Genomic DNA, 72,089 nt, shown 5'->3' on the forward strand with positions numbered 1-72,089 from the left:
AGGGGACAAGTGGGGTGAGGGGGATGATAGAAGGGAGGGCAAATAGGAGAAGGGAGTAACTAGAAGTAAACACTTTAGGGAAGGGACAAGGTCAAATGAGTGAATGAAAAAACAAGGCGGGATAAAGTAGGAGAGAGGACAATATAGTTAGTCTTACACAACATGACTATTATGGAAGTCTTTTGCAAAACAACACATATGTAGCCTGTATTGAATTGCTTGCCTTCTCAGTGGGGATAAGTAGGGACGAAGGGAGGGAGAGAAGTTGGAACTCAAAGAATTAGAAAGAATGTTGAAAATTATTATTGCATGTAACTGGAAAATAAGAAACACAGGTAATGTGGTATAGAAATATATCTTGCCCTATAAGAAAAAGAAAGAAGATTGGGATAAGGGAAGAGTAGGGTGTGATAGAAGAGAGGGTACATTGAAGGAAGGGGTAATCAGAATGCAAGGTATTATGGGGTGAGGAGAGGGGAGAGATGGGGAGAAAAATTGGAACTCAAAAATTTTGTGGAAATGAATGTGGAAATCTAAAAATAAATAAATAAATAAAATAAAAATCTGAACAAAAGGAAAAAAGGACATGAGTCATTTTGTTTCTTCTCTGTCACTTACAGCATACAGCAAAATGAATGTTGTGCAAAATATAATCACAGACTTGATGAGTTAGCAGTATTTTGAATTCTGATATCTTCTTTGCAGATATGCAGTTGACTGGGAGTTATGGGACCTAGAGTATGTCAGACTGGAGGCATGCAAAACTTCCAATTGAAGTACATTAACATGCAATTGGGAAATGCTTAACAAGGTAACTAAAAATATAATACAATATAGATATGTTAATTTGTCATTTTCTTAGTCAATATGTAGCCAGTAGGGATCCATTTCTATTTGACACTACTGGATTATAGCACTGGACTTGGAATGAAGAAGGAAGACATGAGTTGGAATCTGACCTGAGAAAAATTAATTACTAATTGTGTGACCTTGGGCCAGTCACTTTACCTCTCAGCCTCATTTTTCTCATCTAGAAAATGGGTATAATAAAAGAACCTACTTATCTAAAGTGCCTCGCAAAACTTATAGTGTCATATAAACACTTGGTATTATTATTATCATTTCATATCCATTGTTTAGATGTCCATTTTGAAATTTGTCATCTGTCTGCGAAGGTCTGCTTGAATCATTGGGTCTATACTTTTTTAACTCCTAAAGGATGCTTTTATTTGTTTGCTTATCCTCCTCACGTAGTTTTAGTCTCATGGTGAACCTAATCCAGCCCATAGGCAAGAAGGATATAAGAAACACTATTTTCTTTGTTTCTTGATTCAACATTAAGGCAATTTTGAACTGTTCTTGTTCTGACCTTGTAACCTGATCTCCTGTAGGTAGACCTACCCCTTATGTTAAAGTGCCCTACTGTGCAATTGTCTTGGGTTCCAGGTACCTGATACTGGAGCATCTTAGCACTGATGCACCCAGTCTTTTGGACTTTAATATATTCACTCATATATTTGTCTATGACCTCAACTGACATTTTGGAAATTTCCTGATTGCCTGGTAGGTAGATGTAGTAGTAGCTAGAATACATGTCATGGAATTAGGAGAACCCAAGATCAAATATGGGCTCAGGCACCTAGAAGCTTAGAAACCCTGGGCAAATAATTTAACCACTTTCTACCTCAGTTTCCTCACTTGTAAAATGGGAATAATAATAGCACTTACCTTGCAGGGTTCTTTGTGAAAATTAAATGAGATAACATGTCTAAAGTACTTTCCAAATCTTAAAGTATTGTATAAATGCTAGCTATTGTGACCAAGATTTATATCGCATCGGGCTGTCTACCTTGGCTGTCTTACCATGCACTCTGATTCTGCCTCTCTCCCCACTTCTAAAACAACACTTCTAGAATGGACTTTCAGAAAATATGACCTGACTCATTAGGGGAATTAATACAGTTAGTTTTGGGACTCCCACCTTGGGTCAAGTTGTCTTTATTGGTCAGACTAAACTCTCAAGACCACCATATATAGCCAACCCCAAACCAACAGAGCAGGCTATCCTCCTTATCTTATCCAGTTTTCTGTCTTGGCCATTTTGTTAGCTGTCTTGCCACAGGTGTTTAGTTCTTTATACTTATTCCAGGTTTAACAATCAAAGGAAAACTATCATTTTACCATTTTTTTTTTCTGGAAGGCAAAAATTAGTTGACTACTCATTTGATAAACTCATCATCCCTGTGACTCCTCAAATGCTCTCTTCCCAGACCCCAATTTCTATATTTGTTATTTCTTGTTATTCAAATGAAAGTGGGGAATTTCTCACTTTTGGATTTGTATCTCTAGTTAATAACACAATGACTGGCTTTCTTATTGATGCATCAGTTCACTTACTATTTCATACGCTGCCATCCCCTTGTTTTCTTATTTTAACTCTTTGGTTGAACATTCACTGATTTAAATCTTTTCTATCTTCTGGTCTTGTGCTATGTGCACTGAGTTTTCAGCTCTGCATATAGCATACAGATAGTCTTTCATTTCTGACATGCACCATTAACAATGAAATTAATGCCTCAAGCCCTAAACTGTGCCTTACTTATCCCTTCATCTCATACTTATCTTCAAGTCTTCATCCTGATTTCCAAACTCTTGTCTCCATCTTCTACATAATAATACTCCTTCAACTAAACAGCAATAGACTACTGGAGATGCCCTTGAATTCTCAGTCCTAGTTTATCATGGCCACTACTACTTCTGGCAAAGTCTTGACTTGGATTCTCTCCTGTTTGCAAGACTAGTTATTGATGGTGAATTGGTAACTATTAAATAGTTTTGAAATTTGGATCTTCCAAATTTGGGAATGGTCTGAGAGAGAAGTATAAGAAATTGGAAGAAAATGAATGAAAGAATGGATCTTACTAAGTTCTTATTGCATTTGAAACCAACTCTCTTACTTGATTTTCAAGATCCTTTTTGAGCTCTCCACTGTCCTGAGACCAATTCATATTTTTCTTGGAGGTTTTGGATGCAGTAACTTTAACTTTGTTGTCTTCTTTTTAATGTGTGTTTTGATCTTCCTTGTCACCATAGTAATTTTATTTGGCCAGAATTTTTTCTGTTTCTTTTTTCATTTTCCCTGACTATTTCTTGATTTTTAACTGTTAAAGTAGGACTCTGCTTCCAGGGGGAGGGCACACTGTCCCAAGCTTGAACAGTTTTGAGCAGTTATTTTTAGAAATGCTTCTAGGGACCTGTAAGTTTTCACTTTTTCCAAGTTGGTATGATCTAAGGAGAGGTGTGTTTACTACTCTCCTGGCCTGTGCTCTGGTCTGTAAGAGACCACAAGCTCTCTTTTCTGTCCTGAAACTGTGAGGAGGGTGCCCATTCCACTAGAGCTCATAAGCTCTGGTGTGCTAGTACTCCTCCTTGCCCTGGGACTACCACCCAGCACTGTGACCCAGGTGCTAGTATAGGCAAAGCAATGGAGTCCTACCTCAACACTAGCAAAGATACCTCTGTAATCTCCTTCTGACCAGATTTTCAACCCTCTTACCATCTGTGGGTTGAAAGCTCTGGAAGCTGCTACTGCCACTGCTGATTCAGTGTGTCCCAAGATCTGTTCCTGGTTTGCTAGGACTGGGTCTGTGCTGGTGTGGCCTGCACTGGACTGTGCTCCATTCTCACCCAGACAGACCTTTCCTGTCAACCTTCCAAGTTGTCTTTGGCTGGAAAATTATTTCACCCCATCTTTTTGTGAATTCTGCTACTCCAGGAATTGTTTCATGACATTATTTAAAGGTATTTCCATGGGTGTTGGAGAGAACTCAGGTGAGTTGCTGCCTTTTCTCTACCATCTTGACACTGCTACCTCAATTTAAATTTTGTAGGAATTATTTTCTTTAGTGAACTTTTGCACTTCCTTTTCCATTTGGCCAATTCTGTGTTATAGCAAGTTATTTTTCTTGATACATTTTTGTGTATCTTTTCCCATGTTATTGACTCTTTTTTCATAATTCTCTCACATTACTCTAATTTCTTTTCCCAATTTCTCCTCTACTCTAATGTGATTTTTAAAATTCTTTTCAAGTTCTTCCAGGACTTATTTCTGGACGTGTGTCCAAATTACATTTTTCTTTGATGTTTCACAGGTAGCAATTTTGACAATATTTTCCTCTTCTAAGTTTATACCTTGATCCTCCCTGTCACCATAGTAATTATAATCAAGTTCTTTTGGTTTGTCTGGGTTTTTTGCTGATTTGGCCATTTTTTGTGACTTGGTGTTTTTATGCAAGAGTTGGGCTCTGGTTTGTCACTATTTCAAGCATTTTGTGCTAGGGTTCTGGGTCTTACTGCTGGCTTTCACTGATCTTGAGGTCTAAGCTGCTTGTTAGCCTTAGAGGGTAGGCTTCCTTTCTGGCTTGAACTGGTGGTTTGGAGTCTTCCTCTTGACCTCACCTGGGTGTGGAACTTAGTTGCTGGCCTGCCCCAGGGCCTTGCTACTGCTAGCTATATTTCAGGCTCCTATTTATTATTACATATAGTTTCCACACAAAACATTAGTCCCTAAAGGGATCTTAGCGATCATCTCATTCAAACCCCTTCATTTCACAGTTAAAGAAATGGAGATCCTAGTAATTGGGTCACAGAGCTAATTGGTTACAAAGTTAGTTCTTAAACCCAGGATTTCTGATTCCAAATTGAGGTTTCTTTAACAAGTAGATATCAAATTAATAATTTTTTTCAATAACAAATATGTAGAATCCATGTCTGCATTAAAACTGTGTAGTTTTTATGGGTAAGTTGTTTTTTTAAACTCTACAGATTTATAAATAATTATATCTCTAAAGTTATATAAATCAAATATAACTCAGTTATAATCATTTGTATTTTGCACAATTATTTTTATTACATTTTTAAATGTATTTCAGAAGGAGTTTTGCATGATCTTCAAATCCAGTTTAACAGGAGTATATCTCAGACAAGCTTTGAGATTATGACTACAACACAGAAAACATATTCTAGGGATGGATGAGTGTATGAGAATACACTGGGAGCATCGTAAATAGAGAAACTTACCCCATGACCACTCAGAGCAAATCAGTGTTATATAAAAATCATTATAAACTTAAAAAACTAATTGTTCATTGCAGTTAAAAAAATAATTAGATTAATAATCTCACTAGGCAGTATTGTGATCTAAATTCAAGCATGCCAGTCAGTAGCCCTGGACCCCCAAATGATAATGGGTTTGTAGGAGGGTGGTTGTTTTGCTTCAAGTGAGGTGGAAACGTGATCTAGGAAAGATGTAGCAGTTGAGAACTAGTAAAGTCTAGGGGAAAAAAAAGCCTTTTCATTACTACTTCAGAAAGAAATTGATAGAAAGCATCTGACTATAAATTGCCAAAGCATCCTGCACATACTACCCTGTTCATCATTTCACTCCCTAGCTCAAGAATCTTCAATGGTTCTTTCTTACCTAGGGGATAAACATCTGATTCCCTTAGTTTATCATTTAAGACCCTCCACAACCTGGCACTAATCTATTTCTTCATCTTTATCCTTCACAACCCACCCCTGATTCTACTACCATCACCACACTAAAAAACTGAATTAGAGTAGATAAAGGACAAACCTTAGAGTAAGAGAAGCCTGGATTTGGCTCATGTCTTTTAGACATACTAGATATGGGACCACAGGCAAGTCATTTAACCATTAGACTGTGGGATTGTTAAAACAATTTTTTCACCTTTCTTTGCATCTTAGCACAGCACTTAGCATACTGCTGGCATAGTTGGCTCTTAAAAATGGACTTGACTTAACTTTTCAGTGACCTTAGTCAACTCTCTAAGACTAAATTAAGACTAAATTGAGTTCCTGGTCTACATAAATAACGGGGAGTTTCCATATGGATAGTTCTCTATCTCATCAAAACCATCTGTACATTCCAAAAGGAAAAAAAGGGAACAACTCCCCCATACTAATCTTTTCTTTCAAAAGACCAGATACCTCCTTGAATGCCTTTGCTGGTTCATTTAAGTTTGACTATTAATTATTTTTCATTTGTGCTCACATAAGTAGCTGTTAGGATATAAATTCCTTGAAGGCAAGATTAGTTTAGCTTTTGTCTTAGTATGGTTGGCATATACTAGTTTGATTGAATGTTTGATTATAAGCACAAAATGCTTCTTTGTATTCACCTAAACATTTAGTATAGGGCCTTGAATATAGCAACAAATACCGATTCATTGATGGAAAGGTAGGATTTACACCTAAATGTTTCAAGAATCATTTTCAGAGAAGGAGAGTATTTGGATATTTTATAATATGAATGTTATTCATAATGTTAGTCCTCTATTGCTGCAAAATTATTCTGGGCAAACTTTATTCTAAATTCACCATAGCACAAACTCATGAACTAAAAAATATGAAAACATTAAGAGTAATACAAAAGGAATGAAAGTACTAACATTGTACCCTGATACAAAAAAAAATTCTACTCCCTGCCTCAGTTAACATAATGTTTTATCTATTAAAGGGATATTCTTTTGTAAGAATCTGTATGCCATTCCACCCCATACACATACAACAATAGAATGCAAATTACTTCAAGAAAAGAGAATTTCACTTTTGTCTTTGCAACCTCAAAGTCTAGAATAGGCTAGAATAACTGGCTTACCCAAAGAAAGTTTGTTGTATTGAATTGAATTCCTATATTATGCCCATGGGTATGGTTCTATTTGGTACTACAGAAAATAAAGCTAAAAATACCAATGTTATCAGATGCTTCCAATGATTCTGCTGACTAGAGATTGGAAAACTGATTGGAAGGGGGAAGAGACTTGAAGCAGGCAGACTCACTAGGAGGCTATAGTCATAGTTCAGATATGAGATGATGAGGGCCTTCACCAGAGTGGTGGCAGTGTCAGAAGAGAGAAGGAGACATATAGATGAGATGTTGCAATGGTAAAATCAACAGACCTTGGTAACAGATTGGATATGGGGGGTGAAAAATGGTGAGGAATCCAGGATGAGTCCTAGGTTGTAAGCCTGAGGGACACTCAGGATGGTGTTGATCTTTACAATAATTGGGAAGGTAGGAGGCAGGAAGGGTTTAGGGGGGAAATAATAGCTTTAGTTTTGGTTGTATTTTATTTAAGATCTCTACTGAACATCTAGCTTGAGATATCTAAAAGGCAGTGGAAGATGTAATATTGGAGGTTACCAGAGATATTGGGGCAGGACAGACAGATGTGAAAATTGTTATCAGAGAATTGGTAATGAAATCCATGGGAATTTATGAGATCACCAAGTAAAGTACTATAGAGGAAGAATAGAATAGAAGAAGGCTCAGGATAAAACCTTGAAGGATATCTGCTGTTACAGGGCATGATGTGGATAAAGATTTAGCAAAGGAGACTTAAGGAGTGACCAGATAGCTAGGAAGATAACTAGGAAAGAGAAAAATGTCCTGAAAACCTAGAGAGAAGAGAGTATCAAGGAGAAGGGTGATCAATGGTGTCAATAACTTCAGAGAGGTCAAAGGGAATGAAGATTGAGAAAAGGCCATTGGATTTGGCAAGTAAGAAATCATTGGTCACTTTGGAGAGAAAAGTTTTGGTCAAATGATATGGACAGAAACTGGATTGTAAGGCAATCCTGCTATGGGAACAGAGAAAGAGAATGCAAAGAGAAAAAAGTAGAGGTACCCATTGTAGATGGATTTCTCATGCTAAGCTACAAAGGGCAGAAGAGATATTGGATGATAGTGGAAATGGGCAGATCAAGTGAGACTTATTTTTGAGGCTGCGGTTGACCTTGGCATGTTTGTAGGCAGCAGGGAATGAACTAGCAGGGAGTGAACTAGTAGGGAATGAACTATTAAAATAAGTGAAAGGGAAGGGATGACAAAGTAAGAAATCTGTTGGAGGAGATGGGACGGAATTGAATCACTTGAACAAATGTAAGAGTTAGCCTTGGCAAGAAGTAATGCTTTTTTATCTGTGGTGAAGACAGTGGCAGAAGGTATCTGAGTGATAGGAACTAAAGAAAATGGAAACAGAGAAAGCTCTTGATGAGTGGCTTCAATTTGTTTTTGTAAATTGTGAGGCAAGGATCTCAGTTGAAAGGGGAAGGTAACTGTGGGAAGTTTGAGAAAAGATGAACAGACTTGAAAGAGCTGCTGTTGAGAGTACAATAATGAGGTGAAAGAGAGTTATAGTAGGATTGCCTAACAGCAGTGAGGCCCCAGTTGAGGTGGTGTAATGACACCAGTCAAAGCAGTTGAACAATTTTCTCCACTTTCATTCAGTACTGCTTGTGTAGGAATGAAGGGAGCAAGTGGTAGGCATGACACAAGGCTGAGGTTTGACAGGGTATAATCAGAGATATGATAAAGGGGTTAGGAACTTAAGAGAGAAGAACAGTGAAAGGCTAAATTGGCTCACCAAAAGCTCAGAATGGGAAAAGAAGAAAGAGTAGCAAGTCTAAGTGTCAATGGATTAGAGGTCACAGTATGGATGAAATACAGAGTTTTGTTAGGGAAAGCAGAGGGAGATGTGAAAAGTAAAAAAAAAAAAGAAAGTTATGGTTGGGTAAGGGGATGTAGGAATTCTTTAACATGTAAGTGGTGTATTTGATTATGACTCCCCTTGTGTGTGACTTAGGTGAGGTAGAGGAATAGCTCATGGGAAGTGAGTAGGTTGATAAAGTGAGAGGTTAAGGAGTTTGAAGGAGATACAATATATATTGAAGTCTTCTAGTATGAAGATAGGGGTTGGAAAGGAGAGAAAAATTGTGAACTAGGAAAGGGAATGACATGGTAGTCTGAAGACAAAACCTACCGGAATCTTTATTGTATTGTACATATGAATAGCATGAAACTCAAAGGAAGAGAGGGTTACTAACTGATGGAGGTAGGGAGAGAACCTGGAAGTGGCAATGGGAAGCAAGGAGTATTCTCACTTTCCTGTCTTAATCAGGGAGGTGAGGAGAATGAATGGATGAGTATCTAGTATTAGAAAGGATAGTCAAGTAATCTGGGGGGAGCCAAGTTTCAGTAACAGCTAGTAGATGAAAAGCATAGGAAAAGGAAAAGATTAAAGATGAAGGGAAGTTTGTTGCCTATGGAAAAGGCATTCCAGAAAGCACCATGAAAAGCGTTGGGTTCTATTAGGTTAAAATTTTGGAGCAGGAGAGTAGAAGTGGATGGGAATAGGGAATCAATTGATGGGGTTTAAAAGATGGTCCACAGGGGTGTAGAATCACTGGGATGTGAAGAACATGACCTGATGTGAGAATATTAATCACTGGAAGGAGGGAGACACTTTTCCCAGCAGAGGGAGAAGATTAGGCTGGAGCTAAGAACAGCATGAGATGAAAGGGACATGGGCAGATAGGCAAATATGAGATGAGGCGCTTGCTTCACTGCTCCTATTCCCCTCCAAGGGCAGCGATTATGTAGAAAAAGAGCACAGCAGGATATAGAAATCAAACCTTCCCAATGGAAGGAAATTTCCTTCCCCAAACTTTTCTATTGCTTTTCCATCAAAGGACAGATACAAAAGGCAAGGGAAGATCTATAGTCAAAAGTTAGGTTGCTCCTCTTTGCTCTGGAGATTCTCCACATGGTAGTTAAGATACTGAATGGGCAGCAGGGTTGGAATTTTCTCAGTGCTGGCACAGGTGAAAGTAGTTCATTAGGGCAGGAGGAAGTCTGAAAGACACCCAACCTTTCCCCTTGCTGCCTTTCCTCAAGATACACACTGCCAATATTGTCTTCTCTCAGAGGACATGCTGTGCCTAGCACAAGATGGATGGCATAAAACTTGCCCATGGTCATAAGAACTCAGCACTTTTTATTCATTTATCCATCAGATATGTCTAAATATAGTCATAAAACAGTCAAAAAAATTATTAAGTACCTACTTTGTGCTAGGTCCTGTGCTAAGCACTGAAAATACAAGTATGAAAAAGAACAATAGTCCCTGCTGTCAAAAGAGCTTACAGTCCAATGAAGGAACTGAACATACAAAAGAAAGCTAAATAGTGACAGGGGAAGGGAAGAAGGCATCCTGTACAGGGGAATGGTGGAAAAGTCGAAATCATCTCAAATGAGTGCTGCTGGAGAAGTCAAAGAGGTTCAAAAGGAATGCTGCTGGGTGAGGTAAGATAATGTATAATGAAGCTAGAACAATAGATAAGAACCAAGTTTTAAAGGGGTAAGAGAATAAAATAAGCATTTATTAAGCACCTACTATGTACCAAGCAGTTGTTAAGTGTGTTACAAACATTACCTTATTTAAATATTACAACTCTGCAAGTTGGGTGCTATTATTGTCCCCATATTACAGGTGAAGAAAATTAATGCAAATAGAGGTGAAATGACTTGCCCAATGTCATATAGCCAGTAAGAGTCTAAGACCAAAGTTGAGTTGAAGTCTTCCTGCTTCTAGGCCCCAAGCTCTATCCACTGCTCACATCTAGCTGCCTCATGACGATGATGCCAAAGTTAAGGACCTGGAAATCTGGAAAGGCAGTGATACCTTCCACAAAAAATAGGAAAGTTTGGAATAGGAATAGATTTTGGGGTAAAGATAATGAGTTTAGTTTGGGGCACATTCGATTTGAGATATCTCTGAAACATCCAATTTGAAATGTCCAATACGTAGTTAGTAATGTACAACTGAAACTCAAGAGAATCTAGGCTAGATATAAAGAATCATGCATAGAGATGATTGATAAACTCATGGGAGCTGAGTATAATATAAAAGTCCCTGAAGATTTTGGAATTCATCTTCCCGATCCACATGAACAGAATATCATCCAACTATGCCACTGCTTGAAGAAATATGGTGATAAGATTCCATATAGGCTAAAGTTATCCATTCAATATGCACAGCACTGGGCCACAGGCTAGGAGAGAGGCAGACACAGAGGAATATGGAGATAGATACAGACAGAGAAATGGAGAGACAGAGATAAAGGAGAGGGAGAGAGAGAGGTGGTAATATTAGCACCAAAGGTGTTACCAGTTTGTCAAGTATGTCAAGTAAGTTTCTAAACACTGATTCAAAACTGGTGAAGAGTAATCTTATAATGATCCCTTAACTTCATCTTAATCTACCACATATAGGCTCTCATATTAGGCACCAAAGTTGAAGAAAACATAAATGGGGCTTCCCAGAGTCATACTCTTTTTGTTACAACAGAAAGCAGGCAGAACTACAATCAATTCTTCCCCAGAGTGGAGCATAGCAGCTGCAATCACTTTCGTTCACTGTTTTATCCCAATTACTAGCTAGTATATAAAAGGTAACAAAAGAGGTCATATGACCTTAAATATGGAAGAATTGAAAGTTGGATTCAGAGGACTTGGGGTCAATACCACCTCTGATGACTTTTGGCGAATCACTTAAATTCCCTGGGTTTCAGTTTCTTCATCTGTAAAATTAGATCTTTCCAGCTCTAAATCTATGAGTTTACTGTTTACATGGTCAAGAAGTTCCCTCTACTGATTGTCCTTTTATAAGAATTGTGTATGTCTCCTTTTTGGTATAGGCTTGGCCCTAGGACATATTTCCTATGGTCAAATATCAGTTTTTCTGTGATCTGTAGACAAGGAAGATAAAAAAAAAACAGGCTAGATCTGGTCCTGATGGATTCATAGGAGAAATCTATCACACTTTGGAAGAACAGTTAACACATACTTCATAAATTATTTTCAAAAATTGAAAAAGTATTCTATAAGAATCCTTTTACGAGCTACAATTCTAATATCTAAACCAGAAAAAATAAAGCAAAAAAATGAAAACTGTAAGCCAATATTATTATTAGGAAAAGGATCAATGTAATTAACCATGTTAAAAACCAAAACATCCAAAACCACATGTTCATCTCAATAAATTTTGAAAAAAAAAACCTTTGACAAAGTATAATAGTGTTTTATGCTAAAATCTTTACAAAGTATAAGTGCAGAGGGACTTTGTAATATCATTAAAAAGCATTTATCTGAAACCAAAAGCAAACCTCCTATGCAATGGGGATACCCCAGAACCTTTTCCAATAAATACCAGAGTTAAACAAGGATGCCCACTCTACCCACTAATATTTGATACAGTTCTGGAAATGCTAGTAACAGTAATGGCAACAGAAAGAAATTAAAGGAATAGAGAGGTAAAAAGGAAATAAATTATCCATGTTTGCTGATGAAATGATGGATTAATTCAAAACTCCAGGTTTCAGCAATGATATTAATTAAAACAAAATTAAAGCAGCTTCTACAAAGTTTCAGGCTACAAAGAAAATATGCAAAAATCAATAGCTTTTCTATATAATAATAACAAAACACAAGAAGCAGTAAGATAAAGGAAAACCCACTGCAAGTAACTACAAAATGTATAAAATATCTGTGTATTGAGCACTGAAGCACAGAAGGATTTGTGTAGCTTCAAGTACAAAATATCCCTTAAATAAAAAAAAAAAGAATTTAAATAACTGGAAGATTATTCACTGCTCATGACTAGGCTATGCCAATATAATAAAAATGGCACCCTACCAAAATTAGTTTATACTTTTAATGTTGTATCAATCAAATTACAAAGAAGAATATTTACAAAACTTCATAAAATAATAATATTTGGAAAAATAAAAACTCTACAATATGAAAGGAAATGATGAAAAGAAGTAAGGATGAAATTGCTATTTTGTTAATGAGTTGTTTTCTGTTGTGTCCAACTCTTTATAACCCCATTTGGGGTTTTCTTGGCAGAGATACTGGAAGGGCTTGTCATTTCCTTCTCCAGCTCATTTTACAGATGAGGAAATTGAGGCAGAGTTAAGTGACTTGTCCAGGGTCATAGAAATAGTGTCTGAGGCCAGATATAAGCTCAAGTAGATGAGTCTTCCTGAATGCACTGCACCATGTCAAACTATATTATAAAGCAGTAATCATCAGTAACATCTTGTATTAGTTAAATGAGAGAGAAATCAGTGGGACAGACTAGATAAGGGAGAGTGTGAAAGGAAGGAATTCACTAACCCGGTGTTTGATAAAGTGTAAAACAAATTTCCAGGGAAGGGGGACTTGTTATTTGATTAAAAAAAAAGCTATTTGGAAAACTGGAAGATAGTCTGGTAGAAATTAGGCTTAGACCAACACTTTACTACAATATGCTCTAAATGGATACATGACTCTAATATTAAAGATAGTACTGCTAAAAAATTAGAGAAGAAACAGATCATAAACTGCTCACAGATAGGGGTGGGTAAAGCTATCCTTCCTTCCTTCCTTCTTTCCTTCCTTCCTTCTTTCCTTTCTTCCTTCCTTCCTTCCTTCCTTCCTTCCTTCCTTCCTTCCTTCCTTCCTTCCTTCTTTTCTTCCTTCCTTCTTTCCTTCCTTCTTTTCCTATCTGGGAATTTATTCCATTAGTGAATGTCTGAGTTAATACTATGTCAGGGTGAGGACTTATTTACCCTTTCTGGTCTTGATCTTTCTTGGATAAAACTTGAGCTCTTTGCCTTCCAGCACATGGCTGCCTTCTCGGCTATAGTGGCCTGACATAGAGGTGATACAGATGAGGAGCTTGCCCAGCTGGAACTATTCCTTCAGAAGCAAGCTGATTTTGACATTCCTCTTCCACTCTCCGTATTTCCTATGAATCTTCTTTGACCATTTTTTATTTAGAATTTCTTCTTCCTCAGGAGTCATTTTGGCTCCCTTCTTCTTCTCAATGGCAATAATCCTTGTTTTGTGGGTACATCACTCAGAGCCCCAGAAAAAAAGTCACATATGACCAGCCTCTGTGATGCATACTTTTGCTGTCTCTTTGGACAAAGTGTGAATGCAACAGGGATTAATCTTGGTGTTGGTGGGTGAGCAGCTCAGCTAATACTTATGTTTTTGGTTTGTTTGTTTTTGGTAGGGCTTGTATTTCTCCCGTCTTGCAACACTCATGCCAGTTGTCCCACAAGATGCTCATGTTGACCATGGTTTCAAGTAATCAATTCATTTTGCTTTCAAGTAATCAAAAATCTCTACACAAACAAAATTAATGTACCAAGAATAAGAAGGGAAGTGACTAAATGGGGGTAAAAATACTTTGTTTCAAATTTCTCTGACAAGGTTATGGTATCCAAGACAGACAGATAGACAGACCAACAGACAGACAGACAGATAGATAGATAGATAGATAGATAGATAGATAGATAGATAGATAGATGATAGATAGATGATAAACAGATAGAGGTAGTAGATAGATAGATGATAGATAGGTAGATAGATAGATAGATAGATAGATAGATAGATAGATAGATAGATAGATAGATATCGGTAGAAGATAGACAGAGACAGACAGACAGACAGATAGATAGATATATAGACAGACAGATAGATAGAGATGGATAGACGTGGATATAGCTAGTAACCATTTCCCAATAGATAAATTTTCAGAGAATATGAACAAAGAGTTCTCCAAAGGACTGCATTCACAATCACATAAAAATTGTTCCAAATCACTAATAAGAGAAATGCAAATCAAAACAACTCTGAGGTTTCATATCATACCTGAAAATTTGCAAAAAAGACTGAAGAGCAGTAATATTAAACATTAGAAAGGTTGTGAAAGGCTAGGCATAATAACGTATTTTTGGTGGAGATGTGAAATGGTGAAACCATTTTGAAAAGTAATTTGGAATTGTGCAAATTAAGTGAATGAAGTGTCCATGCCCTTTGGACTAGAGACTTCATTATTGGGTATATACCACAAAGAAGCCACCCATAAGAAGAAAATCCCCATATTCTCCAAAATATTTATAATACCATTTTTGGTACAGGAATAGCTAAACAAATTGTGGTATACATACGTGATGGACTATTACTATGCTGTAAGAAATTTTGTGTGTAGTGAACACAGAGAAATGTGAATGGACCTTTATGAACTAATACAAAGTTAAGTAAGCAGATAAGAAAATAATATATGCAGTAAAAACAACAAAGTAAATGGAAAGAACACCTACATACCAAAAAATCAGAAGCGAATTTTGCCACTTCCTTATGCAGCTCATTTTACAGGTGAGAAACTGAGGCAAACAGGGTCAAGTGACTTGCCCAGGATCACACAGATAGTAAGTGCCTGAGACCAGAAATAAACTGACTTTAGGTTTAGCACTCTGTCGACTATACCATCTGGCTGCCCCCTATAGTGATGTTATTAAGAGAAAATATCATTAAAAATGTGTTTTTAAAAAAGCAGTTTCAGAGGGATTGTCAATGACATGTAAAACTGGAAAAGAAGATGGTCTGGTCATCGAGCAAGAACAAGAGGTCAGTTGGAGCATTGAGTTGGTGTACTTGAGCCAGTAACATGCACTTGGATAATGGCAAAACAATATGTGTTTTAAAAAAATCTAAAAGAATGCTAGAACAAGCAATTAATTGTTTGGGGTAGACACATTAAATGTGTCCAATGAATTTCCAAACAATTATGAACTAGAGAAAAAGGTAAAGCATTTTGACTTAAATGATGTTTTGTGAATACAAAACAAGTATGTTATCATTCCACAGACCATCTTGTACCATTTAGAAACAACACTTTCCAAGAGAAATCAAGATTTTGGACATAAATACACAACACAATTTGTTTTCCCAGTTCTCAGTTGTCAAATGAGTCTAGAGCGCTGTGAGTTTTCATCCAAAGTTCTTTGGTTTGGCGATCAGAAAATGAGTTTTTGAGTTCTAATTCTGACACTTATTGGTTGTATGACCCTGAAAATGTTGCTTAACCTCTTTGAGCCTGTGTCTTCATTTGTCAAATGAGGATAATAAGGTTGTTATGAGGAAAGTACTTTCTAAGGTTTGGGCAGCTAGGTGGTGCAGTGGATAGAGCACCAGTACAGGAGTCAGGAGGGCCTGAGTTCAAATCTCACCTCAAACACTTGACACTCACTAGTTGTGTGACCTTGGGCAAGTCACAACCCCAATTGCCTCATCCTGGGTCATCTCCAGTCATTCTGATGAATATCTGGTCACTGAATTCAGATGACTCTAGAGGAGAAGTGAGGCTGGTGACCTGCACAGCCCTCCCTCACTCACAACAAAGTCAAGTGCAAGTCATATCATTATTTCTCTGATGGCATGGTCTTCTTCGGCAACAAAGGACAAACACTCTTTATGAGGTTTAAAGTTGTATGTAACAAGACATCTCTTCTCTCCAGTGCTTCTACAGTCTCTCCTTCTCTATCAGCTCTGACTCATACAAACCTGCAAAATGACACATCTACAATGATATTCTTGCAATAAATTAAACCAGAATAATCAAGGAAGTTGTAAATAAATGAAATGGCTCATGAGTTCTCCTCAGTGAAGCAAGTAAAGTAATTGGACAACACAAAACATCATTTCATAGGACATTCGTCATCTTATATTTTAGTACTCATAAGACTAAGCAAATAGACCACCTTGGAGACAGCTACAGCTTTTACAACCAAAGCTTGCTATAGAAGATGAAGAAATAGAGAAATTCTGTGAAGTAAAAAGATCTTCAAAACCAAATACCTGGATACTTGTTGACATAAAAGTGAAATTGAACATGGGGAAAGATAGTGGAAAATATGAAAATGAAGTTTGAAATTAAGGAATGAAGTGGGTCAAAGGCAATTTTGCTTTCCTTTAAGCCCAAATTTGTACATGGCAAGACAAAAATGTGCAACTTTTACCAAATCAGGCAGAGCCAACATGGCAGAGTAGACAGATGCACATACTCTAGCTCCAATCCCACAGCCCATAAAATATCTGTAAAAAAGATTCTGGAGTAACAAATTCTGGAGCAGCAGAAGCCACAGAACAATGGAGCAGATGAGATTTCTGTTCCAGAGAGCCTGAAAACCTCTCGCAAAAGGTCCTTCCCGCTGCAGACCAGGAGCCAAGGATAGCCCTGCCTTGGCCACGCGGTGCCGAGAGGAGCAGATGCGAGTGGGCTTCAGGGACAGAATCTCCAGCAGCTGTGTAGGTCCCTCCACCCACAGATGACAAGGGTTGGTGAGAGGGTCTCTTTGGCGAGTCTAGGGGGGAGTGGGGTGCCCCTGTGGCTCGGGGCCCCTCGGGAGGCAGCAGCGGAGGCGGGGGCAGACCAGGCCTCCCCAAGCAGGCAGGAGCCCAGATCCATTGTTGAAGGTCTCTGCATAAACCCCCTGAGGGAACTGAGTCCTGTGTGGCGGCCCTGCCCCTACCTGAGCACTTGAACTTAATCTCACACTGAATAGCAGCCCTGCCCCCACCAAAGCCCTGAGGCTAGGAAGCAGCATTTGAATCTCAGACCCCAAGTGCTGCCTGGGAGGATCTGGAGGCCAAGTGGGTGTGAAGTGAATATTCAGAAGGCAAGTCACTGGCTGGGAAAATGCCCAGAAAAGGGAAAAGAAATAAGACTATAGAAGGTTACTTTCTTGGTGAACAGGCATTTCCTCCCTTCCTTTCTGATGAGGAAGAACAATGCTTACCATCAGGGAAAGACACAGAAGTCAAGGCTTCTGTGTCCCAGCCCACTCAATGGGCTCAGGCCATGGAAGAGCTCAAAAAGGATTTTGAAAATCAAGTTAGAGAGGTGGAGGAAAAACTGGGAAGAGAAATGAGAGACATGCAAGCGAAGCATAAAAAACAAGTAAACACCCAGCTAAAGGAGACCCAAAAAAATGCTGAAGGAAATAACACCCTGAAAAATAGGATAACTCAATTGGCAAAAGAGGTTCAACAAGCCAATGAGGAGAAGAATGCTTTCAAAAGCAGAATGAGCCAAATGGAAAAGGAGATTCAAAAACTCACTGAAGAAAAGAGTCCTTTCAAAATTAGAATGGAACAGATGGAGGCTAATGACTTTATGAGAAACCAAGAAATCACAAAACAAAACCAAAAGAATGACAAAATGGAAGATAATGTGAAATATCTCATTGGAAAAACAACTGACCTGGAGAATAGATCCAGGAGAGACAATTTAAAAATTATGGGCTTACCTGAAAGCCAGGATCAAAAAAAGAGCCTAGACATCATCTTTCATGAAATTATCAAGGAAAACTGCCCTGAGATTCTAGAACCAGAGGGCAAAATAAGTATTCAAGGAATCCACAGAACACCGCCTGAAAGAGATCCAAAAAGAGAAACTCCTAGGAACATTGTGGCCAAATTCCAGAGTTCCCAGGTCAAGGAGAAAATATTGCAAGCAGCTAGAAATAAACAATTCAAATATTGTGGAAATACAATCAGGATAACACAAGATCTAGCAGCTTCTATGTTAAGGGATCACAGGGTATGGAATAGGATATTCCAGAAGTCAAAGGAACTAGGACTAAAACCAAGAATCACCTACCCAGCAAAACTGAATATAATACTTCAGGGGAAAAAAATGGTCTTTCAATAAAATAGAGGACTTTCAAGCACTCTTGATGAAAAGACCAGAGCTGAAAAGAAAATTTGACTTTCAAACACAAGAATGAAGAGAAGCATGAAAAGGTAAACAGCAAAGAGAAGTCATAAGGGACTTATAAAAGTTGAACTGTTTACATTCCTACATGGAAAGACAATATTTGTAAGTCTTGAAACTTTTCAGTATCTGGGTACTGGGTGGGATTACACACACACACACACACGCACACACGCACACATGCACACACGCACACGTGCACACACACATAGAGACAGAGTGCACAGAGTGAATTGAAGAGGATGGGATCATATCTTAAAAAAGAAATCAAGCAGTAAGAGAGAAATATATGGGAGGAGAAAGGGAGAAATGGAATGGGGAAAATTATCTCTCATAAAAGAGGCAAGCAAAAGACTTGTTAGTGGAGGGATAAAGAGGGGAGGTGAGAGAAAAACATGAAGCTTACTCTCATCACATTCCACTAAAGGAAGGAATAAAATGCACACTCATTTTGGTATGAAAACCTATCTTACAATACAGGAAAGGGGGGGATAAGGGGATAAGCAGGGTGGGGGGGATGATGGATGGGGCACATGGGGAGGAGGGAGCAATTTGAGGTCGACACTCATGGGGAGGGACAGGATCAAAAGACAGAGTAGAAGTAATGGGGGACAGGATAGGATGGAGGGACATGTAGTTAGTCTTATACAACATGACTATTATGGAAATCATTTGCAAAACTACACAGATTTGGCCTATATTGAATTGCTTGCCTTCCAAAGGGAAGGGGTGGGGAGGGAGGGAGGAAAAGAAGTTGGAACTCAAAGTTTTTGGAACAACTGTCGAGTACTGCTCTTGCCACTAGGAAATAAGAAATATAGGTAAAGGGGTATAGAAAGTTATTTGGCCCTACAGGACAGAGGAGAGGATGGAGACAAGAGCAGAGAGGGATGATAGAGGAGAGAGCAGATTGGTGACGGGGGCAATTGGAATGCTTGGTGTTTTGGGGTGGGGGGAGGGGACAAGGGGGGAGAAAATTTGAAACCCAAAATTTTGTGTAAATGAATGTTAAAAGTTAAATAAATAAATTAAATTAAAAAAAAAAACTTTTACCAAATCATTCCATTTCTTTACTTCTGTGACCAAGAAATCCAACCCTGTTCCTTCTTCCACATGTTGTTGTTGTAAAGTCATTTTTCAGTCATGTCCAATTCTTCATGACCTCCTTTGGAGTTTTCTTGGCAAACATACAGGAGTGTTTTGCCATTTCCTGCTCCAGCTCATTGTAGATGAGGAAAGTGAGAAAAACAGGGCAAAGTGACTTGCCCAGGGTCACACAGCTAGTAAGTGCCTGGGGCCAGATTTGAACTCAGGAAAAGAAGTCTTCTTGACTTGAGTCCCAGCACTCTATCCACTTCCTCACCTAGCTGGTCACATGACAGAACTTCAAATAGTTAAAACACACATAAAAAGTGATATTAATTCAATCTTAACAGTTAAAAAATATCTGGTGATTGACAAGGCAATTATTTCAGAATCAGCTGGCTATATGTAGGCAGCTCACTGACTGACTAGAGCAAAAGTCAAAATCAGTAATAAATTAGAAGAATGAATATGAGAAGATACCACATCCAGTTACAACCTGATTAAACAAGCTATTGATTCTAAAAAATGAAAAATAAATACATTAACTATGATCATAACCCTTTTAAAAAGAAGTTTAATCAATGTCAAAGCCATCATGATATGAGGGTCCAAAGAACCTAGAAAAAAGCTTCAGCTAGCAATATTCAATCTTCTTGCCAAATGGAGAACTATAGTAGCCATGAATAACATTTGTTTAAAATACAAGCTCATTTACAAAATATTACAAAGGATTAGGATGAAACGTTATATGCATTGTTATCTCATGGAATGGCAAAAAGCATTGGAGTGAAAAAAAGACCAGTACTCGATGTGAAGCACAACTAAGACAGATCACCTCAAGAATATTTATAAATGACCTTTCAAGGCAAATAGCAAATAGATATGAAACATATCTGCTATTATTTCTATAGTGAATAATTCTTATAAATGATGATAATGGACCTATGAGCATTGGACTCCAGTGCCTTAGTTCCTGGTATGAAAAAGTGAAAATGACATTTAATAAGATGGAGTTGAAAAAAGCAGCCATGCATGACCAAATAAGGATAACTATAAGAACAGGACCTGGGATTTCATAGGTATGGAGAAGAAACATCTTCTACCAATACAGGTTGTTAACTTCTCTGCAATTTGTAGTTCTGCAGAGTTACCTAGAAAATTGAGAAGTTGCATGACTTGTGAGGGTAACAGTCACTATTTGTTAAAGGTGGGACTTGAACCCAGATCTTCCCAGTTTTAAGGTCAGTTGGGAGGGACCTAGTTTCACTGTTCAGATTTGCTTTTATTTTTTCTTAGTTTTGCCTTTTATTGGTGTCAATAATGAAAATGACACCTGTTCCCCTAAGTGAGTCAGTTTTTCTCCCAAGCCTTTGTAATATTTAACAGTGTTTTCTAGATTCCTTCCAGGAGTGTTTTTTTCTGCCCACATCAGCCCCCAGAAGGGGTAATAGTTATCAAGTATGAGAAGTAACATCCCTTGGGATTTGTTCTAGTTACTTCCCTCAGGAAAGATAACTGACTGGACTCCTGTTTAAGGTGACTAAATAAGTGCCACAATATCCCCTCAGAATGGGGTCACTTCCAAAAAACAAAAACAAAAAAAAATAAAACAGAACAAAGAGGTCACTTCCCATTCTGACAAAAAGCCAGAACTTGTCCCTTCTTCCCTTGACTTTTAATGAGAATCTCTCACCTAATATCACCAAGGATCCACATCATGATTCGCTAAAAGACCAGTAGCTTCTCCCTCCACAAAGGTTCCTTCCTCTCCTTACTTTTTGGAAAGTTCCTTAGCTTTAGTCTTCAATGATTTTTCTCCTCCTTATCTTCCAGGTGACATTTTTCCAAATTCAGGACCGAGGTCAGTGTTCCTCTCCCTTCAGCCTCTTTTAGTTTTCTCACTCAAGTCTTTCTATTCATTTGCTTGTTTCTTGTGTGTTTGTTTGTTTTTAAGGAGTATTGTATTCTATCTAATTATCTGATTAATGGAGGATTCTTTCAAGCCCCTCTACTTTTTCTTCTACATGAGAAATCACCCTACCCTGTGAGCAGATTTAACACCCAGAAAGTTTTCCCTTGTGCCAAATATTAACTTAGAAAAAAATTTAACAAAAGTAACCAGAGTATTTCTTTTTGCAAAGCCACTAAGAAAGGACATATTAATTTAATCAGTGAACTAACGATTATTCAGTGCCTACTTCTCTATTAACTGCCTACACTGTGACTGATTTGGGGAGGGAGCTACAAAGTCAAAGAATGAAACAATCCTTACCTTCAAAGATATGTTGTATTGGGGGTGATAAGTACATAAATACATATGTACAAAACGCACACAAATAAATACAGTGCTAGAGGAGGCATCAAGTAGAAGGAAGAACAGGAAAATATATAGAAGATGGAGCTTGAGATAAATTTTGAAAGAAACTAGGGTCTCAGAGGTCAAGGTGAGGACAAAGAACATTTCAAGCATGGGGTGGGAGGCAGCTGGTGCCAAAGCATGGAAGCAGCAGAGGAATATCATGTGTGAGAATCAGTTTGACTAGTTTGGCCAGATCACAGAATGTGGGAGGGAGAATCACATGTAATAAAATTGGAATTGCAGGTTTGGGCTAAACTGTTAAAAAAAAGGAAAAAACATATTTACATAATAATTTCATATTTGAAAGGAATACCAAGTTGTGCACAGTAGATTTGACGTTTCATGTGCAATCATTTTCTTATTATACTATTTTATGGAAATCTTTGTTTTATTCCACAAATGAAAAATAAAATTCAAAAAGTCAAATGGAAGAGCTTATATTTGATCCTATATAAAATTGGGAACCCTTGGAGTTGGCGGAGTAGGAGAATAACGTGATCAAACCATGTTTAACAAGCAGAAGACATTTAATTAAACAGCCAAGTAAGACAAGTGACAAAGCAAATTTTCTCCCATCCACTCCTGGGGAACACTTGTGGGAGGGGGACCGTATGCAAATAAAATGGATAAATGAGGAACATGCATGGAAGACAATTTAGACAATGCATGTGATCAAGGGAATGGAAAACTCATTTTAAAAACACATGTGACCAAGGAATATGAATGTAGGGCACCCACTTAGGTGATACATGTGGCCAGGGGACATGTGCAAATTGGGTTTCTATTCCAGATCCATGTGAGACCTGGACCCTCAAACAGAGAACCCAAATGTAGAGGTGTATTAATCAAGAAACAATTGTGTTTGAGGCAACTTGCATTTCTGAATGATATAAATCGACGGATGACATCAGCACTTTCCTCTCTGCTTTACCTCACGTCATCTCTATTTGGCATCTTGCCTCCACTCTCCATCACCTCATCTCAACTGCATTTAGTCTCTTTCTTTTCTGGTTTTCTTCACTTGCCTGATGGTTGCTGAGTTGTTCTGTGTTAGAATCTGCACCTCTTCGACACCATCTGCTTCCTGGTATAATCTTCAGGGTTGTAGCAGCTAGTAAACCTAGCCCTAGTAAAGGATAGTTAACACTTTTGAGCGACATAGGTAAGAGTTATAAGCCAATCACACTATACTTGTGACAATTTTTTTTGCAGATGCCTTAAAATTCTATTACCTCAGTCAATTATCTGAGTTGGGATTAACAATTACATTAACTTTTTAACTCTACGACTTTCAGTCTATATCCCAAGAGATTATTTTGGGAACTCTAAACACACACACACACACACACACACACACACACACACACATACACACACACATACACACATAATGTCAAAGGAGCTACGTGGGACCTGAGAGAAAAAAAAACAAAACCTCTCTTTGACTCCCATAAATCTCCTTGCTTGGCATGAAAAACAAACAAACAACTTAGCATTAAGAACAAAAGAGCTAGATAAAGCAGATGGTCAAGGCCTTAGTCATTATTGTACATTTTGGCCTTTATTGTGCATTCTTGTCAGCAACTTAAATGTTGCTTGTTTAGCATTCTGGCCAACACAAATATGCAGGTCTCTCCTATACCAAGATAGTGATTCCTTGGTGTGGCAGAAGACAAACATCTCATACTCTGTGCACGATACTTCCACATTTTGCCTTTTCTTGTTGCCATGGTCCTTGAAACTGTTAAATGACTCAACACCAGAAACTGATATGATTCTATCAGTGGAAATGACATTAAAAAAGAGACATCACCATCTGCTTTGCTGCTGCACCCTAAGGACCACGGGAGTTTTCCACCTGATTTACAGCTGAAATTTTCCATATGTGTTATCTCTCCCATTAGAAAATGAAGCCCCTGACAGCAGGGATTGTCTTATTTTTCTGTTTGTATCTTCAGCATTTGGCACAGTGCTTTTTACATGGTAAGCACTTAATGCAGACTTCATTCATTCATTCATTCATTCATTCATTCATTCTCTATGCTTTCTGAAAGCAAGCTTCATCATTCTGTCATGGTTGTCAGGCTCTTGTGACCAGCTCCTCCTGCGACTTTTTTTCCCCTTGTGAGCATCTTCCCAACTGAATTATGGGAGAGTGCCCCACCCGTGGCTCTCAATTTATTCTAAGGTGGTGTCAATTTGTATTGTACTCAAAACCTAGAACAGGACAATGCTCATTCTACTGTGCTTTACCAGGGTTTGAATATGAGAAAGTTTTGCAGCCCTGTTCAGTGTCTCACTATTCTATTGTCTGAAAGCCATCCTAAATTCAGAAAGGATGAAAAGTAATTAGTTAGTCATCATATAATGCCTTGTTGTTTTGTCACAGCAACTCCATGGTGTAGAGGAGCTGTGATCAGGCAGTGAAGAAAGTATCAATATTCAAGAGATCACAGATAATAATTATAATAGCTAGCATTTTTATAACACTTTAAGTTTTTCAGTGTGCTTATCATAGGTTAGCTCATTTGACCCTTCCAGGAACTGCAAATTAGGTGCTATTATTATCCTCATTTTACAGAGTTAGAAATTGAATCTCACAGAGATGAAGGGACTTTCTCAGACTCATAGTTGGAAAGTGTCTGAGGAAGGATTTGAATTCAATACTTGCTAATTCCCTATCTGGCACTCAGTCCACCAACAATGTTACCTTAGTGTAGATCTTTTGAAGTACCAGAAGAATTAACTATGTATTTAAATAAGAGCTGAAATGTCAGAATGTGTCAGAAGACTGAGCTGAATGTAGTGCATTTTTTTTAATCTGATAAGGCAAAAAAAATAGAGATAGGATGAAATTTTTTGTTTCAAAGTGAAATTATAATATTTTTGTGTCAACTGATACTCCTGATCCTTCCAGTGTTACAGATAACTAAGATGATTATCTTCGATATTTCAGCTTCTTTTAGGATGATTACATGAATATAACTGGACATACTGAAACCTCCTAAAATGTGATTCTCAGGGAGAGCTGTTCCTTGGTGGTTCTTCATCTGAAAGGATAATTCTAGGTCAAGCTCTATTCTAAGTCTGCATCAGACTGACCAAAACTAGATTATTCTGATTCACCAGCACAAATGTACATGGTTTGTAAGCAGCAGACATTTAAAAACATTAATTTTTTGCTCCTTTCATAACCTTTTAGCACACTTTCTCAGTCAATCAACGTGCATTTGCTACATAGCAAAGGCTGATTATAGTGATCGAACTAGGAAACAAAGAAATAATTGATGAAAAAAAAGTTACTATCCTTAAAGAACTCACACTATAGCCAGTGAGGGAAAACACGAAAAAGGGGGTAGCAAGGCAATATAAGATTGCAAAGGACTAAATGAGTGCTATATCCAGTGAGTGTAAAGTGAATTTAAGAGGGAAAGAAGGGCTCAGAGAAGGTATAATAAGGGAGTGGAATTGGCATTGGTTGGGCCATAAAGTCTCAACCCTCCTTCCCTCTTGAGTTGCCTTCTCTCAGTTCTGAGTCTTTGTTCCTGCCTATTGAAACAATTCCTTTCCATTAGGATTCAGCTGAAGTATTGTCCCCTCCAGTAAGCTTTTCCTGGTTCCCTCCCCCAATTCCTCCTACCACAACAGAAATAGAACTCTGCCTTCTCAAATTATCTCAGAGGACTTTACCTAAACTTCTCATTGGTATCTGCCATATTTTGCGTTTTTCATCATTTTTATACAAGATTCATCACAAACACATTCAAATACAGCTACAAACTCCTTAAAGACAGGATGCTTTTTGTAATTTCAAGGTTGTTTGTTCAGTGTCCAGCAAAGTATGATGCAACTGATAGGCAAGTGCTAAATGTATGTTCATCAAGTTGAAGAATGAAATCAATGGGTGAGGAGATTTAGAACAAGTGAGTAGAGCCTCTTCCTGACAGGGGGATATTGGCAAGGGGCACGTACAAGAAGAGGCAGCCATGTTTATGCTCCAGGGACAGGTAAAGCTGCGTAGACAGAGCAAAGAATGTAAAGAGTGGAAAAGTGGAAGATGAGTAGGAGGACAGAGACTGTGACTAAATTGTGACTAAAATGCCAGGATAAGGAGATTCAACTTTATTCCTTGTGTAAAGGGGAGTCAATTCACTTATTAGAGTAGGTGAATAGTATGTAATGTTACATAAGGAATATTCATTAGAACCGCTGTGCATTTTGAATTACCCTGACTGGAGTTTCCAGTTAGATTTACCTGACACATATTCACATATTCTACAACCTGTAGATATTTGTTATAGTTTTCAAGGGTCATGTTCTTTTCTCATTGCAAAAGAACATAATCAAAGAAAATGAAAGCAAAGGGAAGAAAGAAAAGTTCTTTTAGATCTGTCTACTCCCCCCTCAACTGTTTAGCTTACAACTTACCAACATGGGTTGGTAAGAAGTACAAAGAAATAGCAGAGATAAAAATTATGAATATAATAAAAGTTAAATTCAATATAAACATCTGACAGCATCTAAATAACCCTATGCAAAATACATACTAAACTATGTAGAAATATCTTAACCTTTATAAAGACAGGTGTAATAGGATGTGTGTGAGTCCTATTGGAGACCACTGAAATATACGAATGACCCATGTGTGTTTAAAAAAAAAATCATTCTCAAACTTGGAACATCTGCCCTTGGAACATCTGCCCTTGGACCTCTTCTGATCCTGAAGGACTAATTGACTAAATGTTTACTCTTGAACTTCTTTGAACAAGAACTTCTGCTTTTCAGTTTGTCATGTCGATTTGTCTGAGCACTGAACTGGGAAACGAAGTAGTTATTTCAAAAGTACAGATGGAGCCCCTTGTTTATATTCTAATTCTTTACACCAAATGGAACTGCAGGAGGTTCAAAATTTGTAAAGGTCTTCCAAAAAACCAAACACATTATTCATTTCAAGAAATCTGACAATTTTCTTTGAACTGCAGGGAAAAAAACACCTCTTTTTAGCCCATTTGAGTTAACTGAGGTTAATTTGAAGATACTAATATTCTTCAAGAAAAACAGTGAAAAGAGACCCAGTATTTGAATTCCAGAAGAAGGTTTATTTGCCAATATGTATTTCAATTGGCCTGGAATGAACCAAGAAATTACTGCTGCATTTCCCACAGGAGAACGAAAGCTTGAAGATGGGGTTATGTACTGGTTTGTCTTTGTATTCTCACCATCTAGTAGAGTACCTTGCACATAGTAGGTGCTTAATGAGTATTTGTTGGAATGGATTTGGACTAGATTGTTTGGACTGGATTGAATTCAGGAGCTGAAAGGAAATCCAGGTCAAGTTCATTTTCCTTTCACTGGGTACCAGATAAATACGTTTTACAAAATAGCTGTGTTATAATTCCCTTCTATGGAAAACAAAATACAGACATTCGTTTTTCTCATCTCTCATTAGTTCTCATGCTCTTGTAATTACTTTAGTAACAAACCCTTAGCTTTGTGCTTTAGAAACAGATTTTTGGAAGGGTGGGAAGAGGCAAATTTAATGGGGAGAAATAGACTTATTTTAATTTATTTCAGTAAATTGTGCTGGCTCGAGGGATTATGTCCTAAATGAGCTAGTATGTTGACAATCCTCTGTTGACAGGGTGTTCCCATTATAGGTGATTTTCAAAGCATGTTTGCTGGGAGGGCACTGTGAATGTGTGTTCTTCCAGCTTATTTTTAAATTTTGAATGCTAAAATTGCTACCTATAAAGGGAGATGAACAGAGAACACTGAAAGCTGAAAGTCTGGCCAATTGCAGGCCTTTCAGACTTTTTTCAGCAGAGAAATACAAATTGCTGCTTGAAATAAAATTAGTTTCTATCTTTGGACTCCCTTGTTGCAATGTTAGTATTCAATCTGATTTGGGGGGGGGGGCGATGTTCGAGGGGGTGCGAGGAGACTAAAAACCTGAGCTTCCTAAATCACCTTTACATTGAACACAGATCAACACAATAAAAGAGGAGTGCTATGCTCCAGGGAGCAGGTTCATAAAGAAAAAAAGAAATGATTTGCAAAGTGGCTTGTATAATTAGGCTGCACTGGCCACCTAAAGTGCATTTCTGATGTTATCAGACATATTGTGGAGTATACAGAATCTGACCCATTGGATTTTTTAAAATGTATCCACTTTAACAAAAAAAAAATTCAAAAAAAATTTGGAATTTCATGAGGATTACCCAGAACCCTCCAAAATAGTCAAATCTGGATTTAAATGTCAGTAATTTAAGGTTAGCTTTATGAATACAATGTCTATCTTCTGCAGCTGGGCCATATTATTTCAGTGACTTTTTTTATGCTGAAGTTAGCTATAAGTTCTATGCTTGATTTATGAACCAAAACACTCTATTTACTGTACAATGCTATAGTGCTGACATACGGGGTCACTCAGTAATGCATTTGGAGTGTGGAGTGGGGTGAGGGTTAAATGAGCAACCTGCAATAATTTTTTAATGTAAAATGTTGCTTTTAAAAAAGAAAGTCAGATACTAAGTGACTGAATGAAAATGGTGACAAACAGTAACGCACTCATAAAATTTATTTGTGAATGTGGAGATTATGCCTGACTAGGCAATCTGAGGTTGACCTGTACAAAGTGTACCAGTTTTAAATTATAGGACAGTGATTCAAAGCAATGCTCAAAGTAGGGCACTGTCTTTCTGTTTAAGGCTTTCTTGGGGTCAGCTTGGTTCTTCAACATAAGGGTTATATCTTTTCCAGAAAATTTTGGGACAAGAATCTTCTGTCCAGTATCTACTGTATGTAGTTATTAAAGATAAGTTTGATTTTTTTCATAGATGTCAGTTTTCTTAGGTAAAATTGGGCAGACTAGGACTGGACAATTATGCTAGTGACAAGTTAAACTTAATTTCAACAGTATGTTTATTTAAGGACAAAAGTGAATCCAAATTATCTTGTAGGTCCTTGGGGAAGAGAAGGAAAGACAGACAGAGAGAGACAGAGACAGAAAGACAGAGATAGAGAGAGAAACAGAGAGACAAAGAGACAGAGGCACAGACACAGAGATAGAGGGAGACAGACAAAAAAACAGAGAGAGAGTAAAAATGAAAAAGAATAAGAAATGAGGGAGAGAAAGTGAGACTGAGGGACAGAGACTAAGATAAAGGGAGAGACAAAGACAGACAAATTGAGTTTATCTTCTAGCTATCCACAGGGGCATAAAGGAACAAAGCTCATTTTCTCTTTAAAGGACTGGGAATTTTCAAAAGTTAGACCATATAGGCTTGCAAAGGAGATAGACAAAAGATCTCTAGTGCTGTCGTTAATCTGCAATTTCTGTTCCATCGCTCTTATAAATTGGTAATTATAGGCAGCAAAGATTAGTATTACCATACCAGGAAGCATATCTAGATATTACGAAGAAGCGATTCTTCAACTTTTGCTTTTTAAATATAGGGGACCTGAGTTATAAGGCCAAAAACAAAATTTAGCAAACAAGTTTCTAACAGGTGTGGAGTGTGCCAAAGAAAGGTGCTGACTTGTAGAAACTACTGCAGAAGAAGAGAAAGGGAAATTGTCCGCAGACTTTGGTGACAATTGGAAAGTTATTGGTTAGAGGAAGGAGAAAGTGAATGAGAAAAACATGTCTGTGGAGAGAAATTGTTCTTAGGGGTTGAATAGACCTGTCAGGTCCACTTAAGATTAGGCTACTGCTGCTACTTGCAGCTGTCAAAGCTGGATACAACTTTATGGCTAAAACAATGCCAGCTTAAAAAATAAAATTGATTACTTTGGAGAAAACACTCATACGATTTCTTCCAGGCTCTTTCTCCTCTGACATTTCAGGAGACTTTTCGAGGCTTGCCACATGACTCACAATTATGCTGATTGGAAACCTGGAACAGCTGTGTAAAATAGTAAAGCTACCTTAAACATGTGCAGTCTATGAAAAAAAAAGCAATCATAAGGTAATGCCCCAAAGCCACTGAATACTGGCAACTTATCTTACAAGGAGATTGTTCCTTGATACCATGGGTGTGATTCAAATGCTTCAGTGAAACTTAATTTCCTGCTAGCCACAGAAAGAATGGCAGAGGCCTTCTAATTTGATTAGCTCAAGGTGATAGCTAATACTTCTCCTGCCAAGCTGCTGACTGATAAGACTTTGGCTCTTAATAGCAGCAGTCAAGGGATGACTCTTGATTTTCCTTAGTACAGGAGTTTCCCTATCAAATGGATGGTATATGTTGAGTGAGAGAGAGGAGGAAAGGAGAGAGAAAGGAAAAAAGAGAAATAAAATCTCTTGAAACTTCCCTTGAAAAAAATGAGAAGTTTGGACATTTTTACCTAAGCTAGATGGCATGGCCTTGGCAAGATCCCTGCTGAATATATTTCAAGTGGATGAGACCACTTTTAGGAAGGCAAAGTCTCTCCTGTCTCAAGTACCATTCTCTAATAGAACTTAGTTTGAAGAAGTAGAGGGAGCATGATGATATGTTGATAGCTTTAGAAATTTTTACCAGTGGCCACCTAAGTATTGGCTTGATGTGTGAAGGAGTTGATTGGTATTATGGACTTAATTCGTACCACACCATACACTAGGATGATTTAAAGGTGAAGAGTTAGAATTAATCAAGGAAGTGGTGATAAATGTTTAACAACAGGCTCGCAAGAATGTCCACAGACATTTTCTTTTAAGTTTAATCTGCATTATTAACATTTTTGTCATTTCCTTAAGTCTAGGCAATTAACAAAACAATAAATTAGACTCTGATTTGCAGTGTTTCCCAATTTCTGAGGTATAAATTCTCACCCAAAGTGGCTTCAGTGCACTGCTGGTCAGGTAAGTATTACTGAATGCAGGATAATGTCCAAAGGACTGTGGGAAAGGCAAGAAATAAGATATTCTTGCTCTCAAAGAGTTAACAATCTAATAAGGAAATGGGATAGAGGGAGAAGACTTGGGAGGAAAGCATTGGGGAAACAAACAAACAGTAACTCATATGAAACAGTGAAAACAAGTAGGAAATATATTACTGAGAGGAGGATAATGGTGCTTTAATGGACAGACTGCTAGACATGGATTCAGGAAGTTGTTGTTCAGTCATTTCAATCATGTCGGACTCTTCATGACCCCATTTAGGGTTTTCTTGGCAAAAATACTAGAGTTCTTTGTCATTTCCTTCAGCAATATTTTACAGATTAGGAACCGATGAGAACAAGGTTAAATGATTTGCCTAGTCACACAGCTAGGAAGTGTCTGAGACCAGATTTGTTCTCAGGAAGAGGAATCTTCCTTACTTCAGGTCCAGAACTCTACCTCCTGGGCTACCTAGCTGCCCCTGGATTCAGGAAACACTAGGTTCAAATGTGACCATTAATTGAAGACGCATGACCCTGAACAAATGATAACCTGTCTGAGCCTGCAACAACACTTAAAACTTATCTAGAAAGTTATAGATAGATTTTGATTCATGGATCCAAAGCAATAATAATAATTTATTTCTATAGAACTTTAAGGCTGACCATGCTGTCTATGTAGAGAATTTCATTTGATTCTTTAGTGTCTGTGAGATAAGTGCATTATTATTTCTATTTTACAGATGAGGAAACTGAGTCCATGAATATTTAGTGACATACCTAGGGTTCCATAGGTGGTGACCAAGCTCAGATTTGAAATCAAATCATCCTGACTTAAAAAGTTCAGCTTTCTATCTACTACAGTAGTACTAATTAGGAAGATTTCCCACAGAAGGCATATTTTGGCATGGGTTACATTTCCCCTCTGGCTTTGGTTTACCCACTTCAAAAACAGGGTTTGGGTGAGCTCACTTTTCTTAAGAAATCTAATCAACATAATGTATTCAAATTCTTAAATGCAGAGTTCACTGTTCCAAAGAGGAAAGAATGACTCATAGCTATTAACCTTTGTTGACGCATAGTTTTTCTGTGTCTCCAATCACAGCTAGAGAAATCAAAAGGGGAAAAAAAATCGAATAGGTCATCTTCCCCCCGCCCCTTCTTTTTTTCAACACAGAATTCTTTACTCAAACCTATTTTCCAACAGTTGGTCAAGCTAGTCTTCCATGACTCAAATGATTTTCCTTGGATGCTATTTTCAACAAAGAGTAACAATTGACTCTAGTTGTATATAAGAAAGGCTGTTTTCATACCTGGAGAGAGTTTGAGTTGCTTGGTGTAGGCTGGCTATTGTTTGATTTTTCAATTTTAGCTTTTCATTGTACTAGTTGATCCCTTTTCATTTCCTGTCCTTCTAAAAACCAAGAAAGAGGAATGGTCCAGAGCTTACCAACCATCTACTTTGCTAAAGTTTTATACATTCCATGATGTCCTCTCTAATTTATATTCCAAAATGTTTTCCTTGCACTCTTCAAAATGCCCTCCCCTTTATTTGCCCTTTTCCATTTGGAGTTGTTTCTGAACTCATTAGCAATAGTGATGATTAGTCTTAGAATCATAACACCTTTTGATGGGACCTGTGAGATTATATAAAAATTTTCCATTTTACCCCATTCCCACCTCATGTTAGAGCTGGAGATGAAACTCAGAGAAGAGATGAAGTTCACTGAGTTAGTTATTGACTCAGCAACCTCAGGTCAGCTAACTCCCAACTCAGGATTCTTCTCTTTGGATCCTACCACACAAAAAAAGGACAACTAAGATGGCCCCTTTTAAGACTTATAAAATGATGTATTTCTGTTGGGAGGACTTCTTTGATTAAAGACTGTGCAGCAATCTGATTTCTGGATAAGCCTAATTACTTAGATCAAGAGTTGCAAGATTCTATTCTGTGACCAGCCTGTGAAAATCACATGTATGCTCTACCAGAGGCTTAGTTCCAAAGTAGCCCATGGCAGCTTTTATTTGTCTCCTTTTACATGGTTTATCTAGGACATCCCCTTTGCTTAAGGTGATATAGAAATATACAGGGAGACAGTATAGTTGGCAGCAAGGTGATACAGTGGACAGAGCACTGGACCTTGAGTGAGGAAGACCTGAGTCTAAATATGACCCAAGAGAGTAGCTGTGCGACCCAGTGTAAAGGTAATTCAAATGGGAAAATCTTTATTCATTAATAGGCCCATGTGTCCTGCTTGGATCGCATGGAAGCCTAAATCACTTGTGCTGGGAGGAGCTTGCTGAACAGGTGCATCAGGAAGGGTAGAAGAGAGCTGGGAGGAAGTTGGTCAGGCTAGTCAGAGCTGGGAAGAATACAGGCAGGCAGGCACAGTTTAGGCTCATAAGTATGTGTTTGGGGAGGGGGAATTAGGAGGGGCGAATGCTTGGAAATGCCTTTGTCCCTTGTAGTGTTAATGTGTATCGACTTTGTGGCTCCTATGATGGATTTGGCTTTCTAGTGTTTGAATAAATGTTTTGGTTTTGCCTTCCTTGTGGAGAGTCTTGTATGTCATGATTCAGAATTGCTCCAGGATATTCATGGATGCTGTAGGCACTGTGAATTTCGAATAGTCCATTGGCACTATACCCAGACAGGTTACTTAATCCCTACCTGCCTCAGTTCCCTCATCTGTAAAATGAGGATAATGGTACCTACCTTCCACTGTTATTGTGCAAATAAAATGAGATGATGATTTTAAAATGCTTTGCAAACCTCAAAGCACTGTTAAATGGTAGCTACCTTCTTTTCATTATATTCTGTAGTGTTCACTTGGATAGGGCAGCTATGGCAAGGTGTGCTACATTGCCAACCCAGTCATTTTACTCAGTGGAAATGGTCTTTCTAAGTAATTGTTGTTCTTTTGAGGTTTTTCTTTTTTTTCTCTCTCTCTTTTTAAATTTTGTTTTCAATTTGTGGAACAAAAAGCAAGTATTTCCATACTACAATACAATAATAAAAAGATGATTGCACATGAAACTACAAATCTATCATGTACAACTTGCTATTTCTTCCAAATATACAACAAAGGAGTCACATAAATTTATTTTTTCTTCCCCTCAACCTAGAAATGGCTACCATTTGACACAAATTGTTGTGTATATATGGATACGTATATATATGTATATACATATACATATATGTGTGTGTACAGACACACATGTATATATATATATATGAAATTATTCTATACATACTTCTATTTATCAGTTCTTTCTCAGATAGCATCTCTCTTCATATGTCTTTTATTTTTTCATTTAAGTATTTGTGAATCAAAATGATTCAATTACTCAGAGCCATTCTTAAAACAGTATTGCTGTTACTCTATACAGTAGTGTTCTCTTGAGTCTTCATCATTTCATGCAAGTCTTTCTATGCATTTCTAAGATCATTGTGCTCATAATTTCTTATAGCACAGTAGTATCCCATCAAAATCATAACCACAACTCATCCAGCCATTTCCCAATGGATGTCCAATTCTTCGCTACCACAAAGAGGGCTGCTATAAACATCCTGTTCACATTAAAAGTTATAATTACTCATTGTGAATTTTCTTCCATCTCATTTTTACTTCACTATTTTCTTTCTCAGTCTCTATTTTTACTCTACCCCTGTTACTTTATCTCCTCCCTTTATCTTCCCACTCCCCACTTCATCTATCCCTCAGAGAGTCCCCCATTACCTCCTACCCCCATCTCAATCCACACAACCCTCTGAGTCTCCCCAACGTCTCCCCTACCCCTCCACGTCCTAATCCACATACTTCTCTAAAAGTCTCCCAGTTTTCTCACTTTTCTACATGTTCAGAAGACTTCTACACCCTTCTAAACATACGTATCGCTTCCTCTGTATTAGTTCTTCCTTTCATGCCCCACTTATATGATATAACTGCTTTTTAGTCCAAAAGATGGAGTGAAATCTTTGAAAATAAGAACAAACTATGGAGAGAAAATCTCTTCCCAAAGAGGATTCTTCACGAATACTCCCAAAGGTATGTAGCCCAAAGTAGTTGTTGTTACATGACATATTGATTATACGTCTATGTGTCCTAAAAGTCATCTGGTCCAGTATATGCCTGTCCACCAACTGGAGGCTACATGTGCTGAAAAATCAACTTACTTGACTTTGACCCCTCTCTCCATCATTCACTACTTTGCGATCTTGTCACTTGACCTGACTGAGTCTCAGGTCTTCATCTTAAAGTCAGGATAAGATGGGATTTGAAAGCCTCAAAAGCATTTTGTAGCTAGAAATCTCTGATTCTGTAACCGAGAGGCTTCCCTCATTGGAGAGTTAGAAATCATGCCCTCTTTACCTAGTTGAAAATTGGGAAGAGTGAAGGAAATTGTGGTGGAGAAGAAGACTTACCTTTCAAGATGTGGAAGATGAACTGGAAGCTCTCCACAAAGGATTTCCTTTCAATGGAATTACATAATTAGAAATGCATGACATGGTATAGTGGGAATCAGGAGAAACTTGGGTTCAAATCCTATGTAACAAAGAGCAATCATCTCTCAAAGCCTCAGTTTCCTCATCTGTAAAATAGAGATAATAACCCCTCCTGGTTAATGTAAGGATCAAATTAAATAATACGACATATTTTGTAAACATTAAACTAGCATGTAGATATGATAGGGAATATCACAGCATGTTTATTTCCAATGTCTTTAGTCTCTAAGGGACCAATCTCTTAACCTTATCTGACTTCCTTATTTCCCTGAATTCATTCCCAGTTTTAGAGGCAAGTTTTCAGCAGCCACTATGACTAACTGATCTCCAAGAGAATTGGTTACTTAAGGTACATTAGATATGGAGTTATCTGCATAGAAACACCATAGTTTGTGGCCTATTTTTAATTCCAGATAAGCTTTATGCTACCACTGTGTGTTTGTAGTTACCTTCCCCATCAGTTGTTATCTACTTAAGAGAGTATAAATTAACCCTAACCCTAAATGCCTCCAATTTAAAAAGCCATAAGTAACGTATCTGCAACAACAACAAAAAAAACCAAACAGAAAATATAATTCCTACTCGTATGTAATTTTTTTATCATCTTCTTTTTTGAATTATACACAATACTGTCTGTTTTCTCAAAAGAACAAGAGATAACTCTACATGTGAGGCAAAATCTGATTGAGTTGGCATCCCACTGCAGCTGCTTTCAGGAACTTAGAAGAGGCAGACTAACCAGGAAAAACTGAATGCTATAGATTTATTCAGCCTACTTGACTCACACAAGGTGAAAAGGCATAAGAACTGATTGGAGACACCTAAGGAAATGGGAATCACAAGGTAGAAAGACACAAGAAAGGCAGGACAAAGGATATAAACAGATTATAGTTGCCTGAGAGTAGGGGAGGGCAAGAATAGGAACTGATGTTAGAGAAAAAAACAGGATAGATTCAATACTCAAATGGTGGAGGGGAGGTAGGTGATATGATCTTGAGGTTATGGTCAAGCCTAACCTGTCACATTGCTTCTAGTTCAATACAGATATCCCTAGATTGCAGGTGTTTTATAGAGAGGAAGAGGGTCTCTAGCAGATGTTGTATTACTGGCTTCCTACCTCTAGTACATAGGTAAGAAGCTGTCAAGAAAGCTAGAAATTTCTAGAATGAAAATTCAAGATGTGGAGGAATTCAGTGTAGGGGCAGGGCGAGGATGTCAGACAGATGGAAGGTACCTGTCTAGAGACAACCTGTCACAAGAAAGCTTGGGGCCAGAAAAACCAGAGGTTTTTTTTTTCATCGTTTTTAGTACTACCAAAATTGTTTATGTTCCAACCATATTTCGGAGTCACAGAGGGAAGGCTGAGGCTGCTTCCTCATGTTTAACTGACAAGCTATGTCTCAGAAGAATACAGCCCTGTTCTAGAGCTCTTGAGATTATAAATACACCAGAAATCTTGGGAAAGGCAAGATCTCTAGTACTAACTAGTAACCACAAAAAGTTAGAAATCTTTGCTAAGTCTGTATATAGATTATCTTGCCAGGTGGTAACTGGCATGTAGGCACAGTCTGAACAGAGGTTGCTCTTAAGACAGTTTCTAAACAAAGTGAAATTGTTGATTTCTAGCTTAGTGTACATAAATTCATACATACAAAGTTAAATCTCAAGTTTCTCTGTGTGTACATTCAGGACCCATTTGAATTCTAGACCAGGTTATAAGAAATTGAAATAGGCCTAGAATTCATAAACTCTCAACCTTTCCTGCCTTTGATCTGACCTGTGTGTGATCATGAAAAAAATCACTTAACATTCTGGGCCTTACCTCACTTGTATAATGAATGGATTGGACTAGACGGTGTCTAACATTTTTTCCATCTCTCATTCTATGCTCTAATAATCTCTAGATCATACTCAAATTACTAATGTTCATATGTCTTTGATCAGATGAAAAGTAAAAGATTTCCAGTTTTCTGCAGTAGGACAAAGGGTCCAAACTGTAATAGTTATATACTTTCCCCTATAGAAAAAGTACCAGTGAGAAGGAAGATGGTCACAGGGTTATCAACCTGTTGTACTCAATGCAAGACTTTGGAGACACGTCTCTCAATCATATTAGTCAGGTAACTGACATTTAACTTCAGATTCAATCATAAGACAGATAACTCACATGCCTTGAAAAAACTGGTGAAGATGGAAGCAATATTATCACTAAAATTATGGCCTGCACTCTAAGTGGACACCTTATTCTTTCAGAGACCAGGATTTGAAGTATGAAATATGAAGGAATAAATCATTCAAAATGGGAGAAAAATGACATCATTGAGCATAGTCAAATCATGAGAAAGTGTAAACAGTAATTTAGTTTTATAAAAAAACAAGGACTTAGTGTTCCCCTTCCCACTATATTCTCCTCTCTCCCCCTTTAATGATGTCCCACCTTAGAACACTGAAATATTCTTGAAGATTAAATATTTTACAGTTGCATTACCTGGCTCATCACTAAAACTTCCATCTGGTATCTGAAGTCAGAAGGAGCCTGAGACTATCTAATCCTAGATCACAAGACAAAGAGCAAGAAGAGACTTTAATGAGTCCAAAGTCCAACAACTATGTTTTATAAGCATAACAAGGCTATACCAGTCACAATATTCAGATGTTGGCCACCCCTCAGCTTGTTACTTGATTGATTTCCATATTTAATCTCATCACTCCAAATACTAGGATAATCTAAGGGTGTATTTGGAAATTTTCTTGTTAACTACTGAAATTTAACATCTCTCTCAATCTTCTAAACAATCAGATCCCAACCTGGTTGATTAAAAATTATTTATTTAATAACTCAGAAAAACTTCTCTCCCCAATAATAGATTATATTTCTCTTATTATCTTAAGATCAAATAAATATTAAAGTTCTAAATAGATAATTTATTAATAACATCAATAATTATTAACAATTTATTGAAAGATCATAGCCAGTGTCACCTCAAACCTCCACTGTAGTAGAAGATGACTTTTCTTTACTTCGAGAAACATCATTTCACTCAAGACATCAAACAATTCCCATCTCAAGAATTCCCTTCATCATCTTTGCAAGAAGAAGATTGAAACAGTTGATGCAAGAAGTAAAGGCTCTTTCTTCTTCTGGAAAAAGCTTCTTTCTGGACATGACAGAAAAACAGTCTCTCTAGCTTTTCTCAAACCATCATTACTCTTAATAGTCTCTATTGCAATTTACAAATTATAAAATTATTTTTATGTTTCTTCATTAAGCATTCATTAAGAGAGTTTTAACAAAATGGATTCATCTCTTGACCTTTTTTTCTCTGCTTTTCACAAACTCCTCATAGTTCCTCATACATAAAAACTGAAAACGCTGACTCCATGGAGAGAAGAACTACATGGAATTATGGTCAAAATTATAACTCTGATGTCTATGCTTTTAAAGGGACAGAAACAGATTTTATAGCATTTCTAGGACAGGCCTTTGAAACCAATAGTTCACAGATAAGTAAACTAAGGCAAGAAAGGTAAAATTGCTTGATTAACATCCTAAGATTAGTAAATGGCTGAGCTGTGATTTGACCTCTATCTTCCCATTTCAAATTCAGTGTTCTTTCTCCTAAACCATTTTGTCTTATCTCACTTATACTAATTAATAGCCTTCTTATGTGGTAGTTAAAATTTCCAAAAAACAAATTCATAGAAGGGAACTTTTTTTTAATCAATCACGTATATATAATATATATTTCACCACAGAAAAATCACATATAAATCCTTATCATGTACGTATGTTTAATAAGAGCATGTTCTGTGGTAACTTCTAAATTCATTATTAGCAAAGGTTGTATTTAAGATTCCTGTGTCTACTGCTTAATAACACCCAAATTAGTCTCGATGGAATTAGCTGTAATTAAGGACATTGTGAAATATGGTGGGGGCAAACAGAATTACACTGTATTACTTTATTAATAATATTCTTTAACTACACTGTAAATTGCTATTAGGTCTGCATATTACTGCCTGGATATGGAAATAGTCTTTTGCTATGCTAATCTAACACAATTTTCTTTTAAATGTAAACAAATTATACTCTATTAATATGCTGTTCTACTTGCATAGTTAATTATTGTAACAGTAAGGAATAAAATTGTTCTGCTTTCTCTGTTTCTGATGGAAAAAGAGCTACATAAATAGTTTAATAGGAAACTAATTATGCAAAAAATTTAGATGCCTAAAATGTGTTTGTAATTACATTAAAATGGTCTTCTGTTCAAATATTGGAAAGCCTGCTAATTGGAGGCTAGCTGAAAATTTAAATATTGTGAATCAATGATTTTAATACAGTACATGTTTGGTCGTGTTTCTGTTCATATTTGTCTTGAAAATCAAGAGAACATTTAACAGCGTTTAATAAGAGGAGTTCTGAATTTCATACCAATGAAGTTTGTCAGTGGCACACATGAATTTTAAACATGCATTCTACAGCATTATCTTTAATTTAGTCAAAGGGTACGGGCAACCTTTTGGCATTGCCACACAGATAGCAACAGAAATGCAATAGAATTTAGGGTAATGGGAGAGAGAATATGATGGAGGCCAAATCAAAATGTCCTGGAAAATGCCCCATGACAAGCAAACAACAGTTGATATGGTTGCAAATTGCTAAATTGTCTTAGATAAATGAACACGTGTTACTGGTCACCTGCCTGTTCCCCAAGGATTTTCCAATGTGCCACCTTCTCCAGCTGTAATTAAATAGTGTTAAGGATGGAGTGTCTTGCTCTAAATGATTTTTCGTGCTATCCAATCTTTTATTAGAAGGTGGAATGGATTCAGAATCTTAATCTGGAAAAAAATACTATCACAAAACATATCCACTTTTTGGAGAGACTCAGTAACAATCCACTTGTCTCAAATTTAAAACTTTTTTTAAAGGACAGTTTATTCCTTATATATTTAGCAGCAACACAAATGAGAGTTCTGTGTATGAGCCTAGGATTAATTGCAATGACATTAGCAATCCAGAAGGGATTTTTTTCATTAAAAGCCTTCCTACTAACTGCACCTTTCCCTCTGGTTGAATGTCTTCTTCTCTTCTCCCCTCTATATTCTTTCCTCTCTTCAAAAGCTAGATCAAGTCTTACTTCCTTCTTGAAGGTTCTTAAGTCACCCAAGCCCATGGTAACATTCCTTCTCCCTCTTAGCTCCTGAAGAATTTAATGTCAGAACCATTTGCTTGGCACTCAGCATTTGATGCCACCATGTTTTGCTATTTATCTTTTTATGTACTCTTTCCTCAGTTAGATTGTAAACTCCTGAAGGATAGGGTTCATCATTATGTCACTCCCAGAAGCTAGCGAGTGACCTAGAAAGAGTAGGTTCTCCTGAAATAATCATTTTGTTAGGGAGGAGAGTACAGATTGCAAAGGATGTCCTGAAGTTCTGCTGAGGAACCCATGCATATCCTACCTCTAAAGCAAGCCCCAACCAAAATGAATGGTTTTGTTGTCTACTTCATAAGTCCCCCAATAAATTTGATTAGGTACCCCATCAGCAAAGTTATTGGTAAGTGTACCCCCAATATTTGTCAGTTTAGTCACCTATAAATTTTCTTTATGTAGTATTAATTATATACATTACAAAACTTACACAAAAATAGAAATTAAAAGGATGAAATATGAGTGAAATAATATTTGGTAATAGGATCAATGGAGAGTCACTGGAATTTATTGAGTAGAAGAGAAACATGTTGAGGTCTGTACTTCAGGAAAATCACTTAGACAGCTATGTGGAGGATGGATTGAAAAGGTGGGACATTGGAAGCAAGGAGCAGGGAGATCAATTAGGAAACTATCTCAATAGTCTGGGTGAGAGGAGATGAGGGCCTAAATTACAATGTTGTCTATGCAAAGGGAGGGGGAAGTGGGAAGGAAGGGGAGGGAAAAGAAAGGAAGGGAAAGGGAAAGGAAAAAGGATAGAAAGTTATTATGAAAGTAGAAACAACAAGATTTTATGACTCATCAGCTATGTGGGAGGGAGAGTTGGAAGTGCAATAAGCAATTCTGGAAGAACATTGGGACGGTGGTGGAATGGAAGAATACTGTGTAACTGTGATTGAAGAAAATGATATAAACACACTGAAGAGAAGCCAGAGACTGGCTTTCACATGATAAATGGGTTGAGACCCATTTTATAACCCTCTAATTGCTTTATCACACACTGCTTAGGCTCACATAACAACTTCATGGTCCCCAGTTTGGAGTTCTACATGGTCTACTGGCTGTATAGTAGAAAACAATTGATTGTTTCAACAAGAAATTGTTTCTCAAAATGTTTCAAAATGGACTTGTTCAAAGAAAACTTGTTTAATTTAACATTCTTTTAAATTAAATTCATCCCACATTTATTAAGTACGGCACCATTCTGGAGACTGGGAATTAAAAGACAAAAATAAGACAATTCATTCTCACAAAGAGCCTAAACTATCCTGTGAGAATTCGGTATGTGTACACAATATATTTACATATGCAAGGCAAATTGTGAGAGAAAGACAACTAGCTGGTGGAGTTAGAGAAGACTTCATGGAAGAGGCCACATGTGAGCTGAACTATAAACTAAGTCAACTGAAAAAATGTATTAAGCACCTACTATGTGCAAGGCACCATGACAGATTCTGGGCAAACATATTAAATATATCCATGCATTTAGTCACTGCTGTTTTATAACCACGTGTACAATAAGTTAGTAGTGGCAGAATAAGAAAGCACAAGTCTGGAAACTCTCAGTCCCTTCCTTCTCTCTGTTACACAGATTAATCACTTTCTTGCTTTATTAGTCATAGAAGAAAGTCAAGTATCTGGACTTCAAGCGTGCTTTACTTCTCTTGAAAATGTCTTTCTATTTGTCTGTCACTAATGAAATCAACTATATTTTATATGCTAGTGGATAAAATCAATCAGTAAATAAACATTTATTTAGCACCTACTGTGTGCCAGACACTATGCTAAGCACTGGTCATACAAAAAGTAGCAAAAAATAGTCCTTTCCCTCAGAATCTAATGGGGGAAACAACATGAAAATTACATACAAAGCATGCTATATGGAAGATAAATAAGAAATAATTAACAGTGGTAAGACACTAGAATTAAGATGAGGGGAAAGGTAAGAATGTGGAATTTTAGTAGAGACTTAAAGGAAATCAAGGGGCAGTTACATAGCACTGTGGATAGAGTGCCCAGCCCAAAGTCAGAAAGTCTCATCTTCCAGAGTTCAAATCTGTCCTCAGACGCTTACTGGCTATGGCTAGTTGGTTAACCCTGTTTGCCTTAGTTTTCTCATCTGTAATATGAGCTGGAGAAGAAAATGACAAACCACTCCAGTATCTTGGCAATATTGTTTAATATTGTTTTAGAACATTTAAAATAATTAAACAATATAAAATATCTGACAGTATACCTTCCAAAGGGACACAGGAACTATATGAACATAAACATGAAATACTTTTTATACAAATAAAGTCTGATCTAAATAATTGAAGTAATATTTATTGTTCATAAATTTATATTGGTAAAGCCAATATAAAAAAAGTCAACAATTTTACCTAACTAATCTATTTATTCAATGCCATCCCAGTTAAATTACTAAAAACTTATCTAAGTTAGAAAAAATAATAATGAAGTTCATATGGAAGAACAAAAGGTCAGGGACTTCAAGGAAACCATTGGGAAGAGATGCAAAAGGGAGAAGATCCAGCAGTATTAGACCTTAAACTATTATTATAAGATGAGAGCATTTTTGAAGTATAAAATGGAGAATTTTGACTATTTTAAACTAAAATTTTCTTGTATAAATAAAACCTATGCAACCAAACATGGAGAGAATTGGTGGGGTGAGGGGTGCAGGAGAACATTCATAGACAATCGCTCAGATAGGATGTGGTGCAGTTGGAATATTGCTGTTGTATTAAGAAATGATGAGTTGGTTGATTTAGACAAACTGGGGAAGACTTGGACTTTGGAAGGAAGATGCTATCTACCTTCACAGAAGTAGATGACAAGTGGAAATAAGTACAGGATGTTCTTACATGTATGTGTATGAGTGTGTGTGTTTATAAATATCTATATGTATGCATGTATGTATATATACACACATGCTTAATTGTAGCCTTCTTTAGGGAGAGGTAGAGGAATGGGGGAAAATGAGCGGGGAAGAAAGTAAAAAGTACACAGCAGAGAATCAAAGAAAATCAGCAAAGAAGTAAAGAAAAGCTGGGCAGCTTTGAAAACAATTTGTAGTATTTATTATATAGGTTTTCTTGAAATGGAAATTTATTGTTTTAAATTGAATCCTCTGATGTTCTGCTGTGTAATGACCTTTACACCGAAGACAGAGACAGAGGTAGAGAGGGGGAGAGAGAGACAGAGAGAGAGAGAGAGAGAGAGAGAGAGAGAGAGAGAGAGAGAGAGAGAGAGAGAGAGAGAGAGAGAGAGAGAGAGAGAGAGAGAGAGAGATGTTGTAAAGGTAAAATCCAAAGGCCTTGGCAACAGCTTGAGGGTGAGAGGTGCTGAGTAATCCAGGTTGCCTCCTAGGCTGTGAGTCTGAGACACTTGGAGGATGCTGTTGCTCTCCACAGTAGTAGAGTCATAAATCAAAAATCATAAATAAATTCAAAAATCTCATTTTAGTCCATAATTTTGAATGTTTTGTGTAACTAAACCTTTTTTTGCTACTAGCAACCACCTAGCTGACATCAATTAATTCACTTTTTTTCCTTTCTCCCTTTCCACAAAATATTCTAAAGCAGCGAGGTATCCCAGTGGTGAAAGGGATGAGAAAGAACAACAAGGATGCATATAATTTATAAAATCAGTATCATTTAGTGCAGAAAGATCAGGACTCAGAATCAGATATTCCTGGGATCAGGATTCTTGGGATCTCCCTCTGCTACATTCTGGTTGTATAACGCTGGGCAAGTCACATATCTCACACTACTCTAGGAAATTTTCTAAAAGTCTAAATTGCAGAGAAGGTGCAATCTGCACTAAAGGAAGGAACTTCCTCATCTTGAAGTTCCCTATATCAATGAAGTCACAGGTCCAGTCCTATCCACTAATTCAGAAACTAAATAAACACTCTGTGACTGAGGAATTGAGGGCAAATACATTGCTGAGTGAGTTAGCTGATACATTTGCGTAATATTGACCTCAATTCCCCAACCCCTTTGGATTTAAAGGGTCTTTAACTCTTAACTATACAAGCATTAATGTTTTGATAATATTTACATAATCTTATGGTTAAAAACAGGTCATATTCTCTTCAACAAACCATACAAAAAGTCCCAGAAATCCTTGTATCAATTCTCAAACTGCTATTTCCCTCTAGCTATTACTATACACTCCCTCTCTCTCTCTCTCCCCATTCTTTGAAAAGAACTAGTCCCAAATGATTACTAAATGACCCATTGCCCAACTAAATGATACTCCTGGGGCTAAGATTGTAAGAAGAGTCAAGATCAATATATCGTCATGAAAGAAATCTGATGACAATTTTTTTTCTGGGACCTAACAATGTAAAGGGAAGAGAACTTGAACTTACTGATTTCTTTGTCCATTTTAGGCTATTTATTTATATATTTACTTCCAGTTTTGTAATTTTCAATTACTTTTTTAAAACTGCGAGATGAGTGCATTTTCACTCACTTCTGATCTCTATGCATATGAATTACAAACAGAATATTAATATCCAGGAAGGATTTAGCTCAATGCACGTTACCACTAGTAACCCATAATAATAAGGTAACCTTATATATTCATAAGTGCCATATGTTATATATATACATATATATATATATACATCTGTACATATTCAAGGTAGATTTTTTTTTAGAAAATTCATGTCTCCAATGAGAAAAAGAGGGATGGAGAGGGAGAGGGAGGGAGGGAGGGAGAGAGAGAAAGAGAGAGAGAGAGAGAGAGAGAGAGAGAGAGAGAATTCCTTAGAGTTCATCGCTAGAGCTTTAGGCAATGGATTTAACTTATTCTCCTACACTTAGATCTCTAATGGTTATTTTTGGTTTTATAAGAATTACACCATTGTACCCGTTCAGTTTTTCAGAAAACACAAAGGTAATATTAACCAAAAAGTTCTATTGAAATGAGACCTGCTTCCAAAGACCAAAATGGAAAACTCAATAATAAATAGATCCAGTAAGACATTTAGATTTAATCTAGAAACTATTAAAAAAATTCTCTAAAGAACCAATATCCTTTCCTAACAACTTCTAATTTTTCATTTTTGCTTCTTAACTGCTATTTTTTTCAGAATGAGATTTCTGCCTGTACATTTTAAGAGGTAAAACTTCAAGAATGAGGAAATGTCTTAGATGTACGAGGTGAAACAAATATGTCTATCACCAAAGAAAGCTCTACAAGAGATCTCTTATAACAAAGCAAAATACGCAAGCAAAAATAAGAAAAAAAGACTTCATTTGAAAGTACATGCAATATTCCAAATCTCTAGCACTCCTTTAAATCTCTTTATCTTTTTAAATTAATAAGCATCTAATTTCTCTCTTCAATTCTCTACTCCATAGTAAAGAAAAATATCCTTCTAATAAATGTATAGTTAAGAAAAAACAAAACTCCCTCATTGGCTGTATATAAAGCTAGATGTCTTGTATTGTAAGTCTATCACCTTCTTGTCAATACACAAATTGTATATTTCAGTGCTGATCCTTTGGAATCATGGCTGGTCATTTTAATGATGGCCATTGATAATTCTTACTACTTTCAAGTCACTTCTCTTTATGCATTTTTATACATATATATACACATGTGCATATGCACTCCCACATGTATGCATATGTCTATACATATACACATAATACATATATAGTATAAATTTTTCTAGATCTGCTCATTTTATTCTTCATACATTTCTAAAGTCTATGATTTTGTAAAGTTCATGAAGCAAAAAGAAGGGAGGAAGAGGAGGAGGAGAAGAAGAAGAAGAAAAAAAAGGAGAGGAAGAAGTAGAAGAGGAAGAAGAACAGGAAGAAGAAAAAGAGGAAGAGCAAGAGGAGGAAGGAGAAAAAGAAAAGAAGAAGAGGAGGAGGAAGGAAGAAGAAGAGGAAGACGAGGAGTAGGAAGGAAGAAGAAGAGGAAGAGGAAAAAAGAAGAAAAAGGAGTAAAAGAAAGAGAACAGGAAGAAGAAGACAGAGAAGGAGGAGGAGGAGGAGGTAGTGGTGGTGGTGGTGATGGTAACACTTCTCACTGCCATCTTGCATAAACAATGATGACTCCTTTCCAATACATAGGCACTTTCTCTACTTTTTTTACACCACTGTAATTTTAATCTTTACCCTCATTTATCATTGACTTTGCATTCAGAAAGTTGTCCCAGTTTGACAAATATTTTCTGTTATTTTATCTGGAATCTTGCCCAAGTTTCTCAATATTCTCTATAACTGACTCCTTCTTTCTGTATTCTTGCCTTTTTATGTTTAAATACTAAGGTTTTCTAACAGTTGAAAATTTTTTTCATCTGTGTGAGATAAGAATAGAGATATAGAGCAATGTATTGGGAAGATCCCTAAAAGTCCATATAACCTCAGATTTTCCCTATTATTAATTCCATTTCTCAAGCCCAGAGTTCTTTGGCTCAAAGCTACTCAAATTGCGAAGCATTATAAATTTTATTTTTCAGATGTCTAGATTGTGAATAGTCTATCCTATGCCCCCTTTGATATATTCTATACAAGCTGCTAGAATAATCTTCCTAATATATAAGGCTAAATTCATATTATTCCTTTGCTGAAAAATCATTGGTGTCCACTATCTGTCCAAGTACAAGATCTTTAGCCTGGTATTCAAAGTCCTATACAATCTTCTTCCAAACTACCTTTCCAATGCATATCAATCAACATTTGTTAAGTATGCCAGAACCTGTGCTAAGCACTATGGATACAGAGAAAGGTGAAAAACAGTTCTTGCCCTAAAGGAGCTCACAGTCTACTGGAGGAGACAATATGCAAACAACTACATACAAAAAAGATATATACAGTATAAATACAGGTCTCAGCAGGAATTAAATAAATTAAAGGGGAGAGAGAAAGGTTTCTTGCAGAAGCAGGGACTAGCTGAGACTTGAAGGAAGCCAGGAAAGCTAGGAGGTGGAGATGAAAGGAAGAGTATTCCAGGAATGGAGGAAAACCAATGAAAATGCTGAGATTAGGGATATGAAATATTCTGTGTGAGAAATAATAGAGAAGAGTAAGGTGTAAGATAACTAAAAAGGGGGGGAAAGGATCAGTTATGTAGGATTTTAAAAGCCAGATTGGATTTCCTGACATCCTTCACCCCTGATCTTCATACACTTTATACTAAAGTCAAACTAGACAAGAGACCTTTCATTAAACCCATCTTTCCTCTTCTTGCTTCCATGTCTATGATCCCATTATTGCCCTGCCCCAGAATCGAACCCCTTTCTCCTTTTTCCAAATGTCTTCAGTTTTTGAGTTTTCATTCAAATTCCAGTTTATGTGCACTTTCATGACATTTCTTATAATCTCAATCTGAGAAAGATATCTTCTCCTCAAACTTCTTAGAGTTCTTTGTACTTCTCTCATGCATGTATCACGGATTTGTATCACAGTTTGTATCTTCACATTTGTATACTTGTTTTCTCCCTTACTATACCAAAAACTCTTTGAATGCAACAAATGTGTCTTAGCCATCTTTGCAAATCCAGCACTATTTACAGCATGCTTGCTTAATAATTAATGACAATAATAGCTCAAATTTATATATCACTTTAAGATTTACAGAGTGCTTTATATATTGTCATCCTGTTCTCATAACAAGCCTAGATGTAGGTGTGACCATTTTACCTATGAGAAAACTGAGGCAGATAGAAGTGTTTTGCCTAGAGTCACAAAGCTGGCAAGTACGGGAATCATGATTGGGAACTTAGCTCTTCCTTATCTCAAGTCCAATATTCTATCCACTATGCCTTCCATATATCTAGTATGACCCATCTATACCTGACTGAATCCAAAATATTTGATGGGGCTCTGTAAAAGCAAAGATCTCAAAATAGTGACTACTCAGAAATTTTTAATAAATTTGAAAGATGACTTTCTATCTGAAAATAGGGCAGGTTTTTCTCATATCATTTTTTCCATGTGCACCTCATAACAGGACTTTGTTGTACCATAAAACTGGTTATATGGGGAGATGTACCAAGAAATGCAAAGGAATGCATCCCTTCACCACCTCTACTTCATTCCCTGCCTTAAGAAAACCTAAAGGGTAAGCATAAAATTAAACACCTAAGAAGGAGATTTATATCATGACTAGAAGGCATGGAGTAGGAAGGGCTTTTAGTCTGAAATTTAGAACATCTTCTCTGAAGCATAATGTGATTTTGATGCATAACTGTGCATGACGTCCTCTAAGCCAGATGTGAGTACAAAGAATAAATTGTTGGGCAGGTATGTGATTTCTCTTTCTCTCCAAATACATTCAGCTTGTGGGGTTAGGTGGCTTATAAGGCCTCAGAAAGACTTCATCTTTCATTCTTACTCTGTGCATATGAAGTTTACTATAGATCTGGAATCCAAATATTGGGATTTGGGGAAAAGGTGGAATCTGCTTTCATCTCCCTTTTATATTCACTACTGTGTGAGCATAATTTGAGATTCTCTTTTAAAATAAAATGTCCTATGCTTACATAATATTTTGGTACATTGGCATGCTTAGTTTTGAGATGTAATTTTCAGAAAATAGTCTATATTTTAGAGCTACATGGTTAATAAATGCATAAATTCTGCTTTTAAGGTGGAACCTCTGGGTATAATTTGCTGGATTTGTTGTACTAGCAACCCACTGCCCCACGGAATGGAGGAACCCATGTACACAAGCCCCAACTGCCTTACCACACATAGAATTCCCAGAGTAAGGACAATTTGAATACAATACCCTGGGATTTCACTGAGAGGATAAGAAAAATAGACTAGATGTTCTCCAGGAAGTACATTCTGCTTTGGTTTCTATTAAGCTATAATTCCTACTGTAGAAAGACCACAAAAAGTCTCTTTAGCACTTAACTGAACCAAAGAGCAGAAATGGGTCTTCTGTCAAAAAACAAGGACCCCAAAGAACTAACCCCCATCTCATTTGTTTTCGACAGTTGGTATTTGGGTGCTTGAACAGAGGCTTATGGTACTTTTACCCTTCTTACCTGATACTTCTTCTCTAGGGATAAAGAAAGGTTGCTTTGTAATATTTTGTATCATTCATTGAAAGGATTTTTGATCTTGTCAATATGGATTCTTCGTGTGTTGACTGTTAGGTCAAATCTTTTTGAGTGATTATGAATATCACTAAAAAGGCTATACGATGTTATGCATTTGATTCAGTCTTTACAATATCATTCACAAGGTATTTGGAGAACTTCATCTATAAGAAATCAATCTTTTATTTGGTCTCTGAGCTGGACATCCTCCAAAATTGTGGCAAATACCATTGGGGAATGTGCATATCCCTATTTTATGCCTGATGTATAATGAAATAGTCACTGAAAAGTATTTTCTTTGCTGTTACCTCCTTAACAGAATCTCGTGTGATTTTAATATATACATGGGAGATTCCTTGCTGGAGGAAACCTTTCAAGGCAACACTTGGTCCTCCCAAATCAAATGGTTTAAAAAGAAGTCAGCAAACTGAGGATGATGTGATTGCATATTCTCTGCTCTTTTAGGTGATTGTATGACTCTAAGGATAAATTTTGCCATAGGATAAAATTTATGAAAGCCAAACTTTTCTTTTCTCATACCTTCTTCAAGGATACTCTTCATATTGGTAGAAAATATTCTTTTAAAAAAAAGATGTGGTGTGGACAGGAAAATAGGCACAGAAATCCAGAATTGCTGATATTTATGCAATTCCCTTTGTCTAGTAATAACATCAGGGATTTTCTCAAGTACTTGGTATCCTCCTCTGTTTCAGATAATTTAAGAACTGATGCCCTAAATACACACAAATTGTCTCTAGGATGAATTTTGTTCAATCTAGTGTGGTTGTTCCAGTCTGTTTTCTCATGTTACATAATGGGGACTGTGATGTTAGAGACTAAATAAATTGGTTGCACTATTATTAATGAAAGGAATTGTTTCTTATAGTAATTTTTAAGGATAGTTTCCATATTTGTCCATTTATAGTTTCTCCAGTTTCATCTTTAAATTCTCTGAGGATGATTTGAGTAGAGTGTCTCTCTCCAAGTTTTCTGTAAATTTGTTTTTCTTCTACTATTTCTTGATGTTTTATTAAATGAAACTGCTTTTATTTTTCCACAATCTTCTATGAGGTTTTGCAAACAAGTTTATATTCTAAAGTAGGATTTTGCTTGGTTAGCAAAGGGATCAAGTATTTACTGGCTAAAACACTGCCTAAGTTCTTTTAAATCATGTTTTAATTTTACTAAACTTACTTAGGAAATGATAACTATTTAGATAAGTGTGTGGTCCTCTGTCCATTTTGATCCTTCCAGGGCCAATAGCTTTTTTAATATTTCAAGGTGGAGTTACTTCTATTATACATCATGTTTTCTCTTTGCTTTTCTTCTATTTTGGTATTGCTCTTTCATCAAATAAGATAATGACTTGGCGATCCCCAGTTGATAAATGACCAAAGAATATGAACATGCAGTTTTCAGAGGAAGAAATTAAAGATATATATATATATATATATATATAGTAATGAAAAAAATGCTCTAGATTACTATTGGTTAGAGAAATGCAAATCAGAATAAGTCTGGGGAACCACATCATACCTATCAGATTGGCTAACATGACAAAATAGGAAGATGAAAAATGTTGGAGAAGATGTGGGAGAGTTGGAGCATGTACCAGTAAGGACCCTGGCATACCTAGGAGGACCTGCTACACAGGCTCTTAGATCTGCTTTTCTAAAAGGAAAGAAACTTTTGAGGGATTAACAGTTTCCTTTATTCAAGAACATATATCATTCACCAATAGAGAAAGATACAAGAAGAGAAATAAAGATCAACCGACAGACTCCAAACTGTCTGATCATAAGCAATACATATATCACAGATCAACAGACAGGTCCAACTGTCTGACCATAGTTCCAGAGAAGGAAGCACCAATATCTGAGTTTCCAAAGCTGGAGGACTCAACAACTACCCAGAGTCTCATCTGGCCAAATAACTGTCTTCCAATGAGTCCCAAAGCAAAACCTCAGCTCAGAGTATTTATACTCCTTTCAGAAATGGAGGGTATGACCCTCTGATCCAGTGCCTCAAGAGAAGAAAAAAGTACTTGAAACCTACCTACAAAACAACTCCCCTAATCAAGCTTCCCTCAATGGCAGGACCATTAATCAGTGGGGAAGATCTTTAATCACATTAAAATAATTAACAATACAAATACATATACTGTTTCTAGTTAAAGAAACTCTTGTTTCTGTACTTTATCCCCAGTAAAGACTCTTGGTTCATAAAGGCAAATTCAGTCAGAGGCACTTGATTATACTAAAACAAAAACAGCAAAAGATCCTACTTTGCTTGCCATACATAACCCTAATTCATTGTTGGTGGAGCTCTGAGCTGATCCACCCTCACTGGGGGAACAATTTGGAACTATGCCCAAAGGGCTATAAAAATGTGCATACCCTTTGACCAGCAATCTCACTTCTAGGACTGTATTCCAAAGACATCATAAAAATGGGAAAAGGTCCCACATATGCAAAAATATTTATGGCAGCTTTTTTGTGGTGGCCAAGAAATGGAAATCAAGGGAATGACCATCAATTGGGGAATGGCTGAACAAGTTATGGTATATGAATGTAATGGAATACTATTGTGCTATAAGAAATGATGAACAGGCAGACTTCAGAAAAACCTGAAAAGATTTATATGAACTGATGCTGAGTAAAATGAGCAGAACCAGGAGAATATTATACATAGTAACGGTCACAATGTGTGAGGACTGTTTCTGATAGACTTAGTCCTTCACAGCAATGAAAGGGCTTAAAATATTTCCAAAGGACTCTTGATGCAAAATGCCATCCACATCCAGAGAAAGAACTATAGAACTGGAACACAGAATGAAGCATATTATTTTCTCTTTTGCTATGTTTTGATTGGTTTTTCTAATGTTTTCTCTCATTCATTTTAATTCTTCAATGCAATATGACTAATGTGAAAACGTGTTTAATAAGAATGTATGTGTAGAACCCATATAAGATTGTGTGCTCTCTGGGGGAGGGAGAGGAGAGGAAAGGGGGGAAATTTAAGACATATGAAAGTGATTGTTGAAAACTGAAAATAAATAAATTAGTAAAAAAGATAATGATCCAGCTATATAATGACATTTGACTGGAAATAACTCTCACTTCACCAACCTGTAATTTCCTTTCCAGTATGAAAACCAACTTAATTGTTTTGTATTTTTTATGATCACCACATGCACTACCTCTCAATTTTCTTCTTGAAGGAATTAATCATGATATATAACAATGGCATAGTTTATATATAGTCTACAAATCTTTGGCCTTTTTCTTTTATAGACTATTGAGCCATATTTTTCAATATATTTTCCCAACTTTTCCCTTCCCAACTTTTCACTGAAGGCACACAATATCAAAGCTTGTGTTGATTTAATTTGGAGATCTTTTCCAAGATCTAGAGCTTCCCTAAATTCTTATTTCCTGAAACACAGATTTGGTATGTTGGGACATAAACATTTTTACAAATGTACACCATAAGGACCACATAGTATGACCAAATATTCTCTGAAATAATGTTTATTATTGCTTTGATACATAAGAAAACCAATTATACCAACTCCCTTATACACTTCTTTAAGAGTTAAATGTGAACCATTCTTGTATTTAGTTAAAACTTCTTTCTGGTTTCTTGCTTTTAATAACAATAATGTCAAGATTGATTCATTTTTCCCCTTAATATGCCTACTAATTGGTCAATGGGCAAAGATCTCACAGTTAGAGTACCTACAGCCAAATTAATGCTGTGATTATAGCTGTGATTGCTAGCACTTGCCCATTTCATCCTCTTTTTTCCTTTTCCTTTTTCCTCCATTTCCCAGTACTTTTGCACCATTCATGCTGATAGGGAATAGTAGTAAACAAGACTGAGGATTATCTGTCTTTTCCTTTGCCTTGTGGTTTGTCATGGTCATAGAATTCATTATCTGGTGACTGGTCTGCAAATGATGAACCTCTTTAGAGGTTTTTGTTGTTACTGTTTGCTTGTCCATTTGCAAAGAAGACCATGGCATCATAGAGGTGAAGTCATGACATGCAAGTGAATTGGATTTAAGGGAGCAAGCGCAGTGCAAAGTCACCAGCCTTACTTTCTCCTCCAGAGCCATCTGGATTAATTGGCCAGATACATATCAGGAGAGCTGGAAATTGCCCTAGATGCAATGGAAGACCTTTGCCTTTTGACAGGTCTTTAGCAGGTCTCGGTTTGACTGAGGAAACATCCATTTAGTGATTAAGGTTAGGTAAAAAAAAAAATAGGCAAAAATGGCCTCTTTAACCTAGGCCAAAAAAAAATCAAAATGGGAGGAGAAGAAGCCTCAGGGCTTCTGGTCAAAACAAAAATAATTCCTATTTACATTGAATCTGAGTCCATTGGGACCCAAAGAAGTTTGCATTCACCTGAAGAATGGCAGGGAACAAGTGTTTGCAGGACCGCATGACTGGGGGTCCTATCCTGGCTTAGAAGTTGAGAAGAAAGCCTTAGGTTGGGCCTTAGGACAGAGTTCAGAAAATAACAGTAAGAAGGACCTGAGGGTTTGGGCATCAATCCCCACACCTCAGGACTAGCTTGTATTACTAGCTGCTAACAATAAAAATATAAAAAATGAGTCAGCAAAGAGAAAGCACTCAGTCATAAATAGCTCAAAAAATGGAGATAGAGAAGATGAGTTCATACTCAGAGAAAGACAATGAAGCAAAAAAAAAAACCCACTCTTCTTTCACTGAGAAATGTCAAATGGTCCCAAGCACAAAAAGAGTTCTTGCAAGAACTTAAAAAGAACTTTAGAAATCAAATATTCAAGATCAAGGGAAAATGAGTGGAAAACATAAGAACAATACAAGAAAGTAATGAAAATTATGAAAAGAAAGTCAATCAATTGAAAATAGATAACCAAAAACTTATAAAAGAAAATAATTCCTTGGAAACTAGAATTGGGCAAGAGGAAGCTAATGGCATTATAAGACACTAAGAAATAATAAAATGAAATTGAAAGAATGAAAAAAAGAAGAGAATATGAAACATCTCATCAGAAAAACAACTGAATTAGAGAATAGATCAAGGAAAAATAATATGAATAATCAGACTGTCTGAAAACTATGATTAAGAAAGGAATCTTGATACAATACTATATGAAATTATCAAGGAAAATTACCCTAAAGTTCTAGAACAAGAAGGCAAAGCAGAAATAGGAAAAAAAAGCCTTCAATTCCCACCTGAAAGAGACCCAGAAGGAATAATTAGAAGAATATTATAGTCAAGTTACAAAGTTCCCAGGTTAAGGGACAAAGTATTGCAAGCAACAAGAAACAAATTAATTATCATGGAGCAACAATAAGGATTATACAAAACCTAGCAGCTACTCTAGTGAGGGACTGTAGGTCTTAGAATACTATATTTCATATTGCAAAAGAGCTTGGGTTACAATCAAGTATAACACTCAGCAAAGTTCATGCACATTAAATGAACTGAAAGATGTTCAGGTATTGGTGACAAAAACACAAAACTTAATGGAAAATTCCACATATGAGATCCAGGAGAAATGTAAGGTAAACACTAAAGACCAATTGTAAGGGACTCAATAAGGTCAAATTGTTTACTTTTTACATATCAAAAGGTTATGAGTACTCATGAATATCTTCATTATTTGGGCAGTTTGAAAGAAAGGCTTGGGCTGATATGTGTATTATGGGGTGGTTCCCTCCAAAAATAAAATAAAATTGTGTAGTAAGAGATAAAAAGAAGTAATTATACAAATGAGACATGAAAAGAAGAATTGATACAGAGGAGGCAAGTGGGAATGAAGAGGATGGTGGGTAGTGCTGGATCCTTACTCTCCTCTGGAATGAGTTAAAGAGGGAACATCATATGTATCAAGAAGGTGTAAAAATTTTCTAAATTCAGAAAGCATAAGAGAGATTGGGGATGAGATGGGGGGAGAGAATAAGGAGTGGACCTTTAGAAGGATGGGTAGGTTAAGGGCAAGGTATCAGGTAGAAGAAAATTAAAAGTGTGAAAAGGGATAGAATAAATAGGGTGAGAAGGATAGTGAGGAAAAATAGGAAAAAGGGAAGTACAGAACAAGTAATTATAGCTTAGAATGTGAATGGGATGAATTTATCCATAAAACAGAAATGGATAGCAGATTAAAAATTTGAATTCAACAAATATGTTGCTTCTGGGAAACACAACAAAAAATGAGGGATATATCTAAAAATAAAAGAAAAGGCTGGAGTAGAATTTATTATGTTAAAAAAAAGCAGGTGTAGTAATCATTGTCTCAGACAAAGTTAAATCTAAAATAGATTTAATTTAAAAAGAAAAATAAAGAAACAACACTGTGGCACCAATATTACTTAATATTGTTTTAGATCGTTTAAAATAACTAGAAAACATAAAATATCTGAGAGCATACTTACAAAAACAGACATAGGAACCACATGAACGCAAACATAAAACATTTTATACAAATTAAATCTGATTTAAATAATTGGAGTGATATTGATTGTTCATGGGTAGTTTAAGCCAATGTAATAAAAAATGACAATTTCACCTAACTAATCTATTTTTTTCAATGCCATCTTGTAACATCAAGGACCCCGGCATACGCAAGAGGGTCTGCTCTATATGCTTTTCTAAAAGGAAAGCAACTTTTGAGGGGCCAACAATCTACTCTAATAAAGCACATCTATCATTCTCTTGGTTCAGGGTATAAAGTCAACACCCTGAAATTCAGAGAAAATACAGAGAAATAAAGATCAACAGACAGAGCTTCCCACTGTCTGACCATAAGCAATACATACATAGTACCAGAGAGATAAGCACCAATATCATGGTTTTCAAAGCTGGAAGGCTCCTTGCAGCTTCCCAAAGTCTCATCTGGCCAAACAAAGACTTCAAATGAGTAAACCCCAAAGTAAAACCTCACCTCAGAATATTTATACGCTTTTCAGAGTCAGAGGGCATCATATCCCTTGAGCACCAGTGCCTCATCAGAAATTAACAAAAGGTATGAGTCTTCCTACAAAACAAATCCCCCAAATCAAACTTCCTTTATGGGCAGGAGATCTTTAACACTCATGATTACCATCATACATCCTAACTAATTACTTAAAATATCTTACTGAGTTAGAAAAAATAATAGCAAAGTTCATTTGGAAGAACAGAAAGTCAGGAACTTCTAAGAAACTAGGGGAAATACGTATAAAGGAACAAGATTTGGCAGCATCAGACAAACTATATTAAAAGGTGAGAGCATCATTGAAATTCAAAATGAATAATTTCAGTTATTTTAAATTAAAAATTTCTTGTATAAATAAACCACTTCAGCCAAAAATAGAAGGAACATGGAAAATTGAGAAGAAATTGTCATAGAGAATTTCTCAGATAGATATGGTTGTATTGGAATACTGCTATGTTTTAGGAAATGATGAACTGGTTAATTTAAAAAAAACATGGAAAGACTTGGAACAATGAAGGAAGATGCTCTTCACTTTTATATAAAGGGATAACAAATAGAAATGTGTAAAGTATGATTTTGCATACATGCATATGAATGTATATGCATATGTGTGCATATGTCTGTAGATATCTATGTATTTATATTTGTGTTTGATTGTGTATAGCTTTCTTTCTGGGAGGGAGAAAAGTAGGGGAAAAAGGAAAAATGCACAAAAGGGGACAAAAAACCTAGAAGAAATTAAAGAAAAACTGGGTAGGTATAGTATTTATTGTATAGGTTTTCTTGAAATGCAAAATTATTGTTTTATATCAAATCCTTTCCCATGTTCTGAGCACATGGAAATGTTTTTTTTTTTCTTTTCTCTTTTTGTATTTAATTTTAAAATGACTGAAAATTTATCAAAAAAAAGTACTCTTTTTTGCTACAGATTCTAGATACATTTCTTTATGTACCATTATCTCCCCTTTATCACTGAGGGTAGAGACTATTTCATTTCTGCCTTTGTATTCCCATGTCCTGGCAGAGTTCTAACACATAGTAAGCTTGGTGTTTATTGATTGACAGATTCTCTAGGAATTCTGCATCCATTTCCCCTATTTTGGCATCAGTCACTTAAGTTTAAGTGGATTAAGCTAAAATTGCTTTAATTGCAACAAGCAGTAGTGGAGGCTCAGCCTCAGCCTACCTGCCTCCTAAGTGTTGACTGAAAGCAGCTCAATTGTGGGGAAGGGGCAGAGGCATTCTCAAGGACTTTTCGTTCACAACAAAACCCTGGTAATTTTCAGCTGAATTTAAGTAATTCAGAAAACACATATATCTACTATATGCAAGACACTGTGTGACTAGTATTGAAAGAATCTAGAGATTCCAAGAAGCATAGATGAAGAGGGAGAGCATTCCTCACCAAGTGGGTACAGCGTCTGCTAAAGTATGAAGAGAGAAGATTTGGAATGACATTTGTGGGAGGGGACACAGCAAATAAATCAGTTTGGCTGAAATGTAGGTTAAGGGGAACATTGTGTAATGGCTTTGTAATTATAGGCTGGGGCCAGCTTGTGAAAGACTTTAATGTTAGAGAATTACTAGAAAAGTTTTAATTTTATTCTAGAGGAAATAAGGAGCCACTGATATTTCTTGAGTCAGGGAGTTATGATCAAACAAATGCTTTAAGATGACTGTTTCATTAGCTGTATGAAGGATAGATTAGAAAGGGAAAGAAAGAGAGAAGAATATTCAATTGGGAAGTTATTGCCATATTATAGGCATGCATTAGAGTGATGACCACGTGACTAGAAAGAAAATGGCCATGAGATGGAGTACAGAGATAGAACTGATAAAACTGGCAAATGAGTGGATATGTGAAACAAAGAATCATGAAGACTCAAAAGAGAGTAAAAACCTACAAGAATGATGGTACTCTAAAAAGAAAAAGGGAAGTTAGAAGGAAGGGTGGGTTCAGAGGGAAAACCAAAAAAAAAAAAAATACCCATTGAATTTAACATCCCCTTGGAATAGCCAGAAGAACAAAGCCAACAGGCAGTAAGCCTTAAAAAATTTAAGGTTGGATATGTCACTTTGGGAGTCATCAATAGAGAGATTACAACTGAGCCCATGAGATCTGATGAGAAATATGAGGGAGAGGAGAGTGGAAAAAAATGGGGTCTAGGACAGAGTTTTGATTAGTTTTCTCTGCATTGCTAATATAAGCTGATTTTATTATGTCTAATAGTTTGGATACTGTAGGTGGGGTGAATGAAGATTAACATTTTCTTAAATTAGCAAAGAATCAAAAGTGTACAATAATCTTTGCCTAAATATTTAAAATCACAGGATTACCATTAATTTCGTATATTACCTCTTTCTTTTTAACAATCTTCTTTTAAACTTCTAGTTCTTTCATTCATTTATTCATCATTTTGTATATTCATTAAAAATTCTTTATTAAGTATCTAATATATGCAGGTTCCTATTCTAAAAATTGGGCAAAATTCAGAATTTCTATCTTAAAAAATTAAACCACTTAAGCTTAATTGATAATTTAGAGTGAAAGAGATTTGAAGTGAAAATGCATATGAAACATGGGGCACTTTTTCTTTTGAGTCAATCAGGACTAAATTATTTGCCCAGGGTCACATAGCTAGTAAGTTTTTAAGGCCAGATTTTAACTCAGGTCCTCCTGACTCTAGGGCTGGTGCTCTACCTACTGTGCCACCTAGCTGCTCCCTAAAATAGGATACTTTTAATGGAACCAGAAACTGAACATAATATTAGCTTGCACTATAAATATGTGATGTACATATTGGATTTATAAAATTCTAATAAAGGAGAAAATTTTAAATAATATAATTTTATTTTGAGGAAATTAAACCATAATAAATTAAGGAGAGATTTCTTTGATATGTTGATAGACTGAGAATGTGAATAGTCCTTCCATTGATGCATGTTTTAATATATCCAGGTCTAGCCATCCTGAGCACCTATAGTTCATTAATTCCCATAAATGGGCATCGCACCCAGACTAACATTTTAGGTGCCTTCCTTTAGAGCTCTGGACATTACTTCCCATTGGTTATGCCTCACTCACTACATGGCTGAGTCATTTTTTATTTTTCTGGTCACATACTTCTCTGATGCTGTAGACGACTACTCAGGGTTGCCAGGTAGTGCAGTGGACAGAGCACCAGCCCTGGTGCAAGGAGGACCTGAGTTCAAATGTGATCTCAGACACTTATTAGCTGGACAAGTCACATAACCCTATTTGCCTCAGTTTCATTATCTGACAAGTGAGCTGAAGAAGAAGTGGTAAATCATTCAGCCAAGTAGGATCACAGAGTCAGAAACTAATAAAAAATGACTGAGCAAAAAATGCCACTTCTTAAAAATCACTCATGTTTGATGTGTTATGCCCTGCTCATGGCCACCATTCCCCTCGCCCCCTTGTGATCCTCTATTTCAGTTCTTTGGAAACTGTGACATTTCTATGACTAACATTACAGCACTAGACAAATAATTAACTTTCTTCCCCCAAGAAGCTTATGATCAAAAAAAGGGCTAAAGATTTTAAAAATATTTCAAGCCTTTTATATATAATTTCTGCAATTTTTATTTTCTCATCCTCTGAAAATCTTGCAAGTGCTGACAATTATATCAAATACTAAACAAATTAGCGATGTGAATACTTTTTGAACATTTTACTACCTGTATGATCTTTTTATTTCATTTTTAATTTATGGAATAAAACAAGCATTTCCATAATATAATACAATAAAAGAAGATGATTGTACATGAAACTTCAAATCTGCCATCCACAACTTGCTATTTCTTTCAAACATACAGAAATAATACATATATTTTCCCCTTTTTTTCCTTCCTTGCACTCCACTGCACCTCCCCACTGTCCTGGTAGATGTCTACCATTTGACACAAAAGGTATATATGTGCGAAATTATTCTATACATACCTATATGATCTTAAACAAATCACTTGATCTCTTTGGGCCTCCGTCTCTACATATCTAAAATGAGATGGTTGGTATGGCTTTTATTGTCATTTCCAACATAAAAAAAAATATGCTAAGACCCTAAATTTATTGACTCAAAATGCTTGACATTTGTCAAATGATGGGATCAACCTCAGTGTTGAATTTTAGTTTTTGTCTGGGGAATCTAATAAATTGGACAAGTTGCAGATCACAGGAGTAAATCAGTTAGCCAACAAAAAGTCAATGGCATTTATTGAATAGCCACCGTGGACTGTCTCCATGTCTGATACTATGGGAGGTACTAACGAAATCTGTCTTGAAAGCTGACTGCTCTAGGATTAGTGCATGTTAAGCAGGTTCAATGAAAAAGACTGGGAAAAAGGAAAGAATTTTTGAACTTTTACTACATCAGAGTGGAAATTTTGCGGGGACTGCTCATGTGCCATGTTATGTATTTTCCATGAATTATGTTTTAAATTCAACATGTGGATCTAGTTGCAGTTGAGATTGGCAGGAAGTTGGACAACTGCTTAATAAGATTTTCACTCCAAATATCCAGAAGTCATATCAATTCATTTAACTCATGCAAAACATTTCAATTTATTTGGTGATTAAAATTCAAATAGAAGACAGATTTTGAAAGTTGAAATTTGTTCAAACTGATAGCATTAACAACTTTGGCTAAATGCAGAATGAGTTCAATTTTCAGACTTGGGAATAAGAAACTGTTCTATCATAAACTTAAAACCGTCATGCAGACTTTTTAGGCCTTGAAGCATCAAGTCTTATCCTGTTTCATTTCTGTGGGTTGTGAAGAATGCAAAAACTGTGTGTATATATGTATACAATACATATCTTTCTTTTTTCTTTCTCTTCCTTCCTTCCTTATTTTCTTTCTTTCTTCCTTGTTTTTTTCTTCTTTCTTTTCTTTCTTTCTTTCTTTCTTTCTTTCTTTCTTTCTTTCTTTCTTTCTTTCTTTCTTTCTTTCTTTCTTTCTTCCTCAATTAGAGAAACTGAGAAAGAACTTCCTTTTATATTAAGCTCCACAGAGTTTCTTGCTCTCCCCTACATAAGATGACCGAAAGTCTTGCATATATATGACAGGCATAATTTTCAATTTCCCTGCTCCTTTCCTTTGGCATATCTCTTTCTCTTGATGCTTTATTCCTCTTTCTGGGGACACTTATGAGCAGCTCTCTTTTTTTCATACTGTAGGGCTCTGTCATAATCAGAAATTAGGATACTGCATAAAAGTATTGATGGAACCAAGGTGTAGAAATTCAGCACCTGGAAAGAGATAACTCTAGCCCCAGCCACCCTTTAAGTATGCATAATTCTGCATCTCTGCCTTCTCTAATCCAGTCTTGGACACATAAGCAGTGCCATGTATTGGGACATTTAAGTCTTGACATGTTAACATTATTAACCACAATATGCCCCAATGACAGTTCAGCTCTAATATTCTATGATTCTTCATTTTCAAGCCACTAGAATAAGTTTTAGTAATTCATTGTTCCACTGAATTAAGTTCTCTAGTAACCTAGACATTGCTTCCACCCCAGAAAAATATACTGCCTAAGACTATTGTTACCAGGAAGAATAGTTCACTTAAATATCTGTGTGGAACTCTGAGTTTTAAAAACCTTTTTTAAAAAAATAAATAAAAATAAAAAGACCAATTGAGAGAGAAAGTATCTGAAAGCTTGATTTCCTAGTCTTTCCCCTATCCCCCTACTTACCTGAAATTATATCAAGACCTAGAAATCCATCAATCATCCTTAAGAGGAACAAACAGACAAACATAAAAAAAAAAACTTTCAAGATGATCAGAGACTTGGATCAATTTATATAAATTACTAAAAGAAAGAAAAAAAACCCACTTAAGTCAAACATGAAAATAGAAACCTCATATTTGTATTATTGAAAATCGTCAATGCTGAATAGATGATTTTCAGTTGATCTATAAGCACTTGGTAAGTACCGACTATGTGTCAAGAACTATGCAAGGTTCTACAAATAGAAAAGGAAAACAATTCACAAAGCTAAAAGCAATCGATAGATTGGTCCTGGAGTAATTTACTTCCCTTTCCATAATAAATACCCTATTTTTAAAAGTCTACAAAGATTACTTACAGATAGTATATAAAAGTCCCTGAACAGCTTCCTTGACTAGAGCTTTTTAAATACCTTTGCAATGTTTTGTCTGTTTGTCTGACAGATGTCTGAACTGTACTGGGAACTGCGTTCATGCTCAGAATATAAATATGACCATGGTTGTCTTCAACATTCCCTTTATATTTTATTTACCTAGCAATTTATGAAAATAAAGAGCAAGAGATATTTTAATAAAACCTTAATTATTATGAGGGCAGCTAGGTGGTGCAATGGATAGAGTGCCAGGCCTGGAATTGTGAAGACTCATCTTTCTGAGTTCAAATCTGTGTGATGCTGGGCAAATTACTTTAGCCTGGTTACCTCAGTTTCCTCATCTGTAAAATGAGCTGGAAGGAAAATGGTGAATCACTCTAGATCCTTGTAAAAAAAAAAAACCAGTTAGGGTCATAAAAACTCAGACACTACTTAAATGATTCAACAACAAAATAATTTTGATAAAATCTAATAAGTTAAAGAAGACAACATTTTCAGTCCCCAAAATAGTTGATGAAGCATGCATATATATATATATGAATATATATATCCCATATATATCATACATATTCATATAAAGAGAGAGAATTTTTAATATGGTTATGTAGGATTACTTAACCCCTTCTATGTGCATTTTAATCTCCCTTTAATCAATTATATTTTAAGTTTCAGGAAAGCTCAATAACATCTTTTTATTTCTAAACCCTCTCCTCCCAAAACAAGTTTCTTTAAAATCTAACACAATGGCATTCAAATAGCCTTAGTGTTAACACACTGAACAATTACTGTTGTCTGACTGGGTGAGTTTGTCATAGGTTGTCTTTTATTTCCTAATGCTACTCTCTCAACAGTTACCATTGGTCCAGTTGTCTCTATCCAGATAATTACTACATTGAACAATATGGGAATGCCACGTTAACAATAACAATAATGCTTGTGATATTTTAACTTATGAACTCAAAAGCACATTCTGCTAATTTCCATATCCTGAACATGTTAACCTATACAGTAGAGCAAGCAGCTATACAAAGCAGAAATTCTGACAATAGGGCTTGGAGTTTGGAGTGAAGATGATAAAATTATAATTAATCCAAGTTAAAAGGAACTTCTGCATATAATTCATCACTAGTAGGTGAAGTAGGTGGTCTTCTAAGTATGTACAACCTTGGGCAAATAATTTAAATCCACTTAGATCTCAGTTACCTCAGTTTCAAATGAGAATGTTGAACTAGATGGTCACTTCCAGTTATGGAGCAATTATCCTATAATAATAGGATAATAAAAATAAAGAAAAGATGGTGAACAGTTTCAGATATGGCTGAGAGGTCAAGGAGGAAGAGGATTGAGGAAAAAAAAATTTGACAATTAAGAGATCATTAGTAACTTTCAGGACAACAGTTTCAGGTGAGTGATTAGGTCATAAATGAAATTATGAGGTATTGATGAGTGAGTAAACAAAAGAAAACAGAAACACTAAGTATCATCTGGGTTTGTTTGGTTTTGTTTTCCTAGGGTTTGGTGCAAAAGGGGAAAGAGACATAGAGGGTAGCTTCATCGAAGGATGGTTTGTGGTAGTTGTTGTTGAGTTGTGCCTAACTTTTTGTGATCCCATTTGGAGTTTTCTTGGCAAAGATACTGGAATGACTTTCCATTTCCTTCTCCTGCTCATTTTACAGATAAGGAAACTGAAGTGAATGGAATTAAATGACATGCCCAGGGTCTTCTGGACTTCAAGTCTGACACGATCCACTGTGCCACATAGCTACCCTGGAATAGTGGTAGGATATATCAAAGACTTTTCTTTAAAGGGTAGGGGAGACTTGGGCATATTTATAGGCAGCAGCCTTAGTAGTTAGGTAGCAGCTTAAGATATAAGAAGAAAATAAGTGAGGGTGGACACTTCTGGACAAGATGGAAATCAATCTATTAACAAATATCTATTAAGCACTCCTATGTGCCAGGCACTGTGCTAAGTATGGGGACATAAAGAAAAAAAGCAAAAATAATCTTTTTCCTCTTGGATTTTACATTTTAAGGTAACAAATATGAAACTCATGGAAGGTGCCCTTAGAAGGGATGATGCTAGCAATTAGAGAGGGGAGGGGATCCAGGCAAGGGAACTCTAGAGGAGATGGTTCTGAGTACAAATCTTCAAGGAAGCCAGGATGGGAGATGCCTATAAGACATTCAATTTGAAATATTCTAATAGGTACTTGGTGATGTGGGACTAGAACACAGAAGAGGGACTTGGGCTAGATAAAGAGATCTGAGAATTATCTGGATAAAGATGATATCTGAACCCATGGTAGCTCATGAAAAAGTAGGGAGAGAAAATAGAAGAGAACTCAGGACATATTCTTGGAATGTAGTGGCTGAGGATACATTCAGATAAGCAGAAAAGGGACCAAAAAATGAGCAAAGTCATGCAAAACACAGAGAGGATAATGTATTTAGAAAGATGAGATTCAGTGGCAAATGCTTCAGAGAGTACAAGGAGGATGAGGGATTGAGAAGAGACCATTAGAGTCAGTAGTTTCTACTAAATGATGAGCTCAGAAGCAAAGTTGAATATTAGAAAGTATGGTTCGTGATTAGGCCATTCTTCTGCATAAGATGGGAAAGTATGAGACCAAAGTATAGAGGCAAAGTATATATACATACATATATATATATATATAGACATAGAGAAGGACTACCTTTTCATTAGATCTTGGAGTGAAGGGGAACAATTTGAGAGAGCTGTGACCTAAGGAGGAAAGAAGAGGGATCTCTTGAAGAGTGACCTCGATTATTTTGGTGAAGTTGAGATTCTCAGAAGAAAGGGAGGAACTACGGAGCGGTAGGGGAGACTTGAGGAGGGAATTGCTATGGTTAGTGGGATAAGAAGTCAATGAGGAGTAGAGGAATTGCTTTACTATAGTGAGAGCTCACTTGATATCAGTTACCATAAATTTGTACTGGACCCAGTCACCACCATTTCATAATTTCCTCCACTTCTATTCAGCAGCATGAGAGTAGGAATGAAGGAAATGCATGGTAGGAATAATCTTGCCAAATGTTGAGTTTGGCAAGTCATGATCAGTGATAGGGCATGGGAACAAGGGGGAAGAATTATCTCATTATTAGAGACTATGTAAATTATGTCAAGGGGGGTTTAGATGAAGAACTGGGAAAAAGTGGGAGCTCATGGCAAATGGTCTCAATTTTCTCAGTATGGTAAGAGATGAAGTCCTTAGCTGAGAGGATGGGGAGGGAAGAAATGATGGTGTGGGAGACTTGATAAGAGAAAAAGAATATTTGCAATAACTTCTGTGAGCAGTTGGATACAGAATCAATTAGGAAGGATTTTTTAAAATTGCCTTGCTGCAGTAAAAACTGTGTTTCTGGTCTCTTCCAGCTCTAAAGCCCTATATTAATATGTGAAAAAATGTATTTGTCTCTTTTTAATTCTTGAATTCAGGTCAATAGTGTAAGCAAGGATGAATGGCCAGACGTATTTTCTTCATTTCCTTGAATCCAAAAATGCCCATGAAGTTTGTTGAGTGGCTGGAAGAAAAGAAAGGAAACTCAAAGCGAGATTGAAGATAATATATAGTCCAGAAGTCCTTGATAGCAAGGAAGAAAGGAAGGAAGGAAGGAAGGAAGGAAGGAAGGAAGGAAGGAAGGAAGGAAGGAAGGAAGGAAATGAAGGAAGGAAATCAAAAACACATTTAAGGAAAACAGAAAATCCTCTCATGGCGTTAGTTTTTACTGAATACTTCCAATCACATCAGAAATTTCATGTTAAGGAGGTAGCTCTTTCAGTGGGACAGGTGGAGTCCTACAATTTCTGTCAGCTAAGCTATCTTATGATGTTAAAGAAAATGTGTACAGGTAGTCCTGACTTCTGCCCTCCTGATTCAGCTGTAGCTCTTGGGACAAAATAGCTTCTGTCTCCACTTGAAAGCATCTGGAAGCATACTCAGCACACATGCAGCTGTGCTTATCTTAAACTTATTGCCAGACCCAGAGGGAAGCAAACTCAATTAAAGGGGGGAAGATCACAGTGTTTATTAAAAAGGAAGGGCCCCCAAATTATTAACAGAGAGACAAAGTAGATGGATGGGGATAGAAAGGAGTCCTGGAAGCCAAAGAAGCATATTTTTCACCAAGCACTATCACTGATTTATTGGGTGGCACAGAGAAAATTATTTAAGAGTATAGTAAGTTGGAATCCCCAGCCACTAAATAAGGATAGAGATATCTATGGGGTCATATGACCTCCACAAAACAGACTGTGTATATTCCCATGATGCCAGGGCATAAGGCAGAATATATTGGACCCTTCAACCAACAACTCCATTTCACTAGAAGCTCAAATTAACCTGCAAGATAAGGGGCAAAATTTCAATTGGATAAAAATATTTCAAATGCTTTGCATGGGGGGTATTGTGAAAACAAGTGTGAGACATATATATATATATACATATATACATACATGTATATATACATGTATGTATATATGTGTGTATGATAGTGCTTCAAGACATCATGGGATCATAATTCAGAGGTAGAAGGAAGCTTAGAGGATGTCTAGTCCAACCCTTTCATTTTTTAATGAAGAAACTAAAACCTCAAGAAATGAAGAAGCCAAAAGTAACACAAGGTGAGCAGCAGAGACAGTATTTGAACTCATGTCTTATGACTCTGAATACTCTGCCCTTTTTGAAAGAAAAAAAGTACAACTCATTTCATTTTATCAACAAAAAAAATATTGATCATTAATCAACAAATATTTATTTGCTGTGTGCAGAATCCTAGCCTAGTCCTTGGAGGAAATATAAAGTTTAGATAAGACACAGTTCAAAGAAAAGTAGAACTGCATAGTTACTTTTAGAGTGAGCAAAGGGTAGAGATTGATTATAATGACCAGTGCAGATCACATTTTGTAATTCCTTTTCCAGATTAAAAAGGCTTCTCTGTTCTTGTGATTGCTTTTATACTAACACTTTAGTTTTAATTGTAGGCAACCCACAAAAGCAACTTAATAAAGTTCCAGTCCTTTAGAAAAGGAGTTTGTACTTATGTAAAAAGGATAATTCTTAGAAAAACGAGATAAGCATGTCATAGGATCAGATATTTAGAAGTCTATGAAATAGATCACAGACAACTTTTCACCTTTAGATCAGAGGCCATCTGATCTAAACCCCTAATTTTTCAAATAAGAAAACTAAAGCCTAGAGTAGTTGTGACTTGCCCAGAGTCACACAACTACTAAATGTTTGAGTCAGAATTTAATCCCAATGTCTTGCTGAGTGAAAGCCCAGCATTCTATCCCTTCCACCACTTAACAACCACAACAAAATTACTTGCTCCAATAGTACTTTTATTATACCCTCGTTCAACATTAGAGAGAGATATTGTACCCTGAGTGTAGTTTTTCAACTATGTCTGACTCTTTGTGAACCCATTTTGAGGTTTTCTTGGCAAAGACACTGGAGTGGTTTGCCATTTACTTCTCCAACTCATTTTACAGATGAGAAAACTGAGGCAGAGTTGAGTGACTTTCCCAGGGTCACATAGCTCGTAAGCTTCTGAAGTCATATTTGACCTCATGAAGATGGGTCTTCCTGATTCCAAGCCCAATGCCCTATCCACTGTGCCACCTAGCTGTCCTTAGAGATATCAACACTAACTATATATTTATACTCACCAATATCACTGTTATTTAATCTCAAGAAGCATAAATTTACAAAGGAACACAACTATAGCATGAACATTGATCCTTTATTTCACTTTCTTTATTAAAATGTTTTATGCAGTAGTCATAGGATTACAGAATTCAAGCCAACCACACATCCAGTAGAGGAATTGTTTTCCCATTTTTTTTCCTGATAAGTAGTCATTCAACCTCTGCTTGAATATTTCCAGTAACAGGGTAGCTCAAGAGGACATCTATTACTATTTGAGGACAACTCAGATGTTAAAAAAAAGTTCTTCCCTATATTGACCTCTTCTCTATGTCTCTGCATTTTCCACATATTGTTCCCATTTCTCCACCTTTAGAAATACAAGAAGAACAAGAAACCTTTTCCAAAGGACAAACCTTCAAATACTGAATGACTACTCTATTCGATGCCTCACTATCTCCTTTTGTTCTACACTGAATTTCTCTGCCTTTTAACTGTTCCTTGTGTGATGTAGCTTTGAAATCTCTCTCCATTCTGGTCCTTTGACTCTTGTTGTTGATGAAATATCACATCACAGCTCAAGTTCATTGACCCACCTTATATTTATCACTGCTAAGGTAGATTAGGAGACTATTCTTCCATTGACACTATTTGTTTTAATTTATTTATTTTATGGCAACTATCATCATTATAGTTTGTTATATAGCAAAATGGTATTTGTTGAGTGTGACAGTGACAAATCATGCTTATGTTTACTATTCAGTCCACAAAGTTAATTATCAGGGATTGAAAATTCTCTTCTGCTGTGCTAAGTGTTGTGCTAAGGGAGATAGTGTTAACATGACATGGTATTTGTTGTCCCTAATATTAGATGGAAAACATTTTGGAAAAACAGGGTAAAAAGTCCCAGAGAGGTAATATGTCTTCACTAAGCTAGGAGGGATGGCTAGTGTGTCTTATAACAGAATGTGAATCTAAAAGGATTGCAATAGACTAGAACAAAGAGTAGAAACCAATAAGGTAAGGTTAAATAGGAATAAATACTGTTAAAAAAAGTCTTAGTGCAGTTGTAAGCTTTCATAGCTTATTCAGGATACCCTATAGAAAGTTCTATGCTTATGTTCAAAGAAATCAGCTGCATAAGGACAGAGTAAAGGAGGCATTGCTGGACTACAGCTGATGAAAAAAAAAAAGATTGGATGATTTTAAGGAACTGCAAGCTCAATAGGAGACATCAGTATGATGCACACACACGCACACACATGCCCACACACATGCACACATATATCCCAAGGCCATCTTAGATGAATCATAGTGCCCAGAGGAAAAAAAAGAAAGCTCTCAATCTCACTATACTTTGTCCTGATGAGTCTTCTGGAATATTTTGATCTGTTCTGAATATCAAATTTTACAAATGGCATTGACAAACAGATCATGAATAAGGGAGAATGGTCAGGATAGTGAATGTATTAGAAGCCCTAAAAAAGGATATCACAGAAGAGTAAGTTGAGGGTGGAACCCAGATAGTGGAGGACAGACCTGCTCTAACTCATAACCCATAACCCATAAAATACCTGTAAAAGATGACTAAACAAATGCTAGAGCAGCAGAAGCCACAAAATGGCAGAGTGAAACAGATTTCCAGACCAAGACAGCCTGAAAGGCCAACAGGAAAGGCCAATCACACTGGGCTCAGAGTGGAGTGCATCCCAGTATGGGCCACACTGAATGGACAGGACTTTAGCAGGCTCCAGGGCACGAAATCACAGGTAGCAGCTGCAGTTCACAGATTTCTCAACCTAGAAACACTAAAGACAGCTTTAAAGGAGTAAACTCCTCTCTCTTGATTGTGCCACCTTGGAGGAACTAAGAATTTACAGATCCCTAGAGATATCTCACCCTGTACAAAATCTCTGAAGCTTAGGGTAGTATACTCTCCACTTGGCAAAGCACTCCAAAGTCAAGTAACTGGCTGGGAAAATGCCCAAAAAAGGGAAAAAATAAGACTATAGGAGGTTACTTTCTTGGTGAAAAGATATTTTCTTCCCTTCTTTCTGATGATGGAGAACAAAGCATACCATCAGAGGAAGACATCAAAAGTCAAGGCTTCTACATCCAAAACCTCTAAAAAATTATGTAGTGGTCTCAGGACATGGAAGAGCTCAAAAAGGATTTTGAAATTCAAGTAAGAGAGGCGAAGGAAAAGTTGGGAAGAGAAATGAGAGCAATGCAAGAAAATCATGAAAAGCAAGTCAACAGCTTGCTAAAGGAGACTCAAAGAAATGCTGAAGAAAATAACACCTTTAAACATAGACTAACCCAAATGGCAAAAGAGGTTCAAAAAGCCAATGAGGAGAAGAATGCTTTAAAAAGAAGAATTGGCCAAATGGAAAAGGAGGTTCAAAAGCTCACTGAAGAAAATGGTTCTTTAAAAATGAGAATGGAGGAGATGGAAGCTAATGATTCTATTAGAAACCAAGAAATTACAAAACAAAACAACGAATGAAAAAATAGAAGACCATGTAAAATATCTCATTGGAAAGACAACTGATTTAGAAAATAGGTCCAGGAGAGATCATTTAAAAATTATTGTTCTACCTGAAAACCATGATGAAAAGAACAGCCTAGACATCATCTTCCAATATATTATCAAGGAAAATTGCCCTGATGTTCTAGAACTAAAGGGTAAAATAGAAATGGAAATAATCCACTGATCATCTCCTTAAAGACATTCCAAAAGGAAAACTCCTAGGAATATTGTAGCCAGATTCCAGAATTCCCAGGTCAAGGGGAAAATATTACAAGGTATGAGAAAGAAATAATTCAAGTATTATAGAAATACAATCAGGATAATCCAGGATTTAACAGCTTCTATACTAAGGGTTGAAAGGGCTTGGAATATGATATGCAAGAGATCAAAGGAGATAAGACTAAAACCAGGAATCACCTTCCCAGCAATTCTTACTCTCATGGGATTTGGCTTAAGGAGGAAGGACACACACTCAATTGGATATGGAAATCTATTTTGCCCTGCAGAAAGTCAAAGGGAAGGGGATAGGAGAGGGAAGATAATTGGGGAAAGAGATAATAAGAAACAAACACTTGTGAGAGGGAACATCAAGGAAGAGAATGGAATAAATTGAGGGCAAGATAGGACAAAAGGAAATGTGTGGCTAGTCTTTTACAACATAACTATTATGGGAGTGCTTTGCATTGTTACACATGTATGACCTATATCGACTTCCTTGTTTTTTCAATGAGGGTGGGTGGAGAGGGAGGGAGAGAATATAAAACTCAACGCTTTAATCACGAATGTTTAAAATTGTTTTAGCATGCATCTGGAAATTAAGCTGTACAGGCAAAGGAGTATAGAAATCTATTTTGCCCTACAGGAAAATAGAGAGGAAAGGGGATGGAAGAAGGGTGATAGAAGGGAGGACAGACTGGAGGAAGGGGTGGATGGGCTGCATGCTGTCCTGGGGTGGGGGGCTGGAAGGGATGGGGAGAAAATTTTGAATTCAAATTCTTGTGGAAGTGAGTGTTGAGACCTAAAAATAAATAAATAAAATGTAACTGGGAAATATTTAACAAGACAAATAAAAATATAATAAAACACACACACAAAAGAATAGTTCAAGAACTATGTTGTACCTGGATGCTTGCAGGCACATAATAATTGTCACTAGTTTTGCAAATACAGTCTAAGTTATTAAAACACAAAATAGCACTAAGACTGGGGACACCCTG

At 36.6% G+C, this 72,089-nt stretch overlaps 2 long non-coding RNA genes across 3 annotated transcripts; one reads left to right on the plus strand and one right to left on the minus strand.

Moving 5' to 3' along the window:
• Positions 1 to 22,459: 22,459 nt before the first annotated feature.
• LOC140498628 (uncharacterized) lies at positions 22,460 to 37,835 on the minus strand. The gene is made up of 3 exons (XR_011965151.1): positions 37,770 to 37,835; positions 35,201 to 35,367; positions 22,460 to 23,041 (listed from the first exon to the last, which is right to left on the minus strand). It is a non-coding gene; the product is annotated as an uncharacterized lncRNA (long non-coding RNA).
• Positions 37,836 to 64,170: 26,335 nt separating this feature from the next.
• Positions 64,171 to 71,506, plus strand: LOC140501895 (uncharacterized). Of its 2 annotated transcripts, none has more exons than XR_011966406.1 (3): positions 64,171 to 64,237; positions 64,350 to 64,451; positions 66,134 to 71,506. It is a non-coding gene; the product is annotated as an uncharacterized lncRNA (long non-coding RNA). The 2 variants fall into 2 exon arrangements; XR_011966407.1 differs by having other exon boundaries at positions 64,172 to 64,244.
• Positions 71,507 to 72,089: the final 583 nt, after the last annotated feature.

Source organism: Notamacropus eugenii, chromosome 4 (assembly GCF_028372415.1).
Source record: "Notamacropus eugenii isolate mMacEug1 chromosome 4, mMacEug1.pri_v2, whole genome shotgun sequence".
Taxonomy (NCBI): domain Eukaryota; kingdom Metazoa; phylum Chordata; class Mammalia; order Diprotodontia; family Macropodidae; genus Notamacropus; species Notamacropus eugenii.